The 72,089-nt window shown below is 36.7% G+C and overlaps 3 protein-coding genes across 3 annotated transcripts in view; 1 reads left to right on the top strand and 2 right to left on the bottom strand.

Annotated features, from left to right (window-relative positions):
• Positions 1-601, bottom strand: part of CarT (Carcinine transporter) — a 27,940-nt gene extending 27,339 nt beyond the window's left edge. Inside the window, exon 1 of the mRNA XM_067099711.1 lies at positions 261-601. Coding sequence (XP_066955812.1) covers positions 261-461 — 201 coding nt within the window. The 5' untranslated portion in view covers positions 462-601. The remainder of the gene's footprint in view (positions 1-260) is intronic.
• A 17,350-nt stretch (positions 602-17,951) lies between these two features.
• On the bottom strand, positions 17,952-28,209 carry LOC136835598 (D-aminoacyl-tRNA deacylase 2-like). The gene is made up of 3 exons (XM_067099305.1): positions 28,078-28,209; positions 25,136-25,245; positions 17,952-21,644 (listed from the first exon to the last, which is right to left on the bottom strand). Exons 2-3 carry the CDS (start codon positions 25,229-25,231, stop codon positions 21,264-21,266), a joined length of 477 nt encoding a protein of 158 aa, XP_066955406.1. The 5' UTR covers positions 25,232-25,245; positions 28,078-28,209; the 3' UTR covers positions 17,952-21,263.
• A 25,786-nt stretch (positions 28,210-53,995) lies between these two features.
• LOC136835597 (cuticle protein 18.6-like) lies at positions 53,996-69,536 on the top strand. Its single transcript, XM_067099304.1, has 4 exons — positions 53,996-54,171; positions 65,596-65,922; positions 66,243-66,352; positions 67,722-69,536. The coding sequence occupies exons 1-4, from the start codon at positions 54,166-54,168 to the stop codon at positions 67,918-67,920; spliced, it is 642 nt and encodes a 213-aa protein (XP_066955405.1). The 5' UTR covers positions 53,996-54,165; the 3' UTR covers positions 67,921-69,536.
• Positions 69,537-72,089: the final 2,553 nt, after the last annotated feature.

Raw genomic sequence — 72,089 nt, 5'->3', positions numbered from 1 at the left:
ATACACAGTGCTATAAATTTACAATATATATGCTAGAAGGACAGTACCCAGAGTTTAATTTTCCCTGTGGTAATGTTGGACATATAAATCACGTATCAGTGAGACTATAATTATCATAACAGGTATGCAAAGCCATACTCCACTTTTTTTGGAGCTACCCCATCAACTAAGAAAAAATGACAGCAGAGGAAAATTTGTGTGGGTGTATCAAAGGTCCTCCAACAGACACCTAAGGACAACTTCAAGACTGAGGTTCTCACCTGCGACTGGTTTGTAGTGTTGGACTTCCTGAGCTTCTTGAAGGCATCCCTCCTGGCTTGAGTCTCCGGAGTGACGGCAGACATGGGCAACCCGTTGCCGTTTTCGTACGACGCTTCCTCCGGTTCCTCCATGATGTCACTGTGGTCGCTGCGTTTCAGTTCCAGCTTCATCGTCGCGTTGTTGCTGTTCCAGTGGTCCATGGCGAATGTGATCTGTTTAGTGGGATGACGTTATGCAAGCAGTGGTGTTTCTTCTTTGGGCTCGGTGGCCAAGTTACTGTGATTAACGACTCCCCTGCCCCTTTTGCTTGCAAGAGATGCGTTTAGATTAGATTTTCCAGAGGCGCTTCTACACTTTTTGCTGTATTCAACTTTGCTGTTTAGGAAATCTGGTTTATTTCTGTTAATGGCTTAACAAATTAAAACAGAGCTGCTACACCTTATGAAGGTACGTAGGATTCCCGTTACACAATGCAACACTGGAATAATCTCCTCGAAGTGTTAAGGTTCTTGAATAGCTCTTGACCAGAATCTCTGGACAAGAGAAACGAACATCAAAGCAGGAGGGGAAAGATACAGCCTTGGAAAATCTTAATAAAAACCCTTATTCTCAGCAGGAACTTTGTACTTGGTATCCACTTATCGTGTGTGCAATTAACGAAACGAAAATAAAACTTACGTAAGTGGTTTGTGCTAAAGAATGGCCGACAGAGGGAACTAGTAGTGTGAGTCAGTAGGATGAACAGACCCAGAATGGGCAGAGTAAATACTGGACGCAGCTCACTGTATCTTTCAGTCCATTTTGTTTTTCAATCCACTTGGAATCATCTAAACCCCTTCATGATGAGTCTTTTTTATCTCACAGACTGGGGGAAGCGTTCATCTCAGCCACATCATTTTACTGCCCTCGTGAGTGATACGAGGAGACATATTCCCGAGATTTTCTCGCACGGCAACTTCAGGGGACTTGAGGTCACCATTCTTTCAACACACTGGAAAGAAGAAGAAGACAAGGAAAACGTGAAGTAAACAAGATCAGATTATGCTAACGTCTGAATTATTACTTATTATTATTATTCAGAAGATGAACCCTATTCATATGGAACAAGCCCACTACGGGGGCCCACTGACTTGAAATTCAAGCTTCCAATCAACATGGTGTTCATTCGAAAGAAGTAACAGAAGGTAATGGGAAATGCACTTGAAAGAATAAGAGCTCAGCAAAATGTAACCTCGGACAAACACAGGTTCTCTTGACATTTGTTATTTCGAATTTCGCCGGAAAATAAAGAAACATGTTCACCACATTCCCACTTTCCGAAATAAGAGATATGGTCTAGGTTGGCGGTGGTATTTCCCCGCTGGAGTAACGGGTTGGACGCTGCACTGACATATTTAATTAACAGAAAACTCGGTATACGACATCATATCTGGTTTCAGATAGAGAATAGTCAATACCGCGATAAATGGTTGAGACAAGGAGCAACAACGTCATAATTCACATTACTATCATGTATCACCTTTAAGCGAAACCACATCAAAATAAAGGATCTGGTTTGCATAGATGCATGTTTGAATGCATAATTAATACATTTTTAATTATTTATTTATTTATTTATTTTTGTCTTTTTTAATAAGTTGTATCTCTTCTTTCTGTATTTCTCTTTACTCCACTTGCTTCTTCCTAATGAACACCTTAATATTCTTAATATTCTTTGGAAGCTTGAATTTCAAGTCAATGGCCCCTTTGGTGGGCTTGCTCCATATAAATAGGTTTCATCTTCTGATTAATAATAATAATAATAATAATAATAATAATAATAATAATAATAATAATAATAGTAATAATAATAATAATATAATAACAATAATGATTAGTAAGCAACGCTGGAATATATTCAAATAACACTTTGAATGACAACAATTTCGCAAAACACACTCCATTACCGGCGTCCACAGAAGTTAAATTACCTTGTTAAATCCTTCACCTCACTGTTCCTGACACTTTATCAACCAAATACAAACACAGTATCCACTGCACTTCAAATTCAATAATTCGCCGTAAAAGAAGAATGTTATAATTTCCTCTGATCCACCGAAACGTTCTGATATTTTTCCAAACTTATAATTATATACAGAAACCAAAACAAAATGACAAGCAAGAAATCACTGGCTCCGTACACTAAATGTCACTGATGGGGGAAACGAGCGAAATGTTGTCCTATCTCTCTCCCTTTCTCTTTCTCTCCTCTTCCCTCCTTTTGTCTGTCTCTTCCTCTTCCACTTTATCTCACTCTCTTTCTCTCTCACTCGCACTGGGTCAGTGGTGCCTCTGTGAAGGCTAAGGTGTATATGACTGTGCCGACGTGAGAAAGGAGAATGGGAGAGCCACGTACATACACGTGACGTGAGAGACACTCCGAGAGAGAGAGAGAGAGAGAGAGAGAGAGGGGGAAGGAGGAGGAAGAGGAGGGGTAGAAGAGGGGGAGATATACATGTGGAGGAGGTGGGGGTGGTGGAGGAGGAAGTGTTGCCGAGGAAGGAGACGCCAACACGATGCCACAAACATTTCCAAAGCATGAAGAGGAGATGGCGCCCAGTCGCCCCCTTCAAGAAGGGGAATCGCTCAGCCGGCAGAAAACTACAGAAAAGAAGAAGACAATATCCACTTACGTCACGGACAAATGTTTGGACGGACGCTATACAGAACGACGCGACGACACCTGAGGTGCTCTTCTTCTGTCAGTTTTATTTGCAGGAATCCGCCGCTGAATGGGATACTGAATGGGACTCGACCTTCAATAGCCAGGAACTACCTTAGTTCAGTATAGGCAGGGTTAGATTTTGCGGGATTCCAGCAGAAATTAAGAAAATAATGGACACACCAACAACAGCGCCCCTGGAAAAGACGTGCTGGAAAACGAAGGCTGGAACGGGCCAGCGGTGGGTAGAATCCCTGGGGGGGGGGGGCCATGCAAACAGCTTCGACATACTTAGTGAGGTAGGAGGGTAGGGAGGGAGTTGTTGTAGAAGAGGGGAGGGGGGAATGGGGGGTGGGTGAATGTGGCCCCTGAAGCCTTCTAAATACCTCGAGACCTTATTTACTCAGGGCTTTAATATCCATAGGAAAAACGACCCTTGCGGCCTTCCGATGTAGGAATTAGTTTGGAATCTTCGGCGTCTCGTCACTGGACAAAAAAGTGAGATAATGATTGACAGGCACTTGCACAATCGGGGATTCCTCTGTCACTATCTATCTACTTCTACTCTCTCTCTCTCTCTCTCTCTCTCTCTCTCTCTCTCTCTCTCTCTCTCTCTCTCTCTCTCTCTCTAAATGTACAAGCACGATGAATCATGAGGTTCAAATAAGAAAATAAACAATGGAATATTAGACTGCAAGCATATTTCCATACCCAAGACGCCAACGTCAATACTAATTGCCTATACTTCCCTCTGCCTCACTTAAATAACCTTCCAGCTTCTCCACTGCTTACTATCCGCATAGGTAAGTTAACCAGGAAACTCATGAGTGCACAATACCTTGAGATGCCCAATAAAACAGCAATCCAGAATTTTGAAATCTGCAGCAATCCAGAATTAGGAAATCTGCAGAAATCCAGAATTAGGAAATATGCAGCAATCCAGAATTAGGAAATCTGCAGAAATCCAGAACTAGGAAATCTGCAAAATCCAGAATTAGGAAATCTGCAGAAATCCAGAACTAGGAAATCTGCAGAAATCCAGAACTAGGAAATCTGCAAAATCCAGAATTAGGAAATCTGCAAAATCCAGAACTAGGAAATCTGCAAAATCCAGAATTAGGAAATCTACAGCAACCCAGAATGAAGAAGTATGAAGCTATCTAAAGAGAGAACGGTGGCCTCTCACGATGACTTTGATTAGACTTATGAAATTTAGGCTGCCAAGCCAAGCACTGTGGCACTTTCGGCCATTCAGCGCTTAAGATAGTGAAAATAGCTGCAGCTGGAGTGGCTGGAAAGCAAGATAAAGATATCCGGAAAATAAAGGAATAAACGATCTAAAAGTGATGTGCACTTGGGCGCTAGCCCTTTAAGGGGCCTATTCAAGGGAGTTTGAATGTACATCATAAATAAGCAAAGAGACTACTCAGAAAATATCAGTCCTAATAACACATGAAAACTCGAAACCCTGGCTGGAATTTAAAAGCAGTGCGTAGTAACAGGGGAAGAATAGAACATAGACTAAAAAGCTCTGGTCACAAATTACGATGCTAATACCAAGAGAGACAAGATCTACCCAATTGGGAGGAGTCGCCTCCCACCTGGGGTAACTACGTAGGCGATGACGTATCTTAGAGGTACCTGCTCATTAAGGCAATTCACCTGCTGACGCAATAAGAAGGTAGACAAAGCTCCGCCTACATGGGGGATTTTGGGGGTAAGTGGGCAGACCTTCTCTTTCTCTTGGCCTTGGCTAATACAAGGCACGGAAAGAGAGATAAATTCTAAATGGAAATTACAATTTTCATTTGCTCGTATCAAGTTACCTCGTTTGAATGAATGTCTGTGCTATGAACTGAAGTAACAGGAGATCCACGCCTTTCACATTCCTCGTAGTGATATCGGATTGTCGGCTTATTTGATTAACAGCGACAGCGACGGCGGAAGAGGAAAAATAGAGAGAAGATAAAGTTACAAGACAGATGACTGTTTTTCCTTCATTTCAACAAAAAGAAGAGACAACTGTCTAATGTACGTGTTTGTAACGAAACCTTCAGCAGGTGCAACAAGAAAAAGGGGCCTGGGCTAGCGCCCTCACCTCAAGATCCTGGCTGAGAATCAGGTGGCGTCTTAAGAATGCTCAGATAACTGAAGAATCTCCGGAGCTGAATACGCTGACCAGAATCAAAGAGCAGTTTAATTCTGAAACACAAGATGACATGGAGCGCGACCCATAATAATAATAATAATAATAATAATAATAATAATAATTTTGTGCCTAGTAGGTAGTTAGTTTTTTTTGTTTTTTTAACGTTAGTTTAACCAGACCACTGAGTTAATATTAACTCTCCTAGGGCTGGCGAAGGATTAGACAAGTCGACAATCTAAGAACTAATTGTTAATCAGGAATATATTATAAATTATTCTATGAATCTTATATTTTATCGTATAAATGATTAAATTTAAGGAATTTTAAAATATTAAAAGTGAAAATTTGCTGACAGTATATCTTTAAAGGAATATCTTCTAAACTTTGATTCTATATTTTGACATCTTTAAAAAGACTGTTATTTGTATATTACATATTTCGCACATAGGTATAGGGGCATGGGGTTACTCATCCATGGCTGTCAACATTACTGAACGGGTCACAGTTTCTTTTATTTCTCTTAATTTATTGTTAAGACTGCTCCAGTTATTTTGCCATTTCTTCTTAATCACCGCTTTACTGTATCTAGTATAATCTTCTAATGGTAATAATTCTGCTGATATTGGCAGTGTTCTAGCCTCTTTGAATGCTTTTCATTGATAACTATGTGAGATGGTATCCAACAAAGTAACAGATATCTTTTTGCATTTTCATTTCATGTAATGTATGTCTAATTTCATTTATAATTTGATTTTTGGAGTATAAGAGTTTATTGCATTTATTGAACTTAGTGCTAAAGATGGTTACTTCATTAAACTGGTTTTCATATATAGTTGTTAATGCTGTTTTTATTGCTAGTAATTCAGCTGAACACTGATGCTTTGTTATGTAAGAGGCTTGGCTTTTTTATATTGTTTCCATAAACACGAGTCCAACTCATATCATCTTTGGAACCATCAGTATATAAATGATTACACCTTGGATATGGAAAGTGGGTTATTCAATTTATTTTGAAATAGATTGTTACATATCTGGGGAGCACTTATCATCCATGGAGGCATTATTTTGTTAAAATTGTAAAATCTAATATTATAAAGATCATTGTTAATAAATAATAATAATAGGGAAGGATGGGGTAATCCAGAAACAATCTGGTTTTTTAAATAAATAACTATTTATAATAAATAATCGTTGTTATTTTGAAATAAGAAGTATTTCTCCACTTTCTACAATCAAGTAGTAGTAGTAGTAGTAGTAGTAGTCCAAGAGAGTTTGCCCTGCCAGCGCCAGAGAAATTGTTATTAAGATCAAACAATTACTCTCCGGACAGACCAGCACAATTGGGTAAACTCATAAACTCATGACCAGCTCTGAACTGAGCGACCAGGTACATTAAAAATAACAATAACAATAACAACACTCATTATCAGAAAACCAAACAATCAAAACCAATAACAAAAACACCAGACAAACCAACAAGCAAATGAACAAACACAATAAAAACTTAAAAAAAAAACTATTGACAAATACACTCAAGAAAACGGCATCCACTACACTGTATACAAAGTCGTACTACGATCGCCACTCAACCGCCAATTCTTGATAGTGGCCTTTCTTTTTGGCATCACTTCACTTCTCGGGAAGTGTTGACAGATCCCCGTTCGACCTAAAACTTCGGTTCATTGACCTACAAACTGATCCTCTCCAGCCTGGGCGGAAGAAATCGGCGTCTCGTCCTTTTTGCCTTCATTCATATCAGGGAATTCCGTGTGTGTGGTTACGTATGCTTACTACAGAATGTATGGCGTATACAACACGCGCGCACGCACGCGAGCATGATCACACACCAGACATACATACATGCATACTTACTGTATGTACACACGCGCACACATACACATATATAATTATATATATGTGTGTGTGTGATCGTCTATTTCAATCTGAGTGCTTTGTAGACGGCGTAGAATATTGAAGCATCTTTTACTAATAAAAACCTAACGTGTTGCATTTTACAGAAGATAAAAATAACCCATCTCTGAATTCTCTGGATGTAAAACAAAACTATAAACACTAAAATGTAATTCACAATTGTCATGTTGGACCCAATTATAAAAGTAGATCGTTTTAATTTTCTATATGGTTTACCGTAACCAGTGAGTCAAATACTTAACCCTTAAATGATGCTTTTGGTAGGTAGGCCTTCAAATATCGAGCATTTCATAAATACCTTCACAAACCGCGTTTATCACCACCAGATACGAAACTGCAAGGGAACGGTATTGTAGACCAAGAGGTTTAAACCTTTTGATCGTGCGGGCTTCATTTGTTTCAGTTTTCTGCGAAAGAAAACTATTATAGAGATGGCCATTTGTCTGTCCGCCCTCAGATCTTAAAAACTACTGAGGCTAGAGGGCTGCGAATTGGTATGTTGATCATCCATCCTCCAATCATCAAACACACCAAATTGCAGCCCTCTAACCTCAGTAGTTTTTATTTTATTTAAGGTTAAAGTTAGCCATGATCGTTCGTCTGGCACTGCTATAGTACCAACAACACGGGCTACCACCGGGTTGTGGCTGAGTTTTTCATACAGCATTATACGCTGTACAGAAAATTCAACTGCGCCGAAGAAACTTCGGCGCATTTTTTGTTTTATGATATTTTATAGACAACATAGGTCTAATTTTCCCAAAGAATGCGCAGGTATTTCACGCTCTGTTCTTGATCTTATTTAAGAATGGAGTTAAAATCCGACGTCAACGTCAAAACAATTGTACAAAATCTGCAGTGAGGAAACCTCTGGAGTTATCAGCGCCATTACTGAATAACTGAATACCGGTACACATTCTCTGGGAAAGTGAGACTAGTATTGACACCAGTGTACTCTAAGCAAAGTCCATTGCAATTCTGCTTCATCTGAACAGCTGACGTGAATCACAAATCTGGTGACGGCCTCATGATAAGGATAAGTTACGAAACAAACTGGAGTGTCAGCTAAAGTCTTTTCTGTAAATGGCACGGTTTTAGCGGCAAATGGCGATTTAATACGTGTCTGCGTATGAAATTACTCGTACTTGGAAGGGCATTTGTCGCAGATATGCCTATAAGCTTATATATTAGTTTTAACTACTCCGGCCAGCCAATGAAGAATTAGAGGAATTTATTTCTGGTGATAGAAATTCATTTCTCGCTATAATGTCGTTCGGATTCCACAATAAGCTGTAGGTTCCGTTGCTAGGTAACCAGTTGGTTCTTAGCCACGTAAAATAAGTCTAATCCTTCGGGCCAGCCCTAGGAGAGCTGTTAATCAGCTCAGTGTTCTGGTTAAACTGAGGTATACTTAACTGCTATCTATTGCTTCTGTCAATACATTTCCTACTGTCTATAAAAACGAACGGTTGCTAGCCTACTTTATGTTTACTAAGAGCTACCTACTTGTATATATAATTATATATATATATATATATATATATATATATATATATATATATATATATATATATCTAATAAAAGATTTATGGTCAGGATAATCTGTGCTTTGCCAATTCTTCAATGTCATCTTTATCGTCGGAATTCATTTTAGGTCGGCTTTGCCATTAGCCCTTGTTGCTAGACCGTTGTTTGGCCCAGCAGGAGGGACCAGTCCACCACTCTTTCTCGTCAGTTATGCTTGACATTGTTTTTGAATAACTTGTTCGTCTGTACAAATATCAATTACGCTATAATCAAATAAAAAAATGCCCCGAAGTTTCTCCGGCGCAATCGTAATCGAGTTTTTTGTACATCGTATAACCAAGGCCACCGAAAATATATCATTCTTTCGGTGGTCTCGGTACAATGCTGTATGAGCCGCAGCCCATGAAACTTTAACCACGACCCGGTGGTGGTCTGTCCTATATCGTTCCCAGACGTGCGATTATGGCTAACTTTAACCTTAAATAAAATAAATACTACTGAGGCTAGAAGGCTACAATTTGGTATGTTTGTTGATTGTTGGGTGGATGATCAACATACCAATTTGCAGCCCTCTAACCTCAGTAGTTTTTAAGATATTAGGGCAGACAGAAAAGTTGCGGACAGAAAGAAGTGCTGACGGACAAACAAAGCCGGCACAATAGTTTTCTTTTACAGAAAACTAAAGATGTCGAAAAAACACACACACAAAAAAGCGTACCAACTTATAAAATGTAACTGGTAACTGCAAGATGCTGACTTAATGCTAATATGAAACTCAAAAATAAAATTAAAAAAAAGTCTCTCGGACACACATTGAGTAAATCACAAAATGAATAAACTTGATGATGGTCTAAGGAACGCCATAAACAAAAGACATCAGCTACTTAGTACCTAACCTGCCATATGCGGTAACCAGCGAGATCGCTTCGCAACAACCTTGGCAACAAAGCTGTTTATCGTTTCGTAACGGTCGCCTCTTCATTTTAAGTTAAGGAGAAACCCTTCCTCTTCACTTAGGCTTACTTTACTCTTTAAAAAAGAATCTCCTTATTCTTCGAGTCATTTGGATGTTTACTCTCGAGGGGAGCGTTTTCAATTAAACATTTGAATTTTAGGCTATAGAGCCAAGCACGGGGGGCGCTTTCAGCTCATTGAAAAGTTGGTGTGGTTGGACAGCAAGACAGCGAAAGCCAAGAGAGAAATGAGATAAATTACAAGTACCCAGAGAACACCACAGACAAAATAATAAGTACTAATTACAGTAACTGGACTACAATATGGAAAAGGAAACCGGAATGGATGTAAACTAAGTCTTAAAAAGGGTGTTTTTTTATTTTACTGAACATCTTTAATCCTGTGCTATTCCATATAAAAAAAAATAATAACACGACCTTGTACGTAGGCCAATAAACCGCTTGAAATCTCATCCTCCTCTTATTGCTACCTTGTTGATTCGCAACTCATTCTATAGGATTTCAGTGCCCTTGTTAGGCTAATAACAGCTTACCAGCCACATCAAACGAAATTAATCCCTACATACCATAGACAGTTCACCTATCCTCGATATTTAGGTCCAAATAACGTCTGCCTGAATCTCTGGCTTGTTGACACGGCATTTCAAAGCCTTCCCATTCCATTTTCTTCAACCATATTACCGCACAAGGGATTTCTTCATAGAACAGACTCTTCAGGTTCTAGACTCTAGAGCGTAGTCTAGCCGGTCGGAGACATCAAACGCATCTAAACTCTCAAGAACAACAATAACTTTGTGTTTCATTGAGCCATATTTCTATGAAACTATCGTTTTGTTACTCTGAATGACGATGCCTTTTATCTCTTTCAATATGCAGGAAGGATTTTTTATGTTTCTTGTGGGTTTTGACTCTTCAGTTAACCGACCGTTAAGCTTTTGAATATACGATCAGCATGGCGGTGACGACAGTCTTACATTTACGAAAGTTTTTTTCTTTGCGGTAGATTTTTCTTTGTTTAATTACTATGAAATTAATAAGATATTCTCTATATTGTGTTGTATACCTTTCAGTGAGAAGTTTAAACCTAAAGATGAAATGCTGAACGAATGGAAGCCATCTTTTAAAATAGGCCTACCTTGCTGCACTTTTTCTGCCAAACTTCCGCATTCTCAGGTTTAGGCTTGGCTTCCGGACACATTTCACAGCTGCTTACTTATGAATGTTGATTTGTGTGTTTATACATCTGCTACTTTCGTCCTTGCATTTCTCTTCTCTTCATTAACACCTGTGAAAATTAGCTTAACAGATTAATGCCTTGTGTAATTTGTTTTCACAAAGGTGCAGTTTTCATTTAATGATAATCATTAGATCTTTCGCAGATTTTTCAAATCGACATACCACATACAGACAAGAACATGAAGTCATATTTTTCTATTCAGCAAAGTTATTTATTGAATTTTGTTTCTCACGAAAACATACTAAATATGTTCACATTAGGTTTTAGAGGTTCAGAATAGACTAAGCAAGATATGTGATAAAAATCTTTTATAAGGTAGCCTATGTCTATAAAGCACAGAGCTTAAACTCGTAAATAGATAGTTTTGGATTGTATATTATTTTCTTTCTTTTTTTTTTACTTTCTTATGGGGGGGAAGGCCTCTTTTCAATCTTAATTTGATGTTCATATATTCTTGAAACGTGAATATGCCAAGTCAATTTTATGTAAATTCTACAATTGAAAGCAATTACGGTACAACATATGCAATTCCATGACCACATAAAATCATCTCTAGGCTTCCCATTTGGACCTTAAAACAAAGAAAAACAAAACAAAGACTGCTGAATGTTATTTTAGTCTTAAAACAACACTACCTACGCAGAGGAGGCCAAATAAAAACAAATGCAGTTTTTTTTCTGTCTTAGTTATGCAGAGCTGGCAGACTCCGTCTTTCCTAACGAGAAATATTTATATAAAATTTTTCTTGTTCCTCAGCAAAAAAATATGATGGCAATAAAAAAATATGATAATGACAATAGTAACTCAAACAAATTAGGAAAACGAGATTTCAAACTCAAATTGTTACGTAATGTTGTTGTACAGTACTGTAAACACAACCTCTCTTACGTGATAATATTCCCAGCGTCGCAACTCTCAAAGACTTCTGGCTTGAAGTCCCCGTTTCCTCTCCGTGACGTCCGTCTGAAGCCTTACTGTTACAATGAAGCCCAGTAACCAGTTATCTCTCTCTCTCTTCCCCATCTTCTCTCTCTCTCTCTCTTTCTTTCTTTCCCTCCCTCCTATTTTGTTTTTTTATTTTTCTTCTTCTTTGATGCTCACAATTTCCCTCTTCATCAGCTGATTTCGTCACTTGGCCCCTCTTCGACGACTGAGTGTGGGCGTCTGTCATCTTTTTGTGAATAAAACCTGAGTGGTTAATTGATAATTACAATTTGAAATGAATTGTTCAATCAGGAAGTCAAACTTTACCACAATCGATTAGAGACCACGTTCCAACGAAAGTGATACAACTAGGTCTTTCTCCTCTAGACCGAGAACGGGATATGCTGTATATCAGGTCCACAATAATATTCAGTGGTGAATTCTATTGGTTTTATAAAAACGTTACAAGAGCTTTCGAACCCTGTCCTGGCTTCATCTTCATGCAATTGTCAGGAAAATGCAATAATCCGTTTTTTCTACTAAATTTTCATACCTGTTTTAAATATCTGCACCAATAATTTAAATTATTTTACACCTTTATTGACATTTTCGTCGTCGAAAATCATCTTAAGAATAAACAACGATTAGGCCCATAAGCTAGGTTTAAGATAGCACCCTGGAAAGTCGCTAATCACATTAGACTACCAACTGTATACTTCTATTGTTATTTTGCTGGGGAGGGTTACGAGAACGGTTAAGGCGTACTATGATAATACTTGTGCCAAGAGGTCAACTACGTCGCTATTTTCACTTGTTCAAAAAGCTTTCTGTCATTATTGTTATTCATGGTTTGCTATTTTTGTAACTGGAAAAACACAGAGGTGATCAATGTTATATCTATGCGTTTCAGGTTGTTTACTTCTGAACACTGCATAAAATCTACTGAGGGATTTTCATACACGTTTGACTTTCATTGGTTTTTCTTTTTTGGTTGTTTTGAGAGTTGAGCATCTATGCATTATATCTTCATATGCCGAGAATGATGAACCAGGATCAGGGACGTCATTTCAAATTTTTGTTGGGGGGGGGGGGCGGAGGGGCAAAGATGGTTTGGCGAGCGAAGCAGCCTAACCAGCTGGTTTTTTTTATTTTTGAGCTATTTTATGTGCTTTTTGAAGCCACATGAGCAAGGTATTTCAGCAAAATAGGCAGACAAACAAACATTGTGTGTGATAGAGAAATATAGATAGATAGATAGACAGACAGACAGATAGATAGGTAGATAGACAGATAGATAGATAGATATAAATTAATGTGGTGACGCATTTGAATTTCGGTAGGAATAATGGAAAACCCGCTGCTGTTACTTCTTGGGGCTTGGGGTGTAAGGGGGCAAGTTGAGACTGGGGCAACTTGAGTCTTGGGGGGCAGTTGCCCCCGCCAAAATGACGCTCCTGACCAGGATCTTTCTACATTAAGGTTTTAACACAACAGACCGCGAGCCAAATTTTGTGAGCCCTTTCTAAAAAGATGTTTGGGGATGCAAAACCACTCTTACTTTCAAATGATACATTCTAGATGGGTCTGATGAATGTAAGCTGTTCATCTACAGAAGCTCTTCTGTTTGTTCTGCAATGTCTAGCATTACAATTATACAGTGTCGCATGAGACAAGTAAGCGCTCTCTGTTGGTTCCAGAAACACTCTAGGTTGTGTTGCTGGTTGTGGTAACCTGTATGGACCCAACTAAAACCTGGAACAGTCTTTACTTATTGTCCTTGTTTCAAGTACTAAATAACCAAGGAGTCTTGACTGTTAATATATCTGATGAACTACAATGGCCAGAAAGGAAAGTCCCTTGTTGCTGAAGCAGTTTTAATGGGTTCATTGTTCCACAGATAAAATATACCCAGAGCCCTATAGACACAGAAATCATATGATGAGTAACTGCATTTATTACTCAAAAGATACTAAGCAGGGCTTACAGCTGAATTCTAGAGACAAAAATTTATGAGTACTGCACAAGACTTAGAAGAGATCTCAGAAACGAGAGTGGGACTAATTGTGCTTTGCAAAGCAAAACATTTTCTTGAAAAGAAACACTTGCTAAGTAATGCTAAGTACATTCATAAAAGGATGCTGGAAAAGATCCTGGAATAAGCAGGACAGTGATGCCAGTTTACTTTCCTTGGGGTGCTAATTGAGAATGAAACAAAACAGCCAGTGTATAATATGGCTAGTGCCTCTCACAACCCAGTACTTGCCCACTTATTCTTCATGAAATACTGGTTCAGGGAATGTGAGGGCGGAAAGTGACCCAACAAAGATTAAATTCTGATGGGTTGCAACTTCATGCACTCTCACCTTCCATATCATCAATTACCGTTAATAAAAATGTATAAAAATTCCTTGGGAACATGGGTAAAAGGCCAGTAATTTGAAAAGCAAGGTACTGCTGAATAATGTCCATGTATGGAATAGTGAGAACAGACTGAATCAAATATTAAAAGTAATGGTAAATAAACCATGACAGGGAGCAGAGGCAACAAATTTTAAGCAAAGATGAGGGGGAGATGGAAGGCTGGTGAAAGAATGAATGATAAAGGCATGGCTCTATCGTGCATTACTGTTCAGGGTGTGCATGCAAACTGGTTGCCTCTGTTGGATCAACTGGTTCTTGCTGTCCCTTTGTCAAATCATTTACTATCAATAATGATACTTTTGGCACACAACTGGACAAAGCCTATGGAACCACCTTCTGCAGCAAGACATGTCAGAACAGCTAGAGTGGAGTCACTGTAGCTACTTGTACCTGCTTAATAAGTCTGTCACATGGTGCTGAGATTTGCTGAGGTTGCTGTAAATTTTGTCCTAGGGTAACCTAACAGTAACTACAACACAAGGCAACCTCATTCTGTCCTTCGGCCAGTTTATTTTCATTCGCTTGGTGCATTCTTGTTCCAAAAGATGGAAAACATGAAGGAATTGTTGATCCAAGTCATTCATTGTGAAATGTTGCCATCAATACAATTGATCTGCATAGAGTATGTAGCCTAAGGAGAGCTGAAAGGATGAGAAATATAGGGATACAACAGAGAGGAGGTAAAATGCTGGCGCTGAGTAAAAGAATGGTCAGTGCTTTGAACTGGTTAGGTCATTTAATGAGAATAAGAATGGATAAGTTGGTGAAAAAGATCTGCAGACTGGGAGTCTTAAAAGGAAGGAGAGACACATAGAAGGTATAAGTCCGAGGTACTAGAGCGAATGGGATTTAGTATTCACAGGAACAGATAATTGTTCCCATGCATGCAAGGGAGGTTGATGAAGCAGCTGATGCTGTAGACTCATTCTGCACAGAAGGTTCATACTTGACTTACTAGTTAGAGGAAGAATGTTGCTGTGATTGTCATCTTTCTAAGATTGTGACATGTGTATACCTTTGAAGTTTAGGACAAGGTATTTTCATTCTGTGGACTTCACAAAAGCCAGTGGTGAGAAGGGCCGCGCCTAGGTTGGATTATCTGTAAAATCTCATCTCACCCATTGAGTAATGGTGTAAGCTACATACAAAACAAAAGGACTTAACTCAGAAGTGTTACTGAAGGGGTGAATACAGAACTGGCATTTTCTATCTAGCACACTCCTTGGCTTTTGTCGCAATGAACATAGTTGAATTACTTGGCAATAGGACATTTAATTGTAGCCCTTACAATTCCATGTACAGCAGTACCCCTCTTTCTTCTGTAGTTATGTTCCAGAACCTACTAAGAAGAGCAAAAATTGCAAAAAAAAGTGAAAGATATACATATCCCACACATAACATGATTTCTGTGTATGGTATTTACATGCATGTTACTGTATATGCTAGGACTTACCAATGAAAGGGCATCTGTTGTTTTAGCCCAGTCTCAATGAGGCTGTAGAAAAATAAAAAAAAAACAATGAAAATTCTTCTTTGAACCTCTCTAAGGGCAAAAGAACAATGAAAAACTTACTGTATTATCGTATATCATAGGAATGAAAATACTGTATAAGCTGTACCTGCAAGAAATGAGACGTTTTATTTGTTAAAAGTTATCACCCTACTGTTTGTAAAGTACTTACCAGTTTCTCCATTCTTCATTGTTGCTGTGATGATCCATGATGTTGATGGTGGTAGGATGATTCAGTATATTGTCTATGATGATAAACACATGAAGTGGTGGGTTGATCATGCAGGCAATACGGTAATGTGCAAGGCATCAAGCATTTGACCTTCTGAGAATGCGCAAAAAGGATTATCATCAATCGAAGCTAGAGACCACAGAGGAGACAAAGATGATGGTGGTTGGATGACATCAGAAGCAGATGATGTTGACAGCTGTGGATAGTCAAGTGGAAACTGGTTTGATTGGAGGAGCGTTGTAATGAGGAGTTGTTGCTACTGTCCTTTTAATTCATAGATATAAGCTGAAGAGGTTTCAATGTTTCTGTTATCATGAGTCAATTTAATGCTGCATTCCATCATGGAGTCATGTCATTATCATCTCCTTTTCATTGTCTGTCAGCCAGAATACTTCACCCCACTTGTCAAGTGCTCGCACTGTTGGTTCATCTTCAGTTTCTCCTTCATCTTTCTGCCTCTGTAGATAACTGGACAAGTTCTTCCAACTCCTTCAAAATGATCTTCCACATCTTCCTGTATCATACTTGTATTGATAAATTCCCTTTCCACCAAAGTGTTTTGCTGTTCTGATGATTCTTATTAGGTCTCTATTGATTCCTGGGAAACTTTAAGACTTAAGACTCATACTTGCCATATAATAAAGCAGTCCAGGTACTTTTTTCGTTTTAATATAATTTTTATTTTCACATTATCAAGCAGCACTTATTGCTTTCCTTCAGGCTTAGAAGTCCCATCCTCACCTTAACACTACACTTTAGGCCCAATATGACTGCAAACAAAGGCTTTCTAGTGCAAAAAGACTGATAAACATTGGAAATGAGTGCAAACAGCAATCACTCTTCTGCAATTTTTCATTTTTTCTTCAGGCCGTGGTCAATTGTGGAAGAGTAAATATCCAGATGTCAGTGCTAAGATAAGGGCCAACTACTGTATAGTATTCTTGTGTGTTCCATAATTGTTTTCCTTCAATGATTAACAGAGGCAAAGCAATCTTATTTTTTCATATTTTGCTCTCAGTGAATAAAACCACATCATGTCTCGCAGCTAGCCACCTCTCATTTTCTTGTCCTTATCAAATCTTTTCATTAAAGGTTAGAGTTCTCTTAGATCTGTCTAATAGCAGTAGTTCATTGTATTTGCTATTGGGGACTAGCAATACTTTCGATTTTATTCGAGTATGTAAATGCATGTTTGCCACATACTCATACTGTACTTGAAAGTATACTGGATACTAGGAAGTATATGTTATTGTAATTTTTTCAACTGCTTCCTTGTAATTTTAGTTATGTTTTCACACATCTTCTGTTTCTTCTAATATTACTTTCGCAACAAAACTTGCAGCATACATGTGCAGTTGATATAGTTATGTAGTCATAGAAAATCATCATAAATGAGTTCAAAATAATTAAAAATCAGATTACAAATTGATTTCATTCTTGCATTTAAACAATATAGAGAAGTCTCTCCACTAAGTTTAACTGGCGGAAACTGTAGGATGCTCTATTGTTTCCTAGTTGCTGTTTATACTGAAAGCAATTACCCATTTTACTTTGAGAGTTGTGCTACTTGAGTCAGTCAATAAGCTGGAGACCCTTTGGAGGATAAAGTTTATTCAATACAAATTCTAAGTCTTGAAAACCATACAGCAAATAACTCATTTTGGAGTAAGGATTTCAATTCATTCTTCCTTTCACAAACTGAAGACATCAGCCATACTGATTTTAATTGCTTCAAGACTGCCAGATAGGTACATCAGTTATCCATATTTATAAATTCCATCAGAACTGTTGATAAAGATGGAAAACAACTAAACCTTTCCTTGCCTGCTACAGATGACTGTCTGCTCTGTCCCAATCTCATCCAACACCATTGGCAACCAGAGACATCTTCATTCTTAAACAATGGTAATTACAACCTCTATCCAAGGCCTTTCGTCATCCACTAGTAATAAAAAGAATACCTCCCTCTGATGATGTATATGGCTGATGATATAATTTGAAGTCAAGGTTGTGTTCTTTGGCAATGGATACAGCTTTCTCCATCTTAACTAGAGGAAAAAGGATTTCAAATTAAACTAAAGTACATATATAAAGCCTTTCATTTCATTCTAAAAAGGTGGAAAATACAGCTATCAAACCTACTTGGAAATTCCAGTTAATTATATGCCAAAGCAAGCAACAAAAAGGAGTAATGAACGATCATAATGAGAGTGCGAAAGTCTTAGGAAACATGTTTTACTCAGTCTTTTGAAAGTGATATAGAAAAGGAAACAAAGATGAAACAAATGAAACACATTTCCAAGGTCAGAATTGATTAAAAAATATATACCACAACTTCCTGTTTTCAGTACAATATGACACAATAATAAATTCCACAACCCTTCACCATTTAACAGTGCCAAATCTCAACGACCGCTCAACCACAATCTATGAACGCCATGAGAAATTTATATTTATATCTGCTGAAAATGTATAAAAACATTCTAGACATGAAAGTAATGCATACTGAAGTTTAAGAAATGAAAAACTTCCTTGAATTACAGCAACTTTTCCTGGCCATGAAAATGATTAGGTGTCACAGATATATGAGCAATTCAGGAACTCTAGCTTTTTTGCAGGTAAGAATTTCCATTACCATTTCCACAACCTTCTATGGCCTGCATTTCATAAAAGTACTGGTTATCATATATTTGTCATAGTGTGTCAACTTTACACTTGTTTTCTAAGGTCATGGATCTCCAATGATCCTGTTGCTGAAGCTACTTTTCATTACTGAAATAGTCAACAGCCACACTTTTAAAGGGCTATTTCACAATGGGTATAAAGCATTCCTGTTTTAAAGTCATTCCTGCAATCTATCATGTGCCAGTTGCCACAAAGACAACTCCCATCCTCTAAAATGCTGACAAGCTTTTGTGAGTGCACAAGACAGATCTTTAATTAGAAGTCCCATCGTATCTCCATGATTTAAATTCAACTCCACCTTACATCCCATTCCATTATGGAGTAAAGTCTCAAAACTTTGCAACCCTGTACTGTTTATTAGTTCAGTGGCTTGCTATGTATGAAACAACTCACCAAGAACTCTTACCCCTAAGACAGAAAAAGACTTGTTAGCATGCACTCCCCTGAATGAACATCTCTTTGACTTCGGATGAGTTTTCCACTTTTTGGGAGAGGAGTTAAACTTTTAAAAGAATTATAATTGATTACACTCTTTGGTCCAGCCCTATGAGAATAAAAATGTTAACTTAATGGTGTGGTTATACTATCAATACCTGTAATAGTTATAATTTGGACTACGAATAACTTAACTATGAAGCCTCAGCAACATATTCTTCCTTTCCCTACAATTTATATTCTAAAAATTAACAATAACATATGATGATAATTATATTTTCAAAATTGAACAAAGAATATTTTCAGCTACTGAGGAAAAAGTGCTAACTCCATGAAGTTTTTACATGAAATGAGAATAGACTTTTCTCATATTATCTTTGAACTAAAAACAAAAGATTATGGAGCTAATAGAGTAATGCATTAATTCATGACCTCTGCAGTAAACACTCTAAGAGTTACTATATGTGAGGAGTAATTGATATTAAAATATTATTGTCACTACTACAGTGAAACTGAGCCACTTAAAAATCTCAAATATTTGTTGTAATTACTATGATGGGTAAACATGTTTACCCAAACTATATATACCAAAACAATTAATATCAGTCCTGCAGGATCCCTTAAAATGACTTGAGACATATTAGGACTAGTATGTATATATACAAAATCAAATACTGCACCACTTCTCAGCTCCATCAGTACAAACCTGAGATCAAGTATCAGCTTTGTCTAATACAATTCAATTAGTCATAAAATTAATTATCAATGGTTCTCCAGTAATTACCTCCTTACAACTAACAAATACCCTACTGTCTTCAATAGTTAAATCTCTGAAAACTAGCCACACACACTGAAACAAAAATGTAACCAAGACATCTGCTGAATTATTAGGCTATTGCAATATCACAAATATTGTATTGCCTTGGCATAATATGGCACCTCTTAGAATGAGCAAAATCCATGTTAATAAGCCACATTTATGTCACCTCTCTGAAATGACCACAACCTATTTCTGAATAAAAAGCAAAATAAAAATGTTAAAGCACAACCCTGTCAATTTGAAGCACCATTTGCAACCCACATGAAGTACAATATATTACAAGCAGTACAAAAGAACATTTATGTTAATGGAAAAGAACTGGGGTGTCTTGAAATTTATTCTGTGTTTAAAAATTCAAAACAACCTAAAATTACTATTGTATTTGTATGAACAAATTCTGCATTCTTGGCAATAAATATTATATGAAAAATGTTGGTAATAATTTAGCGTTTTCAAGTCTTGTTACATTTTCACAGTAAATATTTCTATATACTGCATCTTATTTTGAATGCCAAGATGACTTACTTTTCTATATTATTTAACCCTAAGCTCTGTCTGGGTAAAACTAATATGGTGGCCTTCTTGTTAAGATGTTTTCACAGACAAATTAAATGCAAAAACTACTCACAATGACTAGTTGTTTGGACTTAGAATACATCTGATCTACCACTACGTGAATGCCCACTAAACTTGCTGAATCTAACAGCCAGCTATAAAATGAACTGCACTTTGTTATTATAAAAGTAATGGTATACTGAAGTATACAGTATTACTCACCATCCAATATGGTGAAAAAAAATCAATAATGTGTATTTAATACTGTACCAATAACAGTGGCTTTTAATGGTAACATGTTTATCCTAAACAGGCATAACTTCTGCTCTTCAGTACTTAATAATTAAACCTTATAAATACAGAAGTAGCTACCTGTTAACCCCAGAACGCAAGACAAAGCAAATTAAATATATACTGTAGTGTACACAGTATTCAGTTGTATGGCAATAACTTGTAAATCCTAAATCCATAGGTATTGGACCACAAACTGCAGAAAGTTAGTCACTGGTAAATTTAAGATATTTAACAAAAATCTATATATTTCCTATTGCAACAGGAAACTTGTTTTATAGACCACATCTCCACTAAGGAGGTTGTGAGAAAACAATTTCTCATATGCTCTTATGAACATAACCATTGTATTGAATAGCTTTTTCCTTCTGCATGCAGTACTTCTCATTCATGGAATTCCACTTAATATGACAAGGCACAGGTTAGTCAAGATCTAATTAGTATCAACTTAAATGCCCCTTTAAATATATAAATGCTACTAGATTTTGTATTGTACCAAAATTTGAATTTGCCTTGATGACAGATAATGCTGATCAATAAACATTTTACTGGGCAATTGACATGGAATGCATACTGCCCTTAACACCCTAAAAGTACCTACACTGCACATCAAACCTCAATGATATGTGTAAAAGGCCCGTTAGTGTCCATGTTCAGGATCTGTCGTGCCCCATACACTCCACACTTCACATTCCCACTAGAAACTTTTTCAACAGATGTCCGAACTCCCTGACAGAGCTTGTGATAGAGAGCCTCTCCTAAATTCTTGTCAACATTATTGTGATACTGCATAGCTTTTCCCTTTAGTTTTCCTCCCAGCGTTGCTTGTGGAATGATGAGGATGTCGCCCTGGATGTCGCAAACAGACACCCTGCGGCCAGTGTCATTTTCACTCAGGCGAATGTCTATGATGTGCTTCACAAGCCTTTCCACTGTTACTTCTGAAGCTTGGTTGAGGAAGCACACAAAGATGACCATTCCTCGACCAACCTAAGAGACAGATCATTCAGTACCCCTTAGAACAATTTAATTCTGAAAAAGGAAATTAATCTAGTCTAAAATGCACTGTGGAAAGTGCTCGAATGTGGATAAACAATTGTTTCTGAATGTTTTATGATACTGTATTTTCAGTATCTTTAAATGTATACACACAAAGGTTCCCTTGGCATAACAACCTGTTGCATTATCTGCATACAAAATACAGTTCTGAGTTCACATATTTTAATTTACTTCCTACACTGTCAAAGTACAGTACATGTATATACAGGCTACAGTTTATAAGAACTAAGTCCAATTATTCTTCTTCTTTCATATGCCAATATAGAATAACCTTTGCCATCAGAAGTAAAATTCAACCAAAGTTCACATTGAAACCTACTAAACCATGAACAAAGGTGAAGGCCAAAAATTTAGAGAATGACTTTGTAAAACAATTTTGTAGTAAATAATTACAATTCTACAAATACTTTTAACAATAACTAAGCACCTCCTGTCATTCTTCCTGTATGTTAATGAAAACAATAAAAAGAGATACTGTATACTGTATCATATTCATTAATTTCTGTACTGGTTAGAAGTAAGAGTAAATCAAAATGGAAACATGTGGGAAGTGACATTAATTATGCCAAAATTACAATTTTAAAACAATTCTTGTTTCAGTGATACAAATCAGTAAACAAAACAGCTTTGTTTTGCTTTTCTCATTGTGCTAAACCAGATCGTTAATTCATAACTCCATTATTCAAAATGTCTAACTTATGAGTAAAGCAGCTCAACAGAGGGCAACCTTCTCTCTCATTATCATAGGCATTTTTAAATCAGAGTTTCCTTTCAAGAGGCTTTTCTTGGAATGAGTTTGCTTCGCTCTTCTCTGTCCTTTACCCTTTCTACCTTAACTCCAATCAGGTCTTTCTTTATGCCTTTATCCCCTTTCTCCATGATTTTCTGAGCCTTTCTACAAGCCTTTGTACTGCTACTTCCACATCTATTATTTTTCTTGCCAACTGTTTCTTGTCCCTTTGTATCCTATGTCCAAACCATGGATATCTTTGTGATCTCATACTTTTTTTCCCGCCTCTTGATACCACATCCCTCCACCAATTCTTCATTTGTCATGAAATTCTCTCACCAAACTATGGCCATGAACATTAACATTCTATTGTCATACCTTTCCAAAATAATTGTTGTCACTGCCAATTTTTCTGCCTTATGTACACATCATAAGTTTTTGCTCACTCTACTAATGTGACATTTTTATTTATTAGTATTCTAATTATCTCTCCATTTCATCTATGCAGCAGCTACTCTGTTTCTCACTATTCTCTCAACTCCACAGTCCACAAGGCAAAAGAAATACCATACCACTTCTAAGACATGTCCATCTATCGCAACAAGGTTTTCAACTTTCCTCTTCTCTAATTGTCCTTGTAGCCTAATACATTTTGGGCATCAAAAATCTATTATCTCCAAAGAAAAGAAACATGGACTGGTACTTCCTAGTACCTGTCTACATCATTTGTACACTGCTGAGTTAAGTTACAATTACAAAAGCATAATAAAGAACATCACAAGAGCAGATAGGCATATAGGCCTTGGTAATATGAACCCCATGCTAACTCCTCATGCGAGGAACATCCACTGAGTCCATTAAGTTCACTCATTTACTTTTACTGAGGTAAATCAGAAAGGAGCCCTTGAGTTCCATGTCCTTCAGTGATACATTTAAATAGGTTCATGTGAAAATATAAGGAGGTATGGATAACCACACAAAAACCCATTTCAGAAAAGTAATATAAGTTGGGGTTTTCTCTTGAACTTATGTTGGGAGAGCTTGCCACTGATGTATATTCAACCCAAGAGAGCAGTGACCATAGTTATTAATAGGAGACAGAGATAACTGCTTTTCCTCCCTCAAGAAAATTGAATTAGTATTAAAGGAAGAACCACAGCAGTAGAGAGACCTCAATATAATTTTCCTGTGCTGACAGAATGAGCCTCTTAATGCCCTCAACTAACCAAGGCATAGAGGAAAAATATCAAAGGGGAAAAAATAGAACCTATTCATTAAAGAAGGAATATTATATTAATCTGGAAAAGCAAATCTAGGCATAAACTCTAAAAGCCTGGTGAAAGAGGATATGGAATATTCCTAGAGCTGGACAATCTAAGGATTGCTGATTGGTGAACAGTATATTAGGGTGCTCCACAACACATTTTGGATCTGGTGGCCAGGTTGGCATTATAAGGTGACCTTGAGAAGAAGACTATCTTCTCCAGTTCAATAGAATGAGACATTGCTTATAATTATACAAATAACAAAATAAAACCAAGGCTTGGCAGCGACATAAAAGCTACAAAAAAAGTCGAGTAAGGCTGGTGAGAAGGGAATCAAAAGAGGAAGCATCCTCAATACAAGAGACTGTTACATAACTTTAGTCACAAACCAGTATTATAATATAAATATTAAGCAGAAAGCAAATTCTACAACTTGAATAATGTGATCTCTCAAAGACAAGTCTGTAGTATTGTGAATATACATTATAAATGTTGATAAAAAAAAGACCTTAACTTTCATAAAGCAGAACAGAAAAATTACATGGGAATTACAAAGATATATAGGCGGAAACTCAGTCTCAAAAGCACTGAACTTGAACGAATTACAGGACTCTATTCAGATCTAGTTCCAAGATCAGAGCAGGCAGATTAATATATAATAAAACTAAATTTAACTGTACCTTGCTACTGAGGAATGAACATCTTGAAACTCTTTTCCACAGCTGTCTGTGTTACTATTTAACACACAAGCAACCCACTCTCAAGTCTATAAGCCAAAGATTCTAGTTCATGGATGTTAAGCTATTAAAAAACACCTTGGCCAGTTCTTAAAGTAGCATGAACATGCTGCTAAAAGATCTGGAGGAACACTGGTCAAAAGATCACCTCAAGAAAAAACCCTTGTTTTCACAAGAACAAAATTAAGTGATCCTGTTGAAGGGAAGCCCCAAAGTTTTAAACTTTAAACTAAGAAATAAAATGTGCCGAGGCAACATACATGTACAGTATTGTACTTTAGAAACACTGTAGTGTCCAAGTGACTGTAAGGGACTAAACAATACAAAGAACACAATAAAAGCATTCATCTACTACATATACACTTATAACAGTTGAAAATCCTACAAGCACATGCCAAATTTCATGATGACACAAGCCAATTAGGCACTTATAGCAAAGAGTACTGTAAGCCTCATAGGTCATACATACCAGGTTTCCACAGGAACTGGAAACCTTTTTATATCTGATATTTTTACAAAAAGGTAACAAATTCCAATTTTTATTAAAGTAAGTTTAATCCTTAGGTCAAAAGACATTCCTGTACTGTACAGTATACGTAAAACAATGGTTTGTTTTTGTGCACAAAGAATACAATGAGATCAAAGCAAAGATCAGCAAATATGAGATGACGGCAACTATTTCATCCTTACCTCAACCACTTCTGGTTCTCTGGGCTCAACGCTTGGAAGTTTTAGAGAGGCACTGAGACACTGCTGAATGACCAAGCGTCCTGTTAACTCATTCATCTTTCCTAAAACACCTGGAATATATGGAAATAATTACAAGCTTATATTTTATTTCATAGCCTAATTTGCTCATGGCTTGTATAAGCGAAGATCTAAACATTATACTCAGTCTCTCCAAAAAAAGGTATCTGATCTTTTATGGTAATCCATAACACATTTTACCATTTCTACAAATTGGGAGGATTAAAAAAATCATAAACCCTGAACATAATACAACTGCAAGTGTAACATCTTTTAAGTTTGTCCACCAGGTAAAGAAATTTGTGTGTCATAAGTTTCATGCAACTTTTCTCAGACACCTTTCTTACAGTATTCTCACATCTTCAATCTTTGTAGCAGTCTACACAGACCTAGTTTCTATTATTTCAAGACCAGTCTGTGATAGGAAATGTTTTTCTTTCAACCAAACCATTTGGAGATTATTACTGTTACTGAATGGTTTCAAAAGATCACAGTGCAAAATAGGCTTTACTCCCCAACACAAACATGCCTGAACTATTACGATATTATTTGGGTATAAGGAACCAAATGTCCTAAGGCTGGAACAATGGAATTCATTAGCAGCTTGCAAGATATGAACTGCAGTTCAATGGAAAAAAAACAATCACCATGAACGTCTCGGTTTTCAAAGTTAACTTTCAAGTTCTAATGACAGAAAATTTTTATTTAATATGTATTTCAATACGGTAAAATGAGGAGAAAGAAACTAAAGTAAGAGCAACAGATTAAGTGGTGGTCACACTGATGTGGGTAAGCTGCTTGAATCAGACTACAGTAACATGTTCAGATAGGAATTATTTTGTTGCAAGAAGCAAATCTGTAAAACTGGAAAGCTTACTGTACGTGGAAACAGTGTTCAAGAATTTTGAATGCTAACACACAGAAATATGGTACTATGTTTACCAGACCCTTCCTATTGTATAAATAAATAGTACAGTGCAGAAGATCCTTAAATTCAACCACTGTACTTGACTAAAAATGCTGAACCAACTGAGGTACAGACAACTTAATGATCTTTTTTAGCCCAAGCCTGAAGAAAATGAGAAAAAGCTGAAAGAAAGGAAGCAGGAGGGGCCTTAACCATATTTTTATATATATTCTTATATTATATTTCAATTCAGATCTGCGATGCCTCCTTCAAGTTGGATGATTACCCATGTCTTCTGCAGAAAACATTCTTCAGGTCTTGTTAAGACCAATTCCTGATGCCATTCACTGTCTAGTTAATACCAAAACAAGGTGCAGCCCATAACCTAGTGGAAAGGAGCTTAAATCCTAAAATATGTCAAGAACTGCATGGAAAAATCCTAGCCTCAAGCAGACATTCTAAGATTGAACTATATAGACAGCAAGAGCTTGGGTGGAGGTGACAAACTTTGGTCAACTGGAGGTTTTATTACTGCTCGGAATTAAGACAAAACTATTCCCAGCACCAAAGTTACCAATGAATATTTTACTTGCAATAGCATATCAAAGTTCAGGAGGCCTAGTATAACAAGAGATGGGTTTTGTGACCATATGATGTCAAAAAATTGTGTAATGGTACCTTTAACAGCTAAGTTAAATAGGCCCACAGCTAAGGAGGTTGTGGTGATTTGACAAACTATTTCTGATAGAGATAAACAAAATTCATCAGAATTCATAAAGGTGAAACTGCAGATTATTACCACGATCCTCTAGTTCAGTAACTACCAGTTTACATGCAAAATGGGAACCAAGTTTACCACCAACCTCTTGCAGTTGAACATTAAAGCATAGATAAAAGACAGTAAATATCATAATAAAAAGTAAAAGACGTAAACATACACAAAAACATAAACAAAAGGTGGTAAATATTCCAGTCAGCGACTGGCAGGAATCAGGCTGCGGTAGCAGTCTGCAATTTTACCAACATGAAAATCAATAAAAAAAACAATTTATTACACTAATTTCAGAATGAAAGGTAACCGTAAAAATTTACATACCAACCTCAGACCAGGAGACCTAGGTTAGTATGTTCAATGTCAGGTTAATGTGTATCCCAGGATTATTTCGCTCATTTTTCCACAACCCAACCAACCACAAACAAAAAAAATTCCCACTGTAGCCTTGTATCTCAATACTGTTCTATACTGGAAAGGTTGTACTGATGTAACAAAGCATTTGTGGCAAGAATTTCTATACTGGAAAGGTTGTAAAGATGTAACAAAGCATTTGTGACAAGAATAGAATATACTTAAAAGGTTGTAATGACGTAACAAAGCATTTGTGACAAAATTCTATACTTAAAAGGTTGTAATGATGTAGCAAAGCATTTATGACAAGAATTTAAATCAAATTCGTCTCAAATCAATTATAAAAAAATGAAATTTTATATTCGTGTTGCATTCACGTACAGGTTAGGAAGTATACCATTTACTGTATTAAAAAAAGCACAGAATAGGCTTAAGTCCATCTACAGTTTCTGAAGTTTACAATAGCCCTCTCTATACTGGAAAGGTTGTAAAGGTTATAAAGGTTATAATAAGGTAACTAAGCATTTGCGACAAGAATTAAAGTGATAATCCAAAATGACATTTTACATTCGCGTTGCATTACCGGTTTGGGAGCAACATTTAATGTATAAAGATTACATAGACTGGATACAATATATAGACTATATAAATTATATCTAAAGTTTCTGATAATTACACTAGGCTTAAATTTAGACAATGTTATGCTGAGTCTAACGTAGAAGGTTAGGCTTTACGCTACGCTACCATACAAAGGGTAGGATCATTCAACCTTATTTGGGTCAATTTAGAAATTAAATCTTAATAATTTTGTTAACACATTAAAGAAATACGAACAAGAACAAAATGTCTTACGTTTTATGAGATGCCTTGAATTCAATCAAAAGTAAAATGGGAAAATATTCAAAATGCAAAATCACTGCACGTACAGTAAAAGTAGTAGTAGCATTAAGGTACTCTAATCTTTAAAACAGCTCTCCCTCTCTCATCTTCTAGTTTGCTTTATGATTGTTCTTGTTTGAGTTTATTTTGACTTTGGTATCATATATTTTGACAAATTCTTCCCACTCTTGTTTTCCATTCTAGCTACATCTGTTCCTGGTAGTAAGAATCTGTAGACTTATTAAAAACACTGGGTGCGATATAGCTTTGCTACAGCTCCCAGTCTTGTTTAAATTTTATGTCACATCCGTGGTCCAAAAGATATTTTTACAAGTTGTTTTCTCATCCGATTGTCATCTTTATTATATCATTAAACATGAGAATATTATTTATGACTGAACTTTGTCCTTCTGGTGAGGCAGATGATCAATATCATTACTGTTTACTGCATTTCATTATATGCTGGACCGTACAGCGGAGTGTTCTGAACCATGTTTTTCTGTAGTATCCATAATAAACACTTTGTATCTCTTGTTATCAGTATGTTCAGTAATTTTTGTTAATAATTACTACATTTTCTGTAATGTCCCGCCAGGTTTCATTATTCTCTGTATTTTCTATAACTCTATTAGGTTTTTTCCCAAATCCTCTTACTTTTCTCAAATGTATCCCATTTACATGCCCTGTCCTCAAATGATTTTCTTCACATACTCTATTCGGCTTAAATTTAACGTTCTAGACTTCAGGGTTAGGGACTACTTCACGAACAGCAATTTATTTTCAATTCCCATATTCTAGCGGATACTGCTTTTATTTCTCATTTTACAGCATACCACACAGAATTCCATAGAGATTTCAAAACTCCAAGGCGACTCTATTTAAATAAATTGAGATTTTTAGGCAGATGGCTGGTACCTTCTTTCATAAAGCAAAGTATATATTGAATTTTTTGCCAAGTGTTCTTAACATTCATATTTTTTTCGTATATTTCACAGTTTATCTTCAGATAACTCTGGCTATGTTTCAAATATTTGATCCTTTAACATCCTGAGAGAGAGAGAGAGAGAGAGAGAGAGAGAGAGAGAGAGAGAGAGAGAGAGAGAGAGAGAGAGAGAGAGAGAGAGAGAGAGAGAGAGAGAGAGAGTGGGTTCTAGTAAAATGTGTAATATACAGGTATCCCTCATAAAGGAAATGATAGTTCTTACCAGTAAAATGATACTCACAATTTGCCCTAAAATCTTTTGGTCACCTCATCTTCAGCTAATGAGGGAGTAAGCAAAAAAAAAAAAAGTAACAAATGCCAGTCTGGATTAACAAGAATTTGTTGGTCCCCCATAGGTCAAGTTTCTCTAATGACATAAGGCCGTCTTAAATTGGTCCAGCTGTCGCCAAGAATCTCGACTGGGAAGCGAGCCTTTCATCCTGACCACGATTAGATTAGGAGTATTGAGATTAGTGACTCTGACGAGCAAGGGAGCCGTTTCAAAGGCTAATACCTATCACTAATACTACAACTACTGACGTGAACGAAAAGAACGATTTTTAGAGATTATGAAATTAGACAAACTGAATTTAAATTCTAAGTGTTTCAGTGTTGATGACCAGCGTTGTTGTAATAGTTTATTGTCAATAGACAGTCATTTAGACTTGTAATAATAGACTATACTTTATATGAAATTGAGAGATTTATTGTCACAGCCATGGAGTTTCTGAGACCCAGAATTCAAAAGTGGCTAGACAGGAGGGAAGCAACAAGGAAAAGGTTGGAGAAAGAGAAAGATGAGAGCGAAAAAAAAATGCATCGCAAAGAAAATGTAAATAGAAGAGAAAGTAATATACATAAAAGATGGAAAAAAATTGTAGTAGAAAAGGTGCCGGGTCATAACAAGCAAGAGAGAAGAGCATTCAGGAAAGAGATCGGGAGAAGAACGATGGACAGAGAAGAGAGAAAGAGAAGGAAATTTATATATATATATATATATATATATATATATATATATATATATATATATATATATATATATATATATATATATATATATATATATAAGAGAGAGAGAGAGAGAGAGAGAGAGAGAGAGAGAGAGAGAGAGAGAGAGAGAGAGAGAGAGAGAGAATGTTTGAACATATACATAACCTTGTAAAAATAAAAGGTTATTGAAATGAAACTGACATGGTTGAAACAAACCATAAAGAAATGAGCTGGAATAGAGGAAGCGAAAATGTTTGAAAGCCAACGAATGCATCTGTTCCGTGGTCTTACGAAATACTAAAACCCTGCTACTGCTGCTATAATAGTAGTAGTATTAGTAATAGTAGCAGCGGTAGTATGAGTAGTAATATTACTACTACTGTTATAAGAAAAAGGAGACCTGGAAAAGGCATTCGCTCACAAAAATGTCCTTCCACAACCTCTCTACAAAACCAGGTCGGTCGACTGCACAAAACACGAGAGCTGAACATCACTTCACAATCTCCTTGCAGTGATTAAAACTTTACGGTTGGCCGACCACGTTAGACAGAGAGCGTTTTACATTTCTAAATTAAATTTAACAAAAACGCTAAGCGCTGGCAAATCCATCAATGCATTCGTTTCAGGGTACGAAGAAAAAAAATTCATGTACAGTTACTTATTCGTGTGGTTCTGCACGAATGCATTAATATTTCTATACGTTGTATAAAGTACTATTGTTCCCATTTCAATAGCCGACGGAATGGGCAGCCCAATATCTTTATCACGCTGATAGACTATTGGGGTTTGACCTCGAAGTATAAATTGCTGTGAGAATTGCGGAGAATGGAAGCGGAGGGAGAATTCTAAAGCTTGTTTATTAACTCTAGTGGGAAGTGGAAATTGAAAGGGATGATACTAAAGCTATAGGTAATGTATCTTTAAAATGATCAGAAGAGGATTGTCTGTTCTCAGTCAGTTCACAATAAATCCTTGTTCTCGGTAATGTTGCTGTAGAGTTGAAATAGGCATATCCTTACCATTGTAGTATTATGTTTATCGTTTATTACCTTTTAAACAGTATTATTATTATTATTATTATTATTATTATTATTATTATTATTATTATTATTATTATTATTATTATTATTATTATTATTATTATTATTATTATTATTATTATTATTATTAAATGATAACCACAGTCACCAAACGCAAAGAAGATGGTTTTTTCTCACCCAAACTTGACACATCGAAGACTGATTTATATTGCCTGTGAGACTCTCTTCGCCTGTCTCTGTCTGTGTGTATGTATGTATGTCTGTCTGTCTGTCTTTTTGTCTGTCTCTCTGTCTGTCTCTAACGCTCACACACGTATACACTGCAAGTACCGCTTATGGTGCCAGACGGGTGTGGCCTGATTATAACGAGAAGGAAATTGCACCTGCGGTTTATGTGTGTATTTTTTCCCCAAAACTCTCTCTCTCTCTCTCTCTCTCTCTCTCTCTCTCTCTCTCTCTCTCTCTCTCTCTCTCTCTCTCTCTGAAATCTCAGCCTGGTGGTAAAGCGTTTAGCTCACATCTGGATGTCTCGCGCTCGACTCTCGAACCAGGATGAGGTGGGACACATGGGATCTTTTTCTTTAAAAAAAAAATCCAGTGATCATCTGTAAATTTAAGGAATTATATACCTAGTTGTTAGATGACTGTTGTGAGTCGCAGCTACTGTAAATGTGGAGAGAGAGAGAGAGAGAGCATACCATTTAAATGGGAGGAACTCAACGAGGTAATCTTCACTGAACTAGGAAGAAACATTAATAAGATATTCCTAAATGCCAGATCTTCATGTCATCAGTTACTGAATTATCAGATATTATTCATAAAACATTCATTTTATTCATCCTATTAGAAAAAAACATCTGATATCGTAAGAAGCAAGCAAGAATTTCCAACTCGCCTTCGAATTACACTTTATTGCATGATAGATACAAGAATAAAGTGCTAAAAGATTTGAGAGTTGAAGTAGGAAAATCGTCGTAACAATAGCTTTATCGAGTGTGTAACAATAGCTTTATCGAGTTTTGCCACAGTAAATTAGAAAATATTTTAAATGAAAAGCATAACTTGGAACTGGATACAAATTCAAGTTTAGTTCATAACAGTGGTTCTTAACCTTTTTATTACCACTCCCCTTCTAAGAGTTGGTCCTTCCCTCCATCCCCCTCCCCCCCTTGCATCTATGAGTAAAATTCCCTCCCAGATTTAAAGGAAAATGGAAAAAAAGAGAAAGAGAAGGGGTATTTTTATTCTTTTGGGAATAGATTAGTGAGATACTTGACACTGCTTCTAAGCGACTCTTGTTAAGAGAATAACGAATATAATTAGAGAATCTTTAATTTTTCCCTAGGGCTCGCGGCCCCCATGGAAATTGCTGACGCCCCCCAGGTTGAGAACTACTGGTTTATACTGTTTACTAATGAATTCCTCACAGTTATGTTAACTGGGAATGGTGAAGGCATATAACATTTAAAAACGTATCTTGATCAATGTCGCTGGTACTAATTATCACTACCAAGTATTACTGGGCCTGACGAATACAATTTAGCTAAGGTGTAAATAACCCGGTGTATAGCGGTGTGGGGGGCGGGGGAGTCTGAACACCCCCATCCACGTAACCACCCCACCCCCACAGCCCAGTCTCCTGCATTTGCTATACCCAGCAGGAATACAGGAAACACATCAGAAGTAATTAGTGGCATCTATCGCTGAAAACGATTGTACTGTATTGAAAAGAGAACCTCTCTATCAATGGTAAAAAAAACAAGTAAAAAATGCGCCGAAATTTCTTCGGCGCAATCGAGTTTTCTGTGCATCGTATAATCAAGGCCACCGATCTGTCTTTCGGTACAATGCTGTATGATCCGCGGCCTATAAAACTTTAACCACGGCCCGGTGGTGGCCTGTTCCATATCCTTGCCAAAGGCATGATTATGTCCAGCTTTAACCTTAAATAAAATAAAAATTAATGAGGCTAGAGGGCTGCAATTTGGTATGTTTGATGGATGGAGGGTGGGTGATCAACATACCAATTTGCAGCTCTCTAGCCTCATTAGTTTCTAAGATCTGAGGGCGGACAGAAAAAGTACAGACAGAAAAAGTGCGGACAGTAAAAAGTGCGGACAGAAAATGTGCAGACGGACAGACAAAGCGGCACAATAGTTTTCTTCCTTATAATCATACTCACCTATGATATGAGTAATATAATATATCGGCAGTTGATAACACGAGAAGAACTGTTTAGCTCTAGGAGAACGGATATGAAATAAAATGCAGAGATTTTTAGAAAGAAAGATAGACAGACAGAAGGAGAAAGCACTATATACATACACACATATACAAATATACATATATATAGATATGTATATATATATATATGTATATATATATATATATATATATATATATATATATATATATATATATATATATATATATATATATATATATATATATATACACACACACAACACAACTAGATCATTTGCACGACAAATCGATACAGCTAACAAACTCCTCAAGTACTAAGACCCAACAATACAAAACAAAGACTTGACGCTGCCAAAATTAATCACAAAGTACTAAGAGTCAGTTAAGACAACAGAAAGACTGTAACGACCGAGAGAAGGTAACGGCCTCATCTTCTCTCTCTCTCTCTCTCTCTCTCTCTCTCTCTCTCTCTCTCTCTCTCTCTCTCTCTCTCTCCTTTGACCAAATACGAAGAGCGTCAATCAGTTCGTACCTACCATTTAGTTAAGGAGGGATCGTTCTCTCCGGACTAACCTTGTCCGTTCCTCCTGCAGTCGACCCCTTTTCCGCCTCATTACAGGAAATTCTCGGGCAGTGAACGGACCCGTTCCTAGGTGAACGTTATTGGTATTGGGCTCTGTTACTTTCAAAAGAGAGCAGTTATTTATATCGAATGAAAGAATTATGATGAGGCATGATACCCCGCCCCCCCAAAAAATATTTTTTAATTACAAATAGATTAAAATCGTAGATGAATGGAACTGTAGCCAAATAATCACTGATTAAATCACGACGAGAATCTGTCAAAAATGCCACTGCGATGAGAATTCAAAAGTTGTTAGTGTTGAAAGAGAAATACATATGATTTTTTAATGCTTCAATAAAAGTTACAGAGAATGAAAAGAGAGAGAGAGAGAGAGAGAGAGAGAGAGAGAGAGAGAGAGAGAGAGAGAGAGAGAGAGCTCCCGAGTTGTAATAAAAAATGAATAGATTTTAAGTAAAAGACGGAAGATAAAACATATTTCTAAATATATGACAGACACAAGGAAACAATATCCAGAAAATTACGACAAAAAAAAAAAAAGAAAAACAATATTTAGAGACAAGGAGAAAGGCTCCATTCGTCCGACAACAAACAGAGCAAAACAGCACTTCCGAAACATACACACACACACACACCCGCCCTGGTGGCAGTGGTGATGGTGGGTGACTGGCCACAAACAATTGACCTTTAAAACGGGTTCCCCTCCCCATACCCTCCTAGCGCGCAAAACCTCCGAACAACAAATCTACATTTATTATATTTATCTTTCGCGCGGGGAGTATAGTTGTTCTACATGATGAGCTGGGAGCGAGAGAACCGGTGTCTTGTTGTCCGTCTGCCGGATGACGTAATCAGAGGGCTCCCACTGTGGGATTTTCCTTTCGCTTTTACAAATCACCTGGTTTTTTTTTTTGGAGGGGGGGGATGTTTGGAAGGGCCAGTATGCTGGGATAATTATTCTTATTTTGTTCTCGAAGGGTTTTCGGTGGCTGATACAAACATAAGTTGGACATCTGTGTCTACGTGAATTCTTGCCTATAAAATTAGATCAAACATGCAAGCATATACATACACACACACACAAACAAACATATATATATATATATATATATATATATATATATATATATATATGTGTGTGTGTGTGTGTGTGTGTGTGTGTGTTTATATGTGCATATGTGTATGTTTGCATTATTTGTCTAATTGCATAGGGATGTATACATGTACAGTAGGTATATATATATATTATATATATATATATATATATATATATATATTATATATATACATGTGTGTATGTGTGTTTGTATGTGCATATGCGTATGCTCGCATGTTTTGTCTAATTGCATAGGGATGTATACATGTAGGTATATATAATAAAAATGAATAAATGAATAAATAATATATATATATATATACTTCTAGCAGTTATATATACGTAATTTCAGTTGCAGCAATGACCTCTTAACGTCCTGCTTCTTCACACTTTTTATTCAGCAAGCCGTAAGGGATGAGGTTGCTAGACACCCTGCCATTTCTACCTTGACTGTAACTCATCACAGTCGACTAATTACCAGGTACATAATTCATTGCTTGGGTTAAGAGAGCCGCAACCAAATTTAACAAAACAGTGTGTGTGTGTGTGTGCATGTGTGTGTGTGTGAGTATGTGCGCTGCCGTTGGCACATGCAAATGCGTACCCACCATTCGCCCTCACAGCAGTCAGTTAGAGCAGGGTACACATGGGCATAAATTGCTTTATAATATTGATTTTACTGCTGACCATTTATTTCATTGCTTTTTTTAAATGGCTATTTAACTATCAGGTCTTTATTTGTTACGATTTTTATCCAGCAGAATACCCTTTCCTTCCTTTTAAAAAATATAGATATTGAGATATTCTATTCTGTCTTATTTTGGAAGTGTTTTTGTGAATAATAATAATAATAATAATAATAATAATAATAATAATAATAATAATAATAATAATAATAATAATAATAATAATAAATTAATAATAATAATAATGACGATAAAGGAGAAATGGAAATCTTGTGAAATGCTCCATATTGAATGTTGTTCCCAAGTGTAAAGTAGGAATGAAAGTGTCAGTGGATAGAGGTCAAAGGCAATGAGAGAGAGAGAGAAGAGAGAGAGAGAGAGAGAGAGAGAGAGAGAGAGAGAGAGAGAGAGAAAGTCTATACTATAGTCGTGCACAGAGAAACATGCTTGAAATGCAGAGACAAATCGGTCTGTATAATAATGATAATAATAATAATAATAATAATAATAATAATAATAATAATAATAATAATAATAATAATGATGATGATGATGATGATGATGATGATGATGATGATGATGATGATCTGTTAAAAATGTTTAAAAGGCCATCAAAGTTCAGGCGGTCCAATAGAATTTTCAAGTAGAGAGAAATTATAGCAATATTAAAAATAATAATAATTAGAAGCCGAAGAAGAGTGCGTAATAATAAGTTATGAAAATAGGAAAAAGAAGAGGAAGGAAATAATAGAAAAGAGACATCTAATATTGGTCTTCCCGTTTACTACACACCATATACCACCGCTTGCATTCATCAATCACTTAATCACCAGGAACCTCGCGGGTAAGTTTGAGGTTCCGGAACACGATTCACAGTGCCAGAAACTGACCTCCCTACTCGCAAACGGCAATTGCTTTAGGATGCGGTTCCTCACAAAAGAGAAGCAGAAGAAGAAGAAGAGGAATCTGCGTATAGGATTACCGTTAGCTATTACGAAGCAAATGGCTCAGTTCGAGAGGGAGAGAATGTTTCAGGGGTACCCCATTTTTTGCGAGCTATATCTGACTCGGCCGAAAGTCAGGCAGGCCTCGCCGAAAAGAGCGGTGAAAGGGGAATCCGGCAAATTGCAAGGAGCAAAAATCACTCGGTTTGCCATCTGTTTTGGGAGACCCTCGCAATTAATGCTGCTGAATCACCGCAACAAGCGTTAAATTATAAGGTCAGTTGCCTTTGGGGGTAGGGGTGGGGGTTTGGGAGGGGCTGCTTCAAGGAAAGAAATGGAAGCGATAACCTTTAATTGATTTTCAGGTTGCTTCAGGGGAAAAGGTGGTCGACTGAATAACAGTTAAAGAAAGATCTTTGATACACACCATCTGGGAACTGAATATGTCATAGGCTAAGGTAGTCATTCCTAATAGTATATAGCCACCCATTCGGGTTGTCAGCGCCTGAAAGACGAACTGGTGATGATTTCACAGAATAACGAATTTTTTCATAATAATGTGATTATCAATTTGATTTTGTGTATTCAATATACTTGCATCGTTTATGTTTGATCTATGATTAGAGTATTCCTCTACCTGGAAAATAAGAGTGTCTTTAAACTAGATAAATTTATTACTGTGCAGAAGGGATTATTGATGTAATGTATAATGTATACTGAGATTAAGGAAAGACATATTTCGTATATACGTGAATGCTCGCAGCTTGCAGAATTTATATTTAACCAAATTCTAAAGTTCAAGCCAATCATTTATCCAAAGTATTACTTTCGTAACGGTGACAAACTCGAATCAGTGACTAGGAAGTATAAATAATAAAAAAAAAGGTAAATCTAACAGCAATCGTTTTGAATTGGAACTGATAGCAGAAACATGTTAAAATAATACTTTTTTTTTTTACCGCCAATTATATCTAGAGTGGAGAATAAACGGCTGTAGCCAGAGCTGAAGCAGAGATGGAAATAGAAATTTACTGATATTAGCGACAACGTTCAGCTGCGACCAGCGTAAAGGAATTGTAATGATTAAGATCATTTTTTTATGTCATTGTTGTCCTAATTAAATGCATCGTCATACTTTGTCAGCTTCCTCTGCATCGCATGTGCGCACTCACGCAAAAGTACAATCACATATTTATATATGTGTCATTGTGCTAGCACGTGTATAAATTCATTAACGATTTAAATATATAAGACGTATTAGCCTGTGCGAAAAAGATGAAAATGACTAACGCTGGTTAAATTGCTCTCTCTCTCTCTCTCTCTCTCCCTCTCTCTCTCTCTCTCTCTCTCTCTCTCTCTCTCTCTCTCAGCGATAATGCCCTAGTTCCAGAAAGGTACCTGGAAGTAGCAGTAGCAGTAACAGTGTTACGTAAGTCTTACGCCCTCTTACTTCTGCTGAGTCTACCGGGAAGACAAACCGGTACTTCCGCACCGATGAGGGTTTCTCTCTCTCTCTCTCTCTCTCTCTCTCTCTCTCTCTCTCTCTCTCTCTATTTTAAAAGTCTGTATTATTTTCTCCCACTTGGCTCCATCACTTGTCAAAATCGTCCGTGGACGGCCATCTTTATCATTCACTTTTGTCACTAACTAATCTTTCGCCCTCTGACGCACTTATATCCTCTCATTCTCGGCGTTGGTCTCAACGCAAATTGCGTAGTAACGCACTCATTTTTTTTTCTTATCTCGTACTTTTGGCGAGTCCTTCACTTCCACACCCCTAAAAAAAAAAAAAAGTGGTCCAGTTCTCGTACTCGAGAGGGATGGGTCGGGTGAGGAGGCGGCGCGGCGTTGATTCTTGCCCTTTCATCCTTTGACTACCCCGAGGGGGTCTGTCCGTTTGGTCTCGAGGTGTGGTCGACAGGGCGAGGGGGAATCTTTTGCGAGACACCCTGTGAAAGTCATGGACGTGTGTAACAACAATGACAAAAAAGCTACTGACACATGTAACAACGCCAGCAACAAAGCCATTGACATATGTAACACCAACAACAATAAAGTCATGGACATGTGTAACAACACCAGCAAAAAAACATTTACATATGTAACATCAGCAACAACAATAAAGTCATTGGCATATGTAACAACGACAACAATAAAGCCATTGACATATGTAAGAACACCAGCAAAAAAGACATTGACATACGTAACATCAGCAACAACAATAAAGCCATTGACATATGTAACACCAACAACAATAAAGCCATTGGCATATGTAACAACGACAACGATAAAGCCATTGACATACGTAACACCAACAGCAATAAAGCCATTGACATATGTAAGAACACCAGCAAAAAAGACATTGACATATGTAACAACACCAGCATAAAGTCACTGATATATGTAACGACAACAATAAAGCCATGGGCATAAGTAACAACAACGACAACAGTAAAGTCACTGACATATATAACAGCAACAACAACAACAATAAAGTCATTGACATATGCAACAACAATAAAAATAATGATGATTATGGTCATGATAATGAGATAAGATAGCCTCTGCTACGCGTAGTTATGTGAAGAAATGCTTAGTAAAAACTGAGAAAGCTCTTGAAGACTAGAATATTATACAATTTGAATATCCATACGGATTTATAATAATAATAATAATAATAATAATAATAATAATAATAATAATAATAATAGAGAGAGAGAGAGAGAGAGAGAGAGAGAGAGAGAGAGAGAGAGAGAGAGAAAGTGATTCTCTTGCAATATATACTCAGTTTGCCAGAGAAACATTTTGCAAACATTGCTGAATGTCCTGAAGACTTGAGTATAAACTTTTGTGAATCTGTCGATTCATGAACGGCAAAATTTCGATGCAGGTAATGGTGTTTTCTTCAGAATATTAATAAATATCAGTACCAATAACTAAATGCATTTCATACCCTTCTTTAAAAGATTAAAAAACTTTTGAAAGCATTTCCGGCTCTCATGACAGCAATTATGTGACAGTACAACATGAGAGCTGTATTTTCTAATTTCTTGTTGACCGTCTTTCTCTATAACCATATATTATTTATACTGATGGAACGCCAACACTATTTATTAATCAATCTGGCGTTTCATTGCAGCAGGTCGCTGAATCAAAATGAGGACCTCTCTCGGCGACATTCAACTTCTATAAGCAAATAGTAGCAAGGTTTACTTTGTTCCTTCCAGAAAAAATGTCATTAAATTGAGTGGAAAGATAAATCTGATAAAGTTATTTACTCTGAAAGGTAAGGGGCCATAATTATGGACTAAGTTTCGGTAGGTTTTCTGTTTAGAGATTTACCTGATACGAAACCGCTGTTAATGGAAAGAAAAGGTGCATTGAAAATGAATTTGTTTGTGCAAGGAGCAAGTTTGTATTCAAAACTACTTCGATAATCTACTCCAAAAATGGATGGATGCAAGAGTGTCTATTATAGTGTATGCCCTGTTTTACTCAGTAAACCTATTAATATGCTCATAACATTGGCCATCCACAACTTTAAATGCTACTTGTATTCCGTGATGCAACTATAATGAAATATGAATTGCCGTTGTTTTTGTTTTAAGTGAATAGCTACAGTTTCCTCGTAACCTTCTTCTTCTTCTTCTATTATTATTATTATTAATCACAACTTCATGAAGGTGGCACGCTACATAGACAATAATTATCAAATGCTCTCACAGAGAAGGCTAATATTAAGAAACTGATAACTAAATTGTAAGTCTCCCGTGTTCTGAAATTCTTTCTCTTCAAGGTGGTTCCTGCTGTGAATACGAATTACTGATATTAAAAATTTAATGTCAGTCAAGTCTGACACCTCGAACCCAAGCTGTTACGGCGAAGCCTCCACCAAATATTACATACGGTGACTTCAACGAATAACAAAGTAGCGATTTAAACGTGCCTGAGAAGTGAATAAAACTCTCTCTCTCTTTCTCTCTTACACACACACACACACACACACACACACACACACACACATATATATATATATATATATATATATATATATATATATATATATATATATATATATTTTTTTTTTTTTAAGTCTGACGCTTCTAACCCAAGCTGTTGACATGAAACCTCCCTCAAATAGTAGTGATTTAAACGTGCCAAGGAAGTGAATCAAACTCTTCTCTCTCTCAATTATATATACTGTATATATAAATTTGTAAGAGAAAGAGAGAGTTTTATTCACTCCATTGGCACTTTTAGATCACTACTTTGTTGTTCGTTGAAGTCTCCATATGTAATATTTTGGGGAAGGCGTCGCGTCAACAGCTTGTGTTGAGGTGTCAGGCTTGACTGACATTGAATATCAGTGATTCGGGTTCACAGCAGGAATCCTCTTAAAGAGATAGAATTTCAGAACACGGGATACGGGATACTTACAATTCAGTTGTCAGTTCATAAATCTTTTGAGAGCATTTGATGATTGTTCGATGCCACCTTCAAGAAGTTAGTAATTATAATTATATATATATATATATATATATATATATATATATATATATATATATATATATATATATATATATATATATATCTGTGTGTATATAAAGCTTTATGGACTATTTCAAAGACCGAATCATGTGTCTTTTTAAAAACTAACTCAGATCAATTTGACTAATAGAGACTATCCTCCGGGAATTCCGGAGGGAATCTTTGGTTCCTGGGGTTGCCAGGGACCCTTCGGGGCTTCCCAGAGAAGCCCAAAGACTCTGTTTGATAAAAAAAAAAAAAAACCTCTTTAAGAGCTTAACTTTGGAGCCCCGTGACCCTGGTTATCTAAGGGGTACTGCTCAGGTCAACCCTTAGAAGCCTGCAAGACAGGGTGCCCTTTCTGGCCAATATGCCTTCCACCCACACCAAATGGACTTTTGTCCTCTACTGGTCTTTCTATTTTTGTATACGTGTTTTTTGGTATTACTTTTTCTGAAAAATTTCATGCAGTTGTTGAAGAATTTTAAACTATCAAATTATTAAAAGGCCAAAACTTGGTCCAAATTTCAAAACTGGCTCATAAGGGGAGTAGATCGACGTACTTCCAGAAATGCCATAAGTGTTCAAATCTAAGCATGGGGAGTACGTCGGGTCAAAAATTAAAATTTTTTTTTTTCAGCGTAATGGCTACTATTTACTCCTTCCCCGCCTCCCAGTGCATTTTTCAGTTTTCTGATTCCCGTATCATATTCATGTTTCTGCCACTTTCTCCTGTTTGCTGTCTCGCAACTCATGCTGAAGTCACTAGCATCAGCATAATTTTTCGTTATTTTCCAGTTATAGGGACATAATTTGGTTTCACTATGCATTAAACAATATCTAGTTTATTTTGATCTTTCTTCACATGCTTAGTGTCCCAAGCGATGGTGTAACACATGTAAGGCTACCTAGTCTCACATTTATCCGGTTTTGACGGTTCAGTGACATTTATTCCGTTTCTTGCCTCAACGTTTTGGGAATCTGTGTTTGCTTCCGTTTTCCTTAATTCTTATAAGCTCCTCTTTTTCAAGAGGCGAATTATTACTACACTGTCCTTTTCCTTTCTTATGTTTTATCTTTAGGCCTTTACCTGCTAAGTGCATCTTGAATATTCCTATCAGCCGTTCATACGAAATTTTGAGAGTTGATAATGACGGTATTTTAGTTTTTATTTAAATACAGTAAATGGATGCGTCTTCCCTTTCTTTATCATATGATTGATTAATTTCTTCTACATTTACAGGAGTGTAGATTTGCATAACTTTCTGTAGGAGAGTTTAGCACGTGACTGACTTCCTAAAATATCATTTGTTGCTCTACATGGGTACAACATGTTTCTTCTCCAATAACCTAAAATTAATTCTCTCTCTCTCTCTCTCTCTCTCTCTCTCTCTCTCTCTCTCTCTCTCTCTCTCTCTCTCTCTCTCTATAAGCATTTCAAAGTTACCGTAGGCGATCGTAGCGTGTGTTCAGAAAATCCTTCATAACTAATAATCGTTATAGAAAAATACTACTGTCCCATTATTGTGATGGCCTCATACCTTCCATTTCCAGGTCATTGCGAACCTCTTTTCGAAGGCTTGCAATTATCGCTATAAAAGACAATTCACTGCGACACTTATTACACGAGACATGAAAACGAACACCGATCTACTTAATAACATCATCCCTTGAAAAACTATTCAATGAAACTTACGTAGAGTACCACTGAACACACAAAACTAAAATGTTACCCATCAAAACCAGTAATATCACGATAAAATCTTACCTTTGGCTCATCGCTACTGATTTGACGGTCAACATTGCACGAGTCTTTTGTTCGAGGTTTACCTGTGGGCACCTTTACCTTGATAACATCTGTCAGTAACTCGGGATACGTCACCTGGAATGATTAAGCGCTTGGACGTAGTAAAAATTTAAAAACCACCCAATCAATCATGGAGAAAGGAACAAGAAAATTACACGAAGAGACTGTAATTTCAGTGTTCAAGGTTTCTTGGCTTATAGTGGCCACTGCACCAGAGTCAAGAAAACCCTCAGTATACCTTCTGATGGGTAACGAAGACTTCAACAAGACTACGTTGACCAGGTGGCGAACCTAAACAGTACAAAGAGAGCAACAGGTCAAGTTAGAATAATCAAGGGGTCAATATTATCAGCTGATTAGCATCAGAAGACAAGCAACTGTGCACTAGGTATGCCTGTGGCCAGTGACGGAGTTTATCGAAGATGTTTCCTACTGAAAATTTTCTTTATATTGAGCATGCTTCGGCATGAAGAGAAACAAATGCATATGCGCATATGAATGTGGATGAACTGACAAACAAAGAGAGAGAGAGAGAGAGAGAGAGAGAGAGAGAGAGAGAGAATCATTACAAAATGCAAACGTAATAAAAGGTATCCCATATGCAACATTAAGTAAAAGTTTGAACATCATCACCCACGCTCAGCTTTATGTCACCCTCTCTCTCTCTCTCTCTCTCTCTCTCTCTCTCTCTCTCTCTCTCTCTCTCTCTCTCTCTCTCTCTTAATACACAATTTCCCAGCTCATGTTTACATCGTCGTAGGACATGGGACCTTTTGAATATGCATTATCAACGACAAGCGGGAGATTGCTACTCATGTTTATAGTCCAGGTACGCAATCTTCCGAAGATGGTCCTGGTGTGATGGTCTCTGGACGTGCGTAACTTCTTTTTTTTTTATTTAGTATCTGTTTCCTTTCTCTTCCTTGTTTACTTATCGTAGCGTTCAAGTCTTTCTGTACTTTTCGCTTCAAGTCACCCCATATCTCTTGTCTTAAGGAATACTCAGTTTCTTGTTATTAAATTTTCTCTTTCGATCTATACCTATTGTTTTCATTTTAACTGAATGATCTCAGGATTTTTTAACATTAATAAAATGTTCCTTGGGAAAGTCGACAATAAAAAACGTAGATAATTTCCTCTGGGACACTCCCCAAGTTAAAAATTAACTGGGTTATGTCAAAACTTGAAAAGACAAATAAACTTATAATCATATAGTGTATGTGTCATAGACATATATGCATTGCAGATTAACAAGATAGAATTTTTTAGGTATATGTATACATACATACATATATATGTGTGTGTGTGTGTGTGTGTGTGTCAGTTTGTGTAACTGTGCGTATGTAGGTCATAATTCAAACATTCATGACCTCCCCTGACTATCTGGGGCCTCATTTACGAGATCTTAGCCAAAAAACTTCGAACCGACCAACGAAAATATCTCAGACTGATTACCAAGAAGTACAATTAACCAAGCTACGTCGTTAACGGCAGAAGTAATTAATGAAAGATGCAATTAACGGCAAAGTAATTAACCAAAGGACTCATAAAAAAGAAGTGTGCCAGTATTTGCAAAGCAGGAAATATGGCTGCGCCGAAGCTGCAGAGGTGGGACGAGAAACCAGTCGAGTCGCCTCTGTGCCCGTAATTGCATCATTTTCTTGACGTCTTTCTTTTATCGTATCTTTACGGGTGACAGTCTAACGTGATGTTGATTACCGTGATGTAAACCTGCGTACTTTTTCCATAATCCCCTCCCGTTGGATACGTGTGTATACGTAAACGCATTGTGGGTTCCTATTATAGTACATGAATCCTGGAATCCCTGAAAGGAAGAAGAAAAATAAGTTTTAGACGTGGGGTCTGATACTACGAAAATTTACCCCACATAAATCAGCTGCATTAAATTGTTGGTCCAATGTAAAGAAATCAAGTTATATTATTAAATAATCGTTACATTCAAAGCAGTTAGTATAACCGTCAACCACAGGTGGAGGTGCATATGAAAGTACTCGAAGCAAAGGGAATTGTAGCGGAAAGGCGAAACAAGCCAGTCATAGGTACAAGGTTAATTTCCTAAAGCCACATGATTCTCCCTTCTCTCTCTCTCTCTCTCTCTCTCTCTCTCTCTCTCTCTCTCTCTCTCTCTGTGTGTGTGTGTGTGTGTGTGTGTGTGTGTGTGTAAGTCCTCGCTTATTATATCTATCGTAATTAGACATTTCTTTTTCCCCATTATCTTAATAAACCGGGATTTGGGTTCCCTTATGTCTTAATTACTTTTATTGTCGGCATTATCAAGCCCTGAAGTTTCTATAGAACAAAGAATAAAAGAATGAAAAAACCAGACCGTCACTTTTTTCATCGAACGTCCGTAATCATTCCTCCCCATTAAAACAACACTAAGAGCAGCCGTGATGTGTAGACTCACTCATCATCGTTAACTTTACTACCTTGGAAGACGATGTGGGTCCAGAATTCGTGCAACGAAGGAAGAAGAACAAGAGCAAGAAGAAGAAGAAAAAGAAGAAGAAGAAGAAGAAGAATTAACACGCATTCAGTATTCATTCGATGATGCAGTTGATGTTACGGCTAGGCGATTATTTGCTTGTGTTTCACAGAAAAATGGGATATGTTGATATCAAATATCCAGAATTAAGTAGGTCTATATTCAGTAGGAAGCTGATGCTAATGGAACTTTGTTTTCCTGGACTGAAAGACAAACAAAGCAAGCAAACTGAAATAGAAACCAACAAAATAAAACTGAAATATAACGCACGATACCTTTCCTATCATCAAAGAAGAGAGCGTACGAGAGAGCGAGCAGGTAGTCTATGTGAGAGAGAAGCTTTTCTTACTTCAAATCGAGAGCGGGAAAAAAAAAAAGAGACGAATGTTAAGCGAAACTGGTTAGCTACCGTCGATTATTATTCCCGTCATGGATACCAACGAGCTAGATGGAAGGAAAAAAAAAGGAAAAAAAAAGGACTCCTGAGCTTTCTGCTCTCCTTTCTTGCCTGAAAAGTGAATGCAGGTTCTGCATTCATTCGAAAGAAGCATCATTTTACTATCGTTTCAGAAGTCTCTAGTCTTCCCCGAGAAGACCTCAACGGAAGTCATCACGGATTTGTTTCATCGTCCAACAGGTGGCGTTGCCGGGATATATGCAAAGGTTTGGCCATATAAAGACCTACACGACGATAAAAAGAAACGCGACAGAAAGTTAATTATAGGTAAGATGAAAGGAGAACTCGAGAGGCCTGCTAAAGAGCTCCGTTAGACCTACGCTTTAGTTTTCTGTAAAAGAAAACTATTGTGCCGGCTTTGCCTGTACGTCCGCACTTTTTTCTGTCCGGACTTTTTCTCTCCGCCCTCTGATTTTATAAACGACTGAGGCTAGAGGACTGCAAATTGGTATGTTGATCATCCACCCTCCAGTCATCAAACATACCAAATTCCAGCCCTCTAGCCTCAGTAGTTTTTTATTTTATTTAAAGTTAAAGTTAGCCATAATCGTGCTTCTGGCAACGATATAGGCCATGCCACCACCGGGCCGTGGTTAAGTTTCATCGGTCGCGGCTCCTACAACATTATACAGAGACCACCGAAAGATAGATCTATTTTCGGTGGCCTTGATTATACGAAACTTCGACGCATTTTTTACCTGTTATTATAGGCGAAGATGGAGGAGTTAAGAAGAAAAGATCGTTTGAAAGGTCTGCTATGGGGACAAATTTAGACCTATGTTTTCTTTCATGAGACGCAGATGGAGATCGAGAAGGCCACTAACTAAATGCTGATTTTGGGGAGATTTCCAAATATTTGAAAGAACAGTAAGAATCTTTCAGAAACCCTTAAATAACTCCAATAGTTCTTTCATTATAAGTAAAAAGCTTTGTTTCAGATGATCTGCTTTCATGTCGATCTTTATTAGAATGCAGCACTGTTGTTACAACGTTGTCCGTAAAATTCAGCTCTATAAAATGTACTTTATATTAGACTGAAACTATTGTTACAATGTTGTCCGTAAAATTCAGTTCTATAGAATGCATTTACACTAGACTGAAATTACAAATAAACTGATCGCCGTTGTATTTGAGTCATGTATAAATATACATCTACAGTATCTATGATGCAAAGATTATTATAGATACAGAAAACATATACATACATATATGTATAATTATATATACATGTATATACATATATAAATATACATATATGTATATATATACATGTGATATATATGTATATATCTATCACATGTATATATATACACATATACTATATATATATTTATATATATGTATATATACATGCATATATAATCTTTGCATCATAGATACATAAATATCACATATATATATATATATATACTATATATATATATATATATATATATATATATATATATATATATAAACAATCTGTTGCTAAGTCTGCGTCTGTCATATGCATACATAGAGAGAGAGAGAAAGAGAGAGAGAAAACAATAAAGAAAATACTGTATATATACATATATATACTGTATATATATATATATATATATATATATATATATATAAATCTATAAGTGTAAGAGAAAAGAAGACAGGAGACATAGAGAGAGAGAGAGAGAGAGAGAGAGAGAGAGAGAGAGAGAGAGAGAGAGAGAGAGAGAGAGAGGGGTTACGCAACGACTGGATATTCCCAGCAAGACTCACCTGCATAATACAGGTACCTATAAATTACCTGTCCACAGACGTAATACTCAGGTTTTAATCCCAACTTGTTCTGGGTGACAGAACCAGAGACATTTGCGAGTAATGATGACTTTCAGGGCACCCAATAACCTTATTTCTCTAATAAACAAGTAAAAAATCGAGTTTTTTGTACAACCCATAATCAAGGCCACCGAAAATAAATGTTTATCTTTAGGTGGTCTGGGTATAATGCTGTGTGAGCCGCGGCCCATGATACTCTCAGCCGGCCGTGGTGGCATGTGTTGTTACGTTGCCAGAAGCACGATCATGGCTAAGTTTGACCTAAAATAAAATAAAAACTACTGAGGCTAGAGGGCTGCAGTTTGGTATGATTGATGATTGGAGGGTGGATGATCAACATATCAGTTTGCAGTCCTCTAGCCTCAATAGGTTTTGAGATCTGAGGGCGGACAGAAATAGTGAGGATGGACAGACGAAGCCGGCACAATAGTTTTCTTTTGCAGAAAACTAAAAGGATCTTTGAGAGCGTCTTGGCTTCTTTCCACCTAGGGACAACGCAGGAGAAAGTCGACACTGCGTAGCCTGTTGTTTTTAAAACGTTGTTTGACTGTATGTCGACAACAACAAAAAGCAACACGAACAACAATAATAATAATACCAATCATACTGTTATTAGGCACCAATAAAAATAAAAAAAATAATAATACCAATTATTATATTTTTAAAACTATTTAAACTCAAATTAATGTTGAGTGGATAATAATAAAAATAAAAAGATAATACTAATGCTATATTTTTATCCTTAGTTAAATTCAAATTAAATTTTGAGTGAATAATAATAATAATAATAAAGATTATAATAATAATGGTAATAGTATATTTTTATCATGATATTTAAACTTAGACTGTTGTTGAGTATGATAATAATAATAATAAAAATAATAAAAAATATTAAATAATAAGAATAAAGCTGTATTTTCCATTTAAACTTAAATTAATGTTAAGTGAATAATAATAATAATAATAATAATAATAATAATAATAATAATAATAGTCATCATCATCATCATCATTTCATCATCATCATTATTTGAATTTTTCATTATTTGAAATTAAAATTAAAAATAATAATATTAATAATAATATATCTATATTTTTTGTGTGCGTAACACATACAGTCTAAGGGAAATTGTCTACAGCAATAAAATCTTAATTATCTCCAGTTTCAACTATCACAGAACCTTAAAGAAAAAAATGCAAAACAACACTGCCGTCAATTTTAACAAATTTCAATAATGAATAAATTATAATATAAACTTATGATAATTTCACTAACAGTGCAAACGTCACAAGTACTACTGCTACTGCTCATTATGATAATGATTATGACAATCAGCAAGGTAGCTTAAAAGCAGAAAAGATTCTTCAACCTAAATAATTAAATTGGTGATTAGGCTGATACTAAAAAAATAGGTTTCATTTTCAATGTTACCAATATTAAAAGTAATGCTGATGTGAGCTTTGATGATGACGAAGCAGAAAATTAAAAATTATCATCCATTCTTAGTCCACATCTCTGGGAATCATCATCGTCACGATCATAATCATCTTCATCATCAAAGCTTGCATCAGCATTACTTTTAATATTGGCAACACTGAAAATGAAACTTTTTTTTTTTTGTGTCGGCTATTGTGCCGGCTTTGTCAGTCCGTCCACACTTTATTCTGTCTGCACTTTTTTTCTGTCCGCACTTTTTCTGTCCGCCCTCAGATCTTAAAAATTACTGAGGCTAGAGGGCTGCAAATTGGTATGTTGATCATCTAACCTCCAATCATCAAACATACCAAATTGCAGCCCTCTAGCCTCAGTAGTTTATATTTTGTTTAAAGATGAAATTAGCCATAATCGCACTTCTAGCAACGATATAGGACAGGCCACCACCGGGCAGTGGTTAAAGTTTCATGGGCAGCAGCTCATACAACATTATACCGAGACCACCGAAAGATAGATCTGTTTTCGGTGGCCTTGATTATACGCTGTAAAGAAAACTCGACTGCGCCGAAGAAACTTCCGCGTATTTTTTACGTGTTTCTTATAATGATGATACGAGACTTGGGTCAGTTCAGGGAATAATATAACGTGCAATTTAAAGCTGATATTCAGTCTGTCAGGATGAAATGAGAATTACTTCTACTTTCATTTTTCCCTGACCTAATATTCTCTTAAAAGCCAGTTTCTCCATTTCTAAAAATCTCATTCCTTCGTTTGTTTATTCTTTTAAAACCTAAGTATATCTGAGTATATCGGCATGAGCAAATATTGTACATACGATTTTTTGGCTAAAATTCCGCAAGAAGGCGGATCGCCTCAAAAGTAGGACGCCGAATATATATAATGGAGGCAGAGCTGTTTTTAAATGGCTTCCACAAACAGGAGTTTTTTTTTTTCTAGGTGATTTTTAAGTGATCATCATCATCATTATCATCATCATTTTCTCCCATACATTCGACAGTAATTATATGCTCACAGCAACAGTTCTGCCTTATTTCTGAACTTGACATACACGCACACACACACAGAAAGATGTATATAAATATAATATATATATATATATATATATATATATATATATATATATATATATATATATATATATATATAATGTTATATATATACATATATATACATATATCTATATACATATGAGCAAGTCTCACGGGATGAGGTTGCTGGCCTCACCACTCTTTTCTTGACCTGCAGCAAACACTCGTGTTCATTTACAGCTGGGTGAACTGGTGAGCAATGGGCCGGAAGCGATCTTACGGACCTAGCAAACTTGAGTACGGCGCTACACCGATCATATATATATATATATATATATATATATATATATATATATATATATATATATATATATATATATATATATATATATATATATATATATACATCTAATAAAAGGAGCCCATAAAAACGTCGAAATGTAGAAAGTTAATGCTATATTTCACAGAACAACTCTCTTCCTGCCTGAAGAGGGTGACAGTTGTTCTCTGAAATGTAGCATTAACGTTCTACATTGTGGCGTTTTTGTGGGCTCAGTTTATTAGACAGAAATCTGTTTTAACAGAAAATATTTCACAGTCATATATATACATATATAACGACAAATGATCAGGGGTCATACTTCGTATCAAGATGACAAGCATATTATTGTCCTCGAAGTCTCTCTCTTTAGAAACGTCTCCTAATTTTGAATAATAATAATAATAATAATAATAATAATAATAATAATAATAATAATAATAATAATAATAATAATAATAATAATGGATTTCCTTTTGCGAAGAATAAATCCTGTTTTTGGAGAAAGCGGAAGCTTTGTGATATTGTTTAACCAACTAGGAAAAATATGATCATAACGACTTAAGACAGCAAAAAATTACTATTTGAAAGATAGTACACTATCTTCCACTAAATTTTACAAAATATTAGTTAAGCAAAGACAACAAAGCATATTTGGAACAAGAGAGAGAGAGAGAGAGAGAGAGAGAGAGAGAGAGAGAGAGAGAGAGAGATTTTAAATAAATAATTAAAAAGCAAAAAGAAAAAGTGGCTTTTTTACCCACTGGAGTGTGTTTGTTATACCAGCACTGGAGGCAAACATTTTCGACCTTTGGCAATGTAGGCCGATTTTTCCTTCGATTTTTGGAGCACTGAGCGGAATCATTGCTAAAACAAACTCCTACATTTCCCCTCGAAGTATTTTTCGTTCATAGCGGGTTTTCGTTATTGTTTCTGTGTAGAGAAAAATAATGATTGAAAATGGTTCTTTCCTTGTGCCCATGTCGGCACTTGCTGGGAGCGATTGTAGCTATCTGTCCATCAGCCTGACTTTCTTATAATCAATATGCCAGTCATCCTTATGTTTAGCGCCTGTCTGTTAGTCTTGGTCTCTTCTTCTCTAATGTATATATATATATATATATATATATATAAAAGACAAAATGTTATAGAGCAGTGAGATAATGGACGTTTCATCATAATCATCCTTTCCCCCATTTCTCTCTCTCTCTCTCTCTCTCTCTCTCTCTCTCTCTCTCTCTCTCTCTCTCTCTCTCCCTCCCCTGTCTTTTACTCTCTCACTGGCTCATAGGCTTCAGAGCCAATGATGACGGAAGCCCTTTGACGCGAAGCGTTCGGGTGAGGTGAGGAGTGTGAGGTGTGAGGTGTGAGGTGTGAGGAGTGAGGAGTGAGGGTGTGCAGAGGGTGGGTGGTTAACCGGAGCAAACGTCAGGAAAGGGGAAAATGGAGGTTGCAGAGAAAGGGTTCGAATAGGGTTTAGAAAGGAGAGGAATTTACATGAGGAGTTTCGAAGGGAACTGTCAATTAACTTTTTGTTAATACCCCCTTTTTTTTCCCTCTCGTACTTATGAAAAGGCATTTTAACGGCCGCATTAATGGGGAATTAAAGATTAAAACCAGATTGTTAGCTTATTACCTATTTTATATGCGAAGGTTTTGAAGATTAAATCTACTATATAGATGTTGGTGCATTGAGGTTTGAAGGTTTAACATTTTATATAAGAGAAGGTTTTGAAGTGAGTGGTTATTTTTCTAAAATGGTTTCACAGTTTACAAATTAATATATGAAGTTAAAGAACTAAACTGCCTTTAGTGTATTATCATCTATTAAAGCCAATGTTATAATCTGTAATATTTGACTAAAACAACTTCTTTTTTTTTTGGCTCCCTCAGTTTATTGACGATAATTTTACCTGCCTCAGTCCTTGACCAACAACAGCTAAACCGCTGCCACTGTCATTATCTTGATAAGTTAGAATGAGTTGTAGTAACAGAGGCGCCAGCAGAAAGAAAATCTCAAAGATGCTTCCAGAGTATGACAAGAAAATTTTACTGAGTTTTTTTTACAATCACTGTATTACGAGTATACCATATAAATCTTCGGAAAACATCTACGACCGAATTCATTTCATTTTTCAGTTGTTATCATCAATATTTTACAATGCTTCTGTCTTTTTCTTTAGATTTTCATATAGACATTTAATCTACGGAGTCGTCAAACTTTAGTCAGTGATGAATATCTAAAACCGAATTAATTTCATTTTTCAGTTGTTTTCATCAATATTTTACAGTGCTTCAGTCTTCTTCTTGAATTTTCATAGACACTTAATCTATGGAATCATTAAACTTTAGTCAGTTAATCTACGGAATCATTTTAAACAATGTTTTAGTCATCTTCTTCTTAATGAATATCTACGGAATCATTAAACTTTAGTCAGTAATGAATATCTACGACCGAATTCATTTCATTTTTCAATTATCATCAATGTTTTACAATGCTTCCATCTTCTTGAGTTTTTCATAGACACTTCATCTATGGAATCATCAAACTTCAGTCAAAAATGAAAAACTAACATATTTTAAAAACAGCTGTAATAAATGACCATAGAAAAGGCACATATGGGAATGTGAGGCAAAATCTGAGGGTATGCAAAAAGGAAATGACCGAGAGAAGGGAGGAGAAATGAGAGGACGAGAGTCGAATGGGAAATGAGGAAACGAGGGTACGGAATGACGAAGGCACATTGTGAGGACGAAAAACAGCGTCAGTGAGAAAATGAGTAAGAGGTGACGGAATAATAATAAAAAAAGGAAAATAAAAAGAAATATGAAAGTAAAAATAAATGGGATTAGAAAAAAGATAAACGAGAGAATATGTAAAAATATGCATCTCGTAAAGGAAAATTTATGCCGAACAAATGAATAAGAAGACAGTTGGACAAATGATTTTACGGTGTGGAAATGTGACGTCCATACATACATACATACATACACACACACACACACACACACACACACATATATATATATATATATATATATAATGTATATATATATATAGATAGATATATATATATATATTATATATATATATATATCTCTCTCTCTTTCTCTCTTTCTCTCTCTCTCTCTCTCTAAATATATATATATATATATATATATATATATATATATATATATATATATAGAGAGAGAGAGAGAGAGAGAGAGAGAGAGAGAGAGAGAGAGAGAGAGAGAGAGAGGGCGTTAACACCAGAAGGGGTAATTGGAGCAGATGATGAAGGAAAGGTAATGGCGATGCTGCGTATTTTGAAGGAGGAGGAGGAGGAGGAGGAGGAGGAGGAGGAGGAGGAGGAGGGGGGGTGGGATGGGAGGAGCCAGAGTCATGGGCACCGTGCACAGAGCCAGGGCAACCGAGGTTACCACTCCAGGTGGACCTTGGGTATAAATACAACCTTCACCCTGGCACTCGGCATCCACTCTTCAGCCGACACCGCCCGCCATCGCTTCTTCTCCTGCCCGTCTCCGGGGTAACGCTCATTCATCGCCTCGACTGACTCTTCGTTCCTTCTTATTCTTCTTCTTCTTCTTCTTCTTCTTCTTCTTTTCCTTCGTCGTCTTCGCCTCTCGTAGTAAGCATGAAGGTAAGTGGGGAAGGTGGAGCTTCTTATCTAAATGAAGGGAATGAAGTGAAGGTGGTTGAAGGGATTGGCTTGGTCCTCAGTTATGTTCGTCGTTTGTTTATTTCCAGAAATTCAAGAAGAAGAGAACATTTGTCTTGTTACGGACCAAAGTTCGTCTTCCTTACTTGCAAGACTGACTCTGAAATATGTTCAGCGCAAAATGGCTCGTTTATATCCTCAGTTTCTTAAATTAAAAAGGATTTTTCATGATTGTGATCAAAAGTTCAGCTTTATTCATAAGACGGAACATAAAACATACTAAAATTCACTCGAAAACTTGTCCGCAGAAAAACAAAATTAACTGAACTCGAGGCAAACTGTAACACTTCCGCGAACTGAAACATTCTAACATTAGGGTATTTCCTGGGCAGATTTTTGAAGTATATTATTATAAATTCACTGAATTCTTTAGCTTTCAAACAAAGCGGGCGATTATCCTCGAAAGACAAATAATTCTGTACTGTTACTTAAGTATATTCCAAAAATCGTACCAGGAAGGGGCGTTTCGTCTTCCACATTCATCAGAAAGCGGTTGTTCTTTGTATGTCAGGCTTCACATCCTCTGAGCTGCCACGTGAGATCACAATCTCCAGAGTCATCCGTGTTTGATCCGTCTTGTCGTGTCATTCACTTCTAGAATCCGGAACTCTCAGTCATCCTCTGTGTTTCCTTATTCATTTAACACGATTTCACTGTAAAAACCGACAATAGTAAAAAAAAAAAAATATCTTAGCAATCCATCTGCATACACAAAATATGTCATTCTAGATGTACTTAAGCGCTGTAAAACATCATAGTACTCTGGCTGATGTAAAGACGTCACCCCAGAATTGATATATTACCATTAATAACGGAGGTGACACAATCATTACAGCGAAATTACACTTTTGATAACATACCATCCCGCGACAAGGCAGACATCTCATTAACCGCAAAGCACTGTAATCAAGACGTCAGGTACCGCGTAACATTCACTTTTTTGCTGTTTCTTTTCATATTCGGATCGTAATCCGGTGTTAAGGACCATTCAGGCACTATTACAAATCATTTACAAGTTTTGTTCATTCGTTAAAATTTTCACCCTGAGAACATCACTATTTTAATTCTCATATCTATGCTTCTTTGAGTTTTTAACGGATATTACGGTAATTACAATTGTTGGTGTTGGTGACCAAAACAAATGTTCACCCCTATTTCATTTGTTTTTGGGCCATGATGCTAAATTTCGTTGCGAGTTTCAATGGTCGCCTTCATTTGCACGAAGCAGGGTCACTAAAACCATATACGCAACCCTTCTCCTTATCCGGACGAGTTGGCTTGGAAGCCTAAAACTGCTAGATAAACCAAGTAAACCGGAAATAAACCGAATAAACTAAACCTTTAGAGGAAAGCGTGCTTATCTCTTGCATTCATTGGTAAGTCTGTCTTTCGAAGCGGCCTTTCTGAGCGTACTGTGATATCTATCAAGGAAAACAGAACCTGGGGTCACTTTCACACCTGCTATTGAATATTTAAAATGATTTACATTTTAGATCTGTCTGCGTTTAAACATATACTCGACAGGTTTCTGTAAAAGGCCAGGAATTGGTTTATTTGAGAGAGAGAGAGAGAGAGAGAGAGAGAGAGAGAGAGAGAGAGAGAGAGAGAGAGAGAGAGCTGCCGTAGCAAGGGTAATATCCCTTTGGCTCGCTTACACTCGAAATGTTACATTACATCATTACGCTGACAAGAGCATTATGACAGATCTTGTCTGACACTGGACACTTTATCATACTCCTTTCTCTGGTTCTGCCCAGGCAAGAACTTGCGCGTCAAGCACATTAGAAGAGATTACGTCAAGTAACCGTCAATTGTCAACTTAAGCGAGCGAGACTTGTTTCTATAATGCTTTTACAAAATGACAGTCACGAGCAAAAAAAAAAAAAAAAAAATTCGAGTCGATTGCGAAAGATTATCAGAGATTTTATTTTTTTTTTTTTTTGCTGGTTTTATTTAAACGTTCCTTTATTTTATGCTACAAAAATACAGATATGAAGGATAATAAGCATATATTTGCATCTTCTCAACAGAAATATATATATATGTGTGTGTGTATGTATAACTGAATCACGAAAATATGGAACGTGACGAACATATAAATAAAGACAAAACCCACGAAGGAAACAGAAACAATGGAGTGCTGCGAGGTCTTTCGACTCATAGTCCTTTACTTAGTAAAGGACGACAGTCGAAAGGCCTAGCAGAACTCCATTGTTTCTCTTTCCTTCGTGGATTTTGTCTTTATATATACATACATATATATCATGTATATATGTATGTTACATATATATATATATATATATATATATATATATGTTACATAATTCCTTCTCTAAACATAATAAAAACTATTTTTTTTAAACTAAATTTAGTCTGAACAAAGGGAAAAACATTAACGAACTCAGTTTATTGGAAACCTTTCATATCAGAGTATCTGTCTTTTCAATGTTTTCAGAGAAATATACTTAATTTTGATATACGAGTGAGGTCGACTAGAACAGGTAACCAAATAAAAAGAAAAGTGAGTTTGTTCGAATTACGAAGTAGCTAGTCGACGCACCGCTCGGAAGAAAGGTTATATCACAATATATTGAAGGGATTTAGAAAAGAAACAAATTTCAATATTCTTTTGGCTCCAATGGACGCACAGAGTGAAGTAGAGCATTCTTGAAGAAAAGTATAAAGTCATTCGATTCTATAGTGTCTTTTTATATGTTCATTTGGCTTCCCTCCATTTATTTTGCTAGTTGTAGATTTTATAGCTTTATATCTTAAAAAAAAGTGTTTTAAGAACTGAGTCACATGTGAAAATCAAATGTGAAGTTAGTTTCAGTATATTTTCTAAATATGAATGATTTGGGAGATTCTGCCTGCAAGGTTAGATGTAACCTCGTCTACAGATGCTAGAAAAAGGTTGATTACGTAATGATGGAGCAATGTACCCGTAGGGAAGAAAGAGAGAGAGAGAGAGAGAGAGAGAGAGAGAGAGAGAGAGAGAGAGAGAGAGAGAGAGAGAGAAATGATCCAAAATGTGAAGGGAAGGTACGGACTGAACATCATTGCTTCTGAATAAATCATCGGAAAAAAAAAAAATAAACAAGTAAAAATTGCCCCGAAGATCTTCGGCGTAATCGAGTTTTCTGTACAGCGTATAATCAAGGCCAATGAAAATGGATCAATCTTTCGACGGTCTCGGTATACAGTAATGACGTATGAGCCGCAACCCATGAAACTTTAACCACGGCCCGGTGGTGGCCTATCCTATATCGTTGTCAGAGGCACGATTATGGCTAAATTTAACCTTAAATTAAATAAAAACTACTGAGGTTAGAGGGCTGCAATTTGGTATGTTTGATGATTGGAGGGTGGATGATCAACATACCAATTTGCAGCCCTCTATCCTCAGTAGTTTTTAAGATCTGAGGACGGACAGAAAAAGTGCGGACGGACAGACAAAGCCGGCACAGTAGTTTTCTCTCACAGAAAACTAAAAAGAACTGATGGAATCCACGGTCACATTACCAGATCTGCGGGCAGGAAAAAACCGCCAAATGTAGCGCGAGAACTGTCTGTTAGACAGACCCCATCAGTCATATATCTTCTGTCACTTACAACAACTTTCGTTAAATTGAAAGCCTTACACGTCTATCGAATGCAATAGATATGATCTTTACGGTGTTCCTTCATATGTCATCTTGGCGTTTGGGGTTCGAAAGTGAAAACATAGGATACTTCACAATAAAAAAAAAAAAACTATAAATAACATAAATCAGATAAACACATTCTCAGAAGGACCCTGTTTCTATTGATTTTTCTGTTCTTTTTTCGAGATAAATCAGACGAAATTAAATTTATCTTACATTCGTGGGACCACCACCACTTGCCATTAAAGGTTAGGGAGTTTGGGTTCTAATCAAAAGAACTTGCTTTGTCACTATTTAGATCTACCGCGGCTGCGCAGGAAAGCTACATACAGCCACGTGCGCTCGAGAGAGAGAGAGAGAGAGAGAGAGAGAGAGAGAGAGAGAGAGAGAGAGAGAGAGGTGCTTTGAAATACTAGCTTTTAATGAAAAAAAAAAAACTTGTAACTATTTACGTTTGATAGCTATAGATGAAAGGTGAATTGAATTGAAATGACTATAGAGTCTAGGCCAAAGGCCAAGCACTGGGACCTATGAGGTCATTCAGCGCTGAAACGGAAATTGGCAGTAAAAGGTTTGAAAGGTGTAACAGGAGGAACACCTCAAAGCAGTTGCACTATGAATCAATTATTAGGAGAGGGTGGAAAGTAAGATGGAAGAAAGAAAATATGAAAGGTGGTACAGTAAATTCTTTGGGTTGCAGCTAGGGGCCGAAGGCACTGCAAAGAACCTAAAGTAATGCCTACATTGCACCGCATGAGGTGCACTGACGACACTACCCCCCTACGGGCTATAAACGAAAGGGGACAGCAGAAAGTCAGAACCTCTTCAAGTACATAAACTAATCGTTACTGAAACTTGCAACAAATTATATACCGGCCTGGTGCAAGCGGCCACCGGTTCCCAGTAAACCCTGATAACTGTCGAAGAAAGTAGAATCGTGGGATGATTCTCGCACACGAAATGCATTTTACGAAAGAATGAAATTAATGAAATTAAATTTAAAGAAAGACATTAGAATCAAGTCCTTACGATCAGAGTAAATGTAAAAATGATCTTAAAATTAATACTGACGGAATTAACCGGACATTATTTCAGTTCCGAAGAAAATGTATTTGTAAATAAACAACACAATACAACGCAGTCAGTGCCAAGATAAACCTGCTTGTGAATCTGTCGATAACATTAAGAGCTATCATTAACATGAGGAACTATCATGGACATGAAGAACTGTCGTTGACATGAAGAACTGTCACTGACATGAAGAATTGTCGTTGACATGAAGAACTGTCACTGACATGAAGAATTGTCACTGACATGAAGAGCTGTCATTGACACGAAGAATTGCCATTGACATTAAGAACTGTCATGACATGAACAACTGTCGTTGACATGAAGTACTGCCATTGACATTAAGAATTGTCATAGACATGAAGAGCTGTTATGGACATGAAGACCTGTCACTGACATGAAGAGCATGAAGAGCTGTCATTGACATGAAGAATTGTCGTTGACATTAAGAACTGTCATGGCATGAAGAGCTGTCACTGACATGAAGAGCTGTCATTGATGAAGAATTGCCATTGACATTAAGAACCGTCATGACATGAAAAACTGTCATTGACATGAAGAACTATCATTGACATGAAGAACTGTTATATACTTTAAGAATTATCATTGACATGAAAAACTGTCATTGACATGAAGAACTGTCATTGACTTGAAGAACTGTCAGAAACCAAAAAATTAGAAAATGATTGAATTAATCTTCTAAATAAATCAACAGATCTGGAAACTGACTGAATTAAATATCTGTAAAAATTTGCAGATCTGCAAAATGATTCAGCTAATCATCTACAGAATCTAAAAAACTGAAAAATGACTGAATTAATCATCTACAAGAAATCAAGAGTCTTGGTAGTAATCCAGTTAACCTCTTAGAAATCTGATAGCTTGAAAGTATACGATTTTTTAATCAACAAAAAATGATCGATATAAAAAATCGGGTTTTTAATCTACGAAAAATAGGAGGTATAAAAAATCATCTACAAAAAACCAATAGCCTTGAAAAATTCCAAATCAAACATCTACAGTCTACAAAAAACCAACAGACCTGAATGTGTGCATGACCAAAACAGCCATTTACAGAAACCCACAGACGTGTATACACCGGTATAAGTCAGCTACATTAAAAGCAACTGACCTACAAAGAGACTGAATCAGTCATCTACAAAAAAAAAAAAAAAAAAAAAAAGAGCTGTGGAAATGAATTAAGATTTCCTACAGAAGGAGAGCGAATGCAGGAGGAGGGAGAAAGCAGTGCAGACGGCACCTCTTGCCTGCCGAGTCACCTGGGAACCTGTTTGCCCCCTGATCAACGTGTACTTTCGAATTAGAGCTGTACCTTCCCCCGAAAAAGGACCATTGCGTGCTTGCGTGGGCAAATCAGAGCATTCGACTGTTGGGAGAGAGAGAGAGAGAGAGAGAGAGAGAGAGAGAGAGAGAAGAGAGAGAAATGAGAGATATACCATATTAAACAAAACATTTACATTTAAGAGTAAAAACATGATGCCATGACGAGAGAGAGAGAGAGAGAGAGAGAGAGAGAGAGAGAGAGAGAGAGAGAGAGAGAGAGAGAGACGAGAGAGAGAGAGAGAGACGAGAGAGAGAGAGAGAGAAGGGAAGGTTTATTAATTTTCCTTTCATTTATTGTGTAATTCATTGATATTAAGTTCTAAATAGCCAGGCATCTTACGAAGCAGTATTATGATTCTGTTTCCAGCTGATGTTTATTATTATTATTATTATTATTATTATTATTATTATTATTATTATTATTATTATTATTATTATTATTTCCTGGGCCATTAAAAAAGTTACAAAATAAATAAAATCTTTTTCTTATAACATTTGACATATTACAGAGTCCCTAGCTGTGCCACTGAAATCCTTCACTGCTCTATATTGTCAGCCCCCTGCCCCCTCTTTCACCAAGCTTTGGCATTCTATCACTTCTTTAGTCACACACATTAATTTCCTGGTATTTTTAATTTTCGTGAGAAATTTTATACTGATAATGCACTGAGAAGATAACAGGGTTATCATTCCCAAGAAAATTTAATCTGACATGTAGTTAATTACGACTCATACTAAATAATTTCCTTTGGATTTTCATGGGAACTATGTAAGAGTGGATAAGAAGAAATATTGCATGAAAAAGAGAGAGAGAGAGAGAGAGAGAGAGAGAGAGAGAGAGAGAGAGAGAGAGAGAGAGAGAGAGGGTATTAATGAAGGCTAATTAAAAAAAATGTGAATCGAAAATACAATAGTTACCGTGATAACTATAGACTACCCACATCCCGTTTTCTTTGATTGTATTGAACGTAGACTAATGTAGTTTTATTAAATTGTGCTGATTGAATCGTATAACCCTCATTTTATTTTCACTTTAGCTAATGGTACGAGAAAAATTTGGGTTTGTATTTGAAACCAAGTATCGTTGTTTCTGGACACACACCTTTGGTATTATACATTTCACGTTATCGTAAAACTCAAACGACCAAAATTACCTAAGTTCATCATATCGGAAATAATCTGCTCAGTCATTAAATGTCCATTTTTTTGAGATTGAAAATAATCAAAGTTACATTTTTGTATGGTTATGAAAAAGCTCATGTTTAACTCTCTAGATAGTACAGCATTTTAATGATGTGCCAAGCTTCAGTGAGCTTCAAGCTTAAATGTTGAGTTTTGCACATCACATTAACATTCTAATTTCAATTTCTTATAAATCTAAACATTTTTCCCATTCAGTTACTTACACTTATAACTTCAGGAATATTTAATTCTCAGTATAATAAATATAAAAAAGGATAGAATTGCCACTTATAGTTTATCTATCAACTTTCAGCTTATCTGTTTATCGTCTGCTACAAATCTTATATAAAGAATTCTGATAAATATAAAATCTAAATGTCAAGAAATCGAAGAACTGAACTCGAAAAACACAAAATGACGCAGGTATGGCAACCAACCTAACATCACCTACCTGAGCCTATCCTATAGGACGGGTAGTGTAGAAATCGAAGGACCCCAGTCTTCCAGAATGTTAAAAGGCAGTAGTTTGAAGTCATGTTTGTACGTCTACCTCATTCTTGAGTTGGAGTAAAGCTGATATTTGGACTATTCCTTAAAAATCCTTTTTCCTAAAGACGAGACCCTCGATCTTCTTCAGATGGCTGATGATCCTCAGCATTCTACCTTTTGGGAGAAGAATGACAGTTATCACAAATGAAAGTGAAATTGTGCTGACAGTTTTTGTTGATAAATTGTTATCAAAACATACTTTTATAAGTACTGTGTGTAACTTGGACGTTTGCAATAATGTCCAATAGAGAAAGAGACAAAATTCGTTAATTTCCTCAGTTTTCTATACATCCCAACATGCTGTAATGAATTTTATTAAACATATGATTAAGAGGTTATTATGGAAATGTACTGATGATTCGATGAAATTCCATCTCCTTTATGACTGGATAGACCAGTACAGTGATATAGGGACACAGTCTTCAAACATTCGAGTCTGCTGGTGCTATCCAGTTTGTGCACACCATTAGCATTGATGCTCAATGGAGCCTTTCAGTGAGTTGTAAACGGTTAAGTAACGTAAATAAATTTGTCAATTTACCATTAAAATAAAAAAAAAAACTAGGTAACGGGTTTTTGTTGATAGTTTCAAAGACGCCTGTTTGGAATTCAAGATATTCCTGATTACTTATCAATAGCAGCATTAGATCCCAACTAAAAAGAAGTTTTATAGGAATATGGGAGTATTTCTTTTTTTTAACAAATGCCTTATTCGTCAAAACACATTAAATTTCAACCATTGTACTCGTTGGTCAAAGCGAAAACAATTTCACCCACTGACACCTGCTATATTATTTTCGTTTTAGAGACGACAATAAAAGTATTCATAGTAATAGCAATTATCACTTTTCATAGTCATATCTCCTGTGGAAAGAGGTCAGCTTTGAACCATCCCTATGTCTGTGACAGAGGACTTGTTATTTGCTAATTCACTCCTGACACAGACATGGCCGCTACACCCAAATGCACTCAGTCAGTGTCTGCTGGATATTAGCGTGACATAGTTCCTTGGCTGGCTTCGCGTTTGCATAAACACGTACCCTGCATTCTTCCACGTTCCTCGCCGACACTTTCAAAACAGACGCTGCTAGGCTGCTCGATATTAAATGCTCGACATGCCTGGTTCGTGGTTTCTGGTTTTTGGTTCTGGTTCGTGGTTTACGGTTCCTGGTTCACGGTTCTTGGTTCTAGTTCCTGGTTTATGGTTTCGATATTAGCTCGACATGCCCGGTTCGTGGTTCCTGGTTTTTGGTTCTGGTTCGTGGTTTATGGGTCCTGGTTCTTGGTTCCTGGTTCTTGGCGCATGATTCCTGGTTCTTGGTTCATGGTTCCTGGTTCTGGTTCGTGGTTCCTGGTTCTTGTTCCTGGTACTTGGTTCTGTTCATGGTTCCTGGTGCCTAGTTCTTGATTCTAGTTCCTGGTGCTGATTCCTGGTTCTTGGTTCTTGTTCATGGTTCCTGGTGCCTAGTTCTTGATTCTGGTTCCTGGTTCTGGTTCCTGGTACCTCTTTATTCGCTTCGTAAGTACCGATGTGGGATTGCTCTAAATAAAAAAGGGAGCAGAGCACAATAATGATACTTTACACTGTGATTTCTGTTCCAATCGAATAGTGTTTCCTGATTTTGTTCCGCTAATTATGTCTTGTGTTTAACTGGCTGGCTGACTCCAGAACCTCAAACACAAATCTACTGGTATTCCAGTGTCATTTGAACTGAAGCTTTCGCTACGATTTTGTGGAGATGTTTCAAAATATTTCTAACTAATTATCATACAAAGTACATAAACATTATTTTCAGTACTAGGACGAGTTAGTGCCTATAAAATACAGTCAGTTTCAATTTATGCATGCATACGTACATAAATATATGTTATTATTATGGATATGTATAACCACGTATAAACACATTGTAAATATAGAGATCAATTGTCAAGAAAAAAATGAAAACTGTGATTAAAACACCTTAGCGAATATAGATATGAGCATCTTAATTGTATATTGTAACAGACGCGCAGTCTTCTTGAGAAAGCGCAGTTAACAAGATGTAAATGATAAAAAAAATGGATAAATGATATGAAGCAAAATCAGAGGATTCGTCACGGACAGGACTGCTGAAAAAAAAAAAAAAATGAGGAGTTTAGAACGGAAGACGAATTATGAAATGAACTGGGAAATATATAATGAAAGATAATTCATTTGCTCGGAAATGTCGCGCTTTGAAACTGAAAGTAAACGTGAAAGAATCAAGGTTCAAGATTATGTCATAATCTTAAAAGAGAGAGAGAGAGAGAGAGAGAGAGAGAGAGAGAGAGAGAGAGAGAGAGAGAGAGAGAGAGAGACTAAAGGAAAAAATAATCTCTTGAGTGTCCGATGAAAGTGGCCCTTTCATATCGCAAATCTGAACTGGACTGAAGGAAGACCTCAATGAACTGGCGATAAAAACTTTGACCTTTGGAAAGCTCTAGCGATGGATCTGTTGCGGAAATTGTGACCGAAGTGACCAGTCTTTTACTCTCTCTCTCTCTCTCTCGCTTCGTCATGTCATTAAAATTATTAGCACTAAATGTAAAAGATTTGTTTCGGCAGAACATATCACCTCTCTCATTTACTTTTTCTTTATTTTTACTTTGGATTTATAACTTTAAAAAATTCATTCTCTCTCTCTCAGAACACATCATGCCATGATATTCATTCTAGATATAAATTATATCTAGAATCTCTCTCTCTCTCTCTCTCTCTCTCTCTCTCTCTCCCTCACTGTCTTCGCATTCGTTACCAACTAACCTCGCTTTCAATCTTATCGTCGCCGAGATCAACGATACCACGCATGCGCCAAGTCTAGCGATTTGACAAACCAAAACATATGTCATCCGGCCGAGGCAACGTATCTGTAACAGAACCGATCTGGTCCGGGGCAAGTTTTTGCTCGAGTATCGTCTGAGCGAAATGAAAAGGCAGGCGTGTAACCTCCTCTCCGTTCGTCGGTTAGCTCATGGGAGGGGCGTTTGAAGAACATGGGTAAAAAGGCTGTGATTTGCTCTCTCTCTCTCTCTATATATATATATATATACTGTGTGTGTGCTTATGTGGACACACACACACATATATATCCCCTGTATGTTCGTTCAACTCCTCCTAAAGTCCGAATTACGAAACTATTTCTTTGGAATCAACACGGGATGAGAATCATCTCATAATAATAATAACCTTCTAACTCGAATTTGGCTCCCTACATTGACGCGGAGCCAAAAATGCATAATCGAAAGAGTAAAGGGATATCCTTAGATTTTCCCAGAGGATCTAACAGGTTTTCTAATAATAATAATAATAATAATAATAATAATAATAATAATAATAATAATCAATTTTAATAATAATTGCTTTAGCTGCCATTGTAATCTGATCATGAATTTGTCAAATCTTTTTTATATTTAAATCATAATAATAGTAACATTGGTTGCTATAAGTGGTTTTAATAATAATAATAATAATAATAATAATAATAATAATAATAATAATAATATCCACCCTCAAAATGAAATCCATTTTCCCCACCCGCAGATGATTTGCCTAATCTTGAGCGCGTTGGCAGCCACAGCGGCGGCCGAGCAGCTGCCTCTTGTCCAGCCGGCAGGATACCAGATCCAGACACCGGCTGTGCCCTTCACAGGCGAGGAAGTCCTGGCGCAGCCTTCACAGCAGTACCTGACTCCTGACCTCTCTGCTGTGGCTTCTGCTCCCACTATCCCTGGTCTAGTGTACGAAGAGCCCTCTGCTGTTGCCGCGCCTGTGCAGACGTACGAACAGCCCGACGTAGGTCTAGCGGCGGCTGCTCCTTCTCAGGGTTACCAACAGCCAATCCAGACCTATGCAGCTCCCGAGTATCAGGTAATGGGGAGAGATTTTAAATATATGCAGTTCGTTTCAGTTGGTTTGGTTTGTCAAGAGCACATTGACGATAAAATATTGAGATTAAAAGAGGCGTGACAAGTGACACGGTCAAATTCAGTACTCCAAATTTTCATGTTGGGTATGCTGGTTTGCAGAAGTCGACACCATTTGTGTCAGCTAATTATAAATGTAATAATCTTATTTATTTTCTTCGGTATTTTACTATAATTCCCTTCACTAAAACTGCACTTCCTCTTCTGACGTTCCGTTCTGAGCATTTTCTGATAACTTTTTTTTTATTCTTTATCTTCATCCAGGCGCCTGCACAATACGACTTCGCCTACACCGTCAGCGCATATGACCCAGTGGGCAACAAGGTCGACTTCGGGCACAGCGAACAGAGGAATGATGCCCATACCACTGGAAGGTAAGGGATCCCTATTCCCACTAAGAATAATAGTTCTAATACCAATAGTACTATCTATAGTACTAATAGTAAACAGACAAGTGGTAGGTAGTCAGCGTGATTGCGGTTGATTAATCGATTGATTGGGTGATTAATTTAGGCGAACTGGCGTCTCGAGGACTGTGGTCACCTCAAGAAATTTCAGGAGATTCCGGAGCCAGCCCTTGGTCGCCGGTTCGGTTGAAGGGCCGTCTTTTGGTGCTTCCTAAGGGAACACAGAAGCAACTACTCTACATTACAGATGTAGGGGGAATCTTTTGGCTAAGGAAAGATATGAAGTACTTTTACGTCTTCGGAACTCGAAATGGGTAATATTTATTGTTTTGGTGTTATAGACTGAGCTGGCTTTATGCCGGCACCTTCTTGCTCCTGGAGCAGCCGGTAAGATTATTATGGGATAGTTGAAATATATATATTCACTCTAAGCCCAAGGTACGGAAATATTGCTGACATTCTACCTAGATAAAAGAATTAACTCCTGTCAAATAACTATTTAACATATTCAGTTACATTAAAGAGATTCAAGTTGGGCTAATTCATATCTTTTTGTATTGCGTCATTATAGACAAATAATGCAAAATGAAGTAACATAAATTATATGATCGAAAGGGATAATTTTTCAAAGACAGGCCATGTAGAAAGAATGATTCTAAAATATCAACCGCAAAGAAATTAATTAAACGCACTATAATAAATAAGCCTTTTTTATAATGTTGATCATAAGAAAAGTAGCGTGAAATGAGTACCTTAATCTTAGTTAAACAATTAGGCAAACAAATTTAGCTTTGGTAATAGGAAGTTAAATACAAATAAAAATGCAAATATAAAAGTAGTTTAAATTTCTTAGTGTAGCCTCATAGTGGTAATGCAGAATTGATTGAATAAATTAAAATAAATTATAAGTGAATAAAGGTTCAGAGAATTATTAGTTTTAAGTGAAATAAAATGTCATTGTCATTGTCAACGCCCCATTTCCTCTCCATTCATATACCTCATATTTACCTCCCTTGAGCATCCTATCTCATTCTTTGCGAATCTCTCTCTCTCTCTCTCTCTCTCTCTCTCTCTCTCTCTCTCTCTCTCTCTCTCTCTCTCTCCTACAGATTTCCATCTATTTCAGTGTAGTAGTGCACAGAATTCGTAAACAAAACTGCTGTTTACAAAACTTTCATATGCCACAGTATCCCTTAAAAGTTTAACTTTTTTCTTCTATCGTATCCTTCCTTTTTTTCCCCACCCACTCCCTCCCCCCACCGTTCCTTCCATAAAGTACGCGTCCCTCTACCCTCCTTTCCTTCGCATTATCACGAAAGTATTCCCTTTTCTCCAGTTACTACGTCCTGCTACCCGATAGCCGAGTAATGCGCGTCGAATACTACGTCGACGAGACCGGGTTCCATCCCACTTACACCTACGAAGGGGAAGCTGTCTACCCCCAAGCCTCTGCAGCACTAGCAGCGCCCGTGCAGCAGCCATCACAGCTTTATTCACAGCCGTCGCAGCTTTATTCACAGCCAGGAAGAAAGTAGGGAAAATGGTAAACGCAAGTGTGGCAGTGGGAGTAAACGGAGCCACCATGAAAGTACGCAGAAGAGCCTCGAAAGGAAGGTTTAGGATTCGGCGGTGAGGGAGGAATGTTCCCGAAGGTTACGGGATATAAGGTTGCCAGGAAGGAAATCTTTAGAAGATAGGAAGGAGAGAGTTATTCGCATTGCTAAGGGGAAAGTGTAAGGGATGAGAGAGAGAGAGAGAGAGAGAGAGAGAGAGAGAGAGAGAGAGAGAGAGAGAGAGAGAGAGAGAGAGAGAGAGTTTGTCGGTATTAGGCCTAAGCTACACATGCGCTATTTTAATCATTCTACTTACACTTAATCACATTTCCAAAATCGGGTATAATTTTAACAGCGAGTCAAGTTATTGCATTCACCGTCCCAAAGGCGTTAGACCAATAGACATCACTGTCTACTTGATGCCGTTAGACCAATAACTGCAGCTCAGTTGGCGAGCAAATCAATTGACCAATACCCAACGACATAGCGATCATAACTTTCCAGAGCTATGTTAAGCGATCCCGATCGAGTTTAAAAAGTAGACATTGTTCTTTAAGCCTCACTATCTCTGTATTAATTAGAACTGGTCAACCACATCACTGATAAGGCCTAAGCCTAATTGAAATGTGATGCCTAATAAGAGAGAGAGAGAGAGAGAGAGAGAGAGAGAACTGACGTGGTATACCAAAAATGTATGTGAGATAAGACGCCACTTACCTTTCCCTTATAGCTGAGTCAGAAACTTTTTCTCCGTCAAAAACAAGGAAAAAAGAAGAAACATATACCATAGAGTCTTTTGTTTAATGCACGCTTGGCTGCCTTCACTTGTTATTGCTGCACGTCACGTCGTCTGCAGATAAGGAACTTTCATAACATCGTCTTGCATGTTTCCTTCAACTCGCTCAATTTGTCAGATCTGACGATTATGTTTTTTTCCTCTTTATTTCACTCGCTTTGGCAATTACTGGTTATTATGAATTTATTATTATCAACTGATTATCATTGATTGAAAAACATTGTCTCGGTGAATATTATAACCAAGCTTTCCCGCTTTATATTTAGACCTATAGGCCTATTTGGAAAGGAGTACGTTATATCTGCGTATTTCTGAAACTCTAAGATAAAGAAAATTCTTTTGTAACTTTTGGAGATATATTTTCTTAACATACTACGAGATATTTTTTGTACTGTGTTGATCTATTTGTGATATTTTATCTTGTTACCTTGTTACGATTGTAACTTTTATTTTCTTTAATTTTCTATATTGCATTCTTTCTCCAGTTATGTTCTTCCATCTGCCTGAATATTTCTAGTCTATATATTTCTGATTTATGCATCTGAATCTGCTCCTTACTTTCTAAATTCATCTTTCCTTTTACACGCTTTCCGCACTTCTTTATTTCTTTCCATTTCTCTCATTTTAATCTTTATTACTCTCTTGATGTTTTTACTTTTGTTTCTGTCCCTGAACTTTTCACATGAGAGAGACCTAAGGAATCTATTCTGTTATAGCGACGCCCTGCTTTGCAGGCGTTAATATTTTTATATTTTTTATATAACTTCCTGTGAGTTTTTTAATAAAAAAATAATAATTATGACGTCCAGAGTTATTTTCTCCGTGTTTTGTGCATCTACAGTGATAATGATACAAGCAGTGTTGACGAGCTTATGTATGTTTCGTTTGCAAAGAAAGTGCATGAGCCTAGCAACTTCATCGCCAAAAACTATAAAAATAAAACGCAGGTTCAGAAGTACAGATTCCTCCTAACTTTAAATCTGAAGAAATTAAAATGCGAATGTTTATTAGAGCTTACAATCCCTGACTGATACGTAACCCAGTAACAAAAAAACAAAAAAACAAAAAAATTACATGTAGCCTTTGATGCTTAAACAGACAGGACATCGAAAACTGACTAGATGAACAAAGCTGTTGCGCTGTATTGTGAGACCTAGACCATAGATCCAGTAGCGTGCAAAGCTAGACAAACTTTTGCAGAAGCTTTGCAAAGCGCAGAGTATTTTTTTGAGTAGAGCCCCACCAAAACTTCTTGTTATTCAGGCTCATAGGTGTTATATGTATCACCAAGGAGTTATGTTTGTAAAGAGATGCAATGTATGTGATGATAGAGCGTCAATTACATGGAGTGGTGAGCTCCCTACCGAGCGTGTGACTTTGGGAGGCCATATTGAAACTCCCAGTCCACCTTACTGTGCTATTCTATAGAGACAAAACACCGTGGCATCCAGTTCCAACACCCCCACCCCTTGTTTAATTATTATAATAATATCTTATTTCATTATAGGTAAGTTAATCATTATACTGTACAATATTATAGTTCTAAGATCTGTTGTAGTGGTAGTGAAGAATATTTCATCCTAATTTCGGTATATCTCAAATATTAGAAAGCGTCTTGTAAACAAACCAATGACAAAGAAGGCTACCATGTCATTTATTTCTGTTCTAAGGCTTTGAAACGATACTTCGAGAGAACTGTTAAAGCAGGACCACCATAAGAAAGTAACTTTGACTAATTTGGGGTAAGATAGGTCTTCAAAAGAGGAAAAAACAATAAAAGTATCTGCCAAATCAATAAGCATAAGCCTTATAGGCTATATTTTTTCCTTGGCAAATCATCAAAGGGTCCAGGGGTACTCTATTCTTTATTGCTACTCATGAATATCGAACTGGGGAAATAAATAAACCTGATAATGTTGAAAAGATATCATCAGCCTTTCATGGAGCTTATTCTTCTACAAATGGCACCAGTAAGAGCCGACTACCAAATGTCTACTCCCAACCCTACCCACTGGTTGGGACTGAGAATATTACAGGAATACAGTCATCCCACCTTAATTATATTATGGGCAAACCGTATAGATTGCCGAGAGTCCTATTCCCAGAACCAGACCACCCCTGGAATCCTTACCACAGCTCCGCAGAATAATTCCTCCCTTGAGCTATCGATGTGATATCCCTCAGGTCCAAACATTATCGTGTAGGTGATGATTCCTACTTTTAGCTTCAGATATGAACCTCATTCCACTCATGATACCTTTTCCTTATTATCAGGTCAAATAAATCTTACAGTAAGTGGAAAATTCCACAAGACTTAACCCAAATTAATTATTAATATAGGCTCGAACCTGGGAACCAATTCCAGGGGTTCAATGGTCCCCTCACCACGTGGGGGTGTCCCAAGTAGAAGGGATGGGGCTAGAAATCAGAGCTTACCTGGCACAGGGGACACGTGCTGGGGTCATATCTTTTAATGACTATTTTTCTCGCTTTTAAACTCAATTTGTTAAAGCACCTCTATGTCAGTGTCAGAGTTAATTATAAAATTAAAACTTTTTGAATATAACTTTAAAAAAAGAACGATTATTTTCCTGAATTTAACATAAAAATGATTGATACGGAAAAATCAATCAAATAAACATGGGTACTTACCGTAGAGTTCTGAATTTACTAAGTCGAAGATGTACATTTTCTTACTATGCTATCTTTGTGGTACAAAGCTCTTTAAGGGCCAGCACTGAAAATGTTTATTAGAATTCCAAGTTAATAAAGTTATATCTGTTCAAGTTCATCTGCAACATGATGTTTAAGGAATTACAGTAATAATAGACATTTGATCATTTATCTTGTACACGCTGAGATTAACTTTCCTGAACCCAATACTTAACTCTAGGTAATATCGTACAAGTATAACAAAATTTAGTTATATTCAAAAGATCATCCAATCTCACACAGATAAATCTAATTAGACATGATGAAAAACCTGGATAATTTATCACCACGGCCAGTCCCAACTCCCACCCCTTCAAAAAAAAAAAACCTGTTAAGAAAATAACATGAAAAAGTGACATTAATTCCCATTAAGTAGATGTGGAATAACAAGCATCGTTCGCCAATTAGACAATAATGATCGAGAGGCTATAGGAAGCTTCGAGTGAAAGTGACCAGACCACGCCTTTGACAGCGGACGTAAAGTTAGACTGATACTTCTTCTGTTAAGTGACATGTTTAGTTAACGGATTACAACACCCAAAACCCCACTCCCCTTACGTGCAAACACTGTGCGTGTGTGTAATGTGTATTCGCATACTCGTATGCATGCGTTTGGTCTAGGCGTCTCTGCGAATCCATATAC

This window comes from Macrobrachium rosenbergii, chromosome 55 (genome assembly GCF_040412425.1).
Source record: "Macrobrachium rosenbergii isolate ZJJX-2024 chromosome 55, ASM4041242v1, whole genome shotgun sequence".
NCBI classification, from domain to species: domain Eukaryota; kingdom Metazoa; phylum Arthropoda; class Malacostraca; order Decapoda; family Palaemonidae; genus Macrobrachium; species Macrobrachium rosenbergii.
Note: the sequence above shows the minus strand (reverse complement) of the source record. Positions and strands in the feature narration are given on the sequence as shown.

What these genes read in the sequence shown, in the direction of transcription:
- LOC136835598 (XM_067099305.1), bottom strand. Translation starts at nt 25,231, where the DNA reads ATGAATGAGTTAACAGGACGCTTGGTCATTCAGCAGTGTCTCAGTGCC. An exon ending in GAGAACCAGAAGTGGTTGAG is followed by an intron (nt 21,645 to 25,135) that starts GTAAGGATGAAA and finishes TCTGTCTCTTAG; the next exon opens with GTTGGTCGAGGAATGGTCAT.
- LOC136835597 (XM_067099304.1), top strand. An exon ending in ATGCAGCTCCCGAGTATCAG is followed by an intron (nt 65,923 to 66,242) that starts GTAATGGGGAGA and finishes ATCTTCATCCAG; the next exon opens with GCGCCTGCACAATACGACTT. An exon ending in GATGCCCATACCACTGGAAG is followed by an intron (nt 66,353 to 67,721) that starts GTAAGGGATCCC and finishes CCTTTTCTCCAG; the next exon opens with TTACTACGTCCTGCTACCCG.